Source organism: Symphodus melops (assembly GCF_947650265.1).
Source record: "Symphodus melops genome assembly, chromosome: 18".
NCBI classification, from domain to species: domain Eukaryota; kingdom Metazoa; phylum Chordata; class Actinopteri; order Labriformes; family Labridae; genus Symphodus; species Symphodus melops.
Window position 1 is genome coordinate 9,260,520 of NC_136708.1, and position 72,089 is coordinate 9,332,608.

A 72,089-nucleotide genomic window follows, 5' to 3' on the forward strand; every position below is an offset into this window, starting at 1 on the left:
TGAGAGATTAGCACCTTGTGTGTGAATGTGTGCAGAGATCACGTCTGCAGGTGCCACAGGTTACCGAAGTTACAATGAGAATTCTTAATGAGTTGCTAAATGCTGGTCATTATGTACATTATTAATGAACACAACATAAAAAAAACATACATGAGGAAGAGTTACTTCCCCTGTAGTCTAGATGTTTACACTCCAGCATGTTATTAATTGTGTGCTTGATATAAATGTTACCCTATATTATTCTATGCATTGTGTAGTTCTTTGGTTGATTTTTCCAGAACTGTCTACAGAGCCATTAAATGTCAGAAGATCATGAGTGTACAAAACAAAACAAATCCATCTATATTTGAATATATTCCTGTTCAGTTTAGCTCTTACCACAAGGTGACATTCCCAGACTGACATATGTCAAAGAAAGGTAAAGTGTTATCAGAGTAAAACCAAATGTAATGGAAATATCTTGAAATAATATGATACCATTTAACCCCCATAAATACAGTCTGATATCGCAAGATGTGTATATACTTTATATGACCAACCACCTAATTCTTGTAAAAACTAAACAAAATATTTGTTCTCAGATGTTTTAGGATTGATCGTCCTCTGTTACAGGGCAGCTATTTAGAACCAGGGCATGCTGGGAGAGAGAGTGGGGGATGACAAGCACCCTGAGTTGAATTATCTCCAAGCACTGCACTATGTTTGATTGCTATGGTCTTGATCTTAATAACATGAAATCAGTTTTCTTTGCTTAAATATAAATTCAATTTAATAACCATGCCGTGACATAGTCATATTATGGAATAAAGGATGCTATTTGTGGTGAAAAGGTCAGTTTTGATTTTATACAAATAAAAATGGAGAGGCTAGAATACATCGATACTCTCGCCCACTTTATAGGCAGAGTACAAGGAGCAACGCAAACCTTTTTTATGTCTGTCCCTGAAAAAGCTTCTTTCTATTGGAAATCAGAACCCATTATGTTTGTGATATTCCAAACAGATTTTTTTATGGTCGTGACTCTAAATCCTCGCTTGCACCCTGGATGTGCACTTTGAATTGGTTCCATTAGTTAATGCTTCATTGGCAGTCATGCACAGATATAAAAAAAAAAAAAAAAAAGCAAAGCAATGACATTTGTCCTTTAAACATAAAACCAGACTATATGACAGCATTACAAAATGAATCTAGAAAAACTGGATCCCCATGGTAACAAATACAAACCAGTAGGAGAACAGGTATTTTACAGTAAACATAAACACTGTAAATGTATGTATTGTTGAGAAATGTGTGTATTTATGGAGCACATGGATTGATTTGAGCACAATACATGAAATCAACACTACTTCGTCCACCATTATATGCAAAGTGCAGCTTTTGATCAACCACTGATGGACTCAGCGTGTAATAAAATGTGTGCAGGCTGCTAAGGAGGGCTGGAAACACACCATGAGCTAGACTCATTAGCACTCGATAAAGAAATCCAAAGCTGTAATCATTAATGGGATTATTAATTGTAGAAGTGTTTTTGTGTAGCAGAATTTGAATATGAAACAGAGAAAAGGAACGAGGAATATATCACTCTGTATAGGCCAGACATGGTCAGATTCAGACATTTGATGGATGTATAGATGAACATGTAGACATTAGCATTCCACTTCATTTGACAACAGAATCAGGAATAAACCATGTCGCAACCAATCATTTAATAATGCCCAATAAGATAATACCTGATTATAACCAATAATGTAATAACTTATTACATTATTGGCAGGTATTACATTGTTGGCCGTGATTACATCATTGGTTGCTACAAACCCTAATATTTTATAGACTCTGCAGTTAAGTCTTTTATTGCTTTTTTTTCAAAGATCACTTATTAAGTCATTCACACCATCTATTTCCTGATGTCCTCATTCCCAAGGCCTGTCATAAAAGCCCGTTTTGTAAAAAAAAAAAAAAAAAAGGGGATATTGGATTAATCATATTTGAGAATGGATGTTTTTAAAAAGATTCATTTAACGTATTTTTCTCTACACAGTACAACAATGGCGAGTACTATGGATTCGAGAGTTTCAGGAACCATGATGACGCAGGTCTGTATGTCTGCAGCATTTTCCTGTCTCTGAACATGTCCATCCTACAAACCTGCTGGGTTTGAACAGCCACTTCACAGCAGGTGACCGTAGTCAAAGCCTAGAGCACCCGCTGGTTTTTGAAACTCATAGTTCCGAGGCACCTGTTAGTGGCCCCCTGTCTGGGACACCGTAAACATTGCTGAGTAGTCAGAGTGCTGTGCAGAAAGAGACATCTTGAGGCTGCTGTGTCGACAGAGATGATCAGCTGTGTGAAAATCTCTTTCTGAAACGAATACAAAAAAAAACTTCAAACACTTCCAATTTCCATTTTCTTGTTAAATTAGCTCTGGACAGCAAATGTTAGATTAATTTGATGACTCATTATTAATGATTATAGTACTGTATATTATAAAAATGCTTATGATGTTGCCATAGAAAGTCGTGTGCAATTCAATAAGACATGGGAACAGGTTGTGTCTTGTGTACCTGTAAAGCATAAAATGAGGGTTTGAATAAATTAAAGGCATAGTATGTAGATTCTGGTGGCAGAGGGCTTTTAACTAGACAGACGGACGGACGGACGGACGGAGGGAGGGAGGGAGAGAGAGAGAGAGAGAGAGAGAGAGAGAGAGAGAGAGAGAGAGAGAGAGAGAGAGAGAGAGAGAGAGAGAGAGAGAGAGAGAGAGAGAGAGATAGATAGATAGATAGATAGATAGATAGATACTTTATTGATCTCGAGGGAAATTCAAGCTACTATACTACTACAATAAGTGACAATGACATTGAGGTTAGTATGTAATCATGGGAGTTGTCACTGCTACTCTGCGCTGACCGTAGTGAAAATGAACGGGTAAAACAGACCTGAGGAGGAGAATATGTTTTCCATCTATGTAGCCAAGAGTAATTTCATTTTTTATCAAAGCAGCACATGCAGCAACTGTACGACAACTTTCAGTAGCAATTCCTGCTTCCTTGTGAAGGTGTCTTTGACGTAACCATCTGTGTTTAAACAACAACAATAAACAGCTTGTTTCTGTCGCGGCGGCTCCTACAACAAGACAAGTTCTGTAACAGATTAAGGCTGCTGAAACAGATTTTATTCACATTTTCAACTAAACTGTTTGACTGCTTAAAACTAAAACTATTTTCTCAGTAAACACCAAAGCATACATGGCAAGATGAGCGATGGAAGCTGCTTGGTACACAGGGGTGTTAAAGATGGATATGAAATGAGAGTTTCACACAGTAGCTTCAATGTTGCCTTGATGTATTTCTTCTCTCTTTTGCCATCCACAGCTCTGTAGATAAACAGTCATTTTAGCTGCAGTTTTATTCCAACCTCAAAATGTTCTTGCAAATGTACACAGTGCTATTGTTCTTTGATCTGGGTAAGGAAAAAAGTATTTTCATTCTCTTTTGTTATTCTGACATTGTTAAGGTTCGTTTGCATTATTTTATGTCTGTTTGGGCTTGTTACTGACTTGACATACTCAGTCACATGTAATGAGACTACGTTTGTGCCCCTGAAATGTAAAACGTGTCAACGCATCACAGTGTAGCCCAAAGGATCTCAGATCCAAAAAAAAACCATCTGACAGTACGACTCCAATTGAGCAGAAAGAAAGAACACGTCAACTGCACTTAATCAAACACTCGAGTCTGGAATTTTACTTTTTATTTCTACTTGAAGTTATTTGAATTAAGCTTCTGAGGAGAATGAGGGCTGCAGTTTTTCTTCTGAGAACAGATATACAGTATACAGCTCATACAATATAATGCATTATTTATATTGAAAAAGGCATTTTTCTACAATTATGAAATTCACTTAGCAGACACTGTTATCTAATGTGGGAGTAAGTACAACACAGTAAGTACAACACAAGTTATTTAAGTCTGATCGGACACAGGTGCTGTCAGGCAGTGCACAGAGGCAAAGCACAACAAGAAATCAGTGCTTCTTGAGAGAGCATAAAAAACATCCTAAATACCATCATCGTCTTGATCGATGTTTAGGTATTCATGAAAGAGCTGGGTCTTTATTTTTCCCTTAAAGGTTCAAAGGGACTCTGCAGATCTATTGAGTTTGGTAGTTTGTTCCACTATTGGGCGGCGACAAAGGAAAAGGGTCATGGGGCCCTGTTGTGAAGGTTGAATCAGACGGCTCTCATTGATAGAGCGTAGTGGGAGGGAGGGAGAGTAGACCAAGATTAGAGAGTTAAAGTTTTGTGAGTGAGCAGCAGAATTTTAAATTTGGTGTGAGCAGTAACTGGGAGCCAGTGGAGGTAGATGAACAGCAGAGTTACATGTGCTCTTTCATGCACTGCTGCTCTTTTGATCATCTTCAGGGGTTTGAAAGAGCATGAGGACCTGACAGTGGGGAGTTGCAGTAGTCGGTGCGTGACATCACAAGAGCCTGTACCAGAAGCTGTGTAGCATGCTGATGCTGATCATCCTGATGTTGTACAGAGCAAATCGACATGACCACGCAAACAAGGCACCTTGAACCCTAAATATAAGCTGGTCATCAAGCATGACACCAGATAAGCTTTTTGCATCAGTTATCTACCACTGACAGCGAAAACACTTCAGAACAAACAAGTCGATTGAGAGTTTTTTCACTACAATTCCTTGTTATGGATATATTTAAATATATAGAACTGACGTCTTCTCAACTGCCAATGAATCTCAAAAAAGAGCAATAACTTTGGAAGGCAGAAGAAGAACAAAGAAGGACTCTTCTCCAACCTTTTCTCTAAAAGATCCAAGTATTTATGTTCAAGTTGTATATGTAAAAAAGAGACAGAAAAAAAACCCAAATCCTGGGACCTTAAAGGGCAGAGAAAAAGAAAGAAACATTCTGAAGCTGAGCCTATCAAACTGAAGTGCAAAACGAACTCAAACCTTTTGAGTTTGACAGGAAAAAGACATGAAAGAAGAAAGATAGAGAGGCTGCATATGAGGAAAAGCTGTCCCTTGTGCATTGAATGCAGTTTGACAGCTGGAGACACCTGGGTCACCCATCTTTCAGTGTTTCAATATCTGAAATATTTCATTATTTGACAAAAAAAAAAAACATTTCGTCTGACGTGTTAGAAGAACACAGCAAACTTTTATTTTGTATTGTTAATGTTGTAGGCAGTCCATTGAATGTAATGATTAGACCGGCAATATTGGACTGTGTATTTCCAGGACCTGCATCTGTTTAGCTTGCTAGAAAAGAAAGAAGGCCAGGGCATTTGACCCCAACACGTTTTCCTTGAACATTTGTCTTTTCTGATAGTGTGGATTTTTTTTTTAAGGGAGTATTACATGCAATGTTGCTCTTATGTTATAAAACATACCTTATATGATGAAAATGTTTGAACGTGAAGACTTTTGCATTTTTCTGACGTATCAATGTGGTACGCGAGTCTGAAGAAGACGAAACACAAACTGTTTGCCTACAAATTTACCTGACAGCTACACACAAACCCTTTCAACTCAAAACTCACCTCGTCTCTGCTGTCTATAAGGACACACACACAGTCAGCTGCTCTGGCAGCACACGGCCCGCAGGGACAGAGCTGCAGTCGTCCAAATAAGATGGTCATACATCACACACACCCTCTCTTCCTCACATTTTATCTTTGTGGTTAGATTTTGTCAAGATTTAGAGGTATTGCAAAGAGGATGTCGAGAGATCTCACAGTATGGTGAGTTTGCAAAAATGCCCTTTTCCGGGTGTTTAAACCTTTTTTGTTCAAACTTACCTCTCTATCTTTTCCACTATACCTGCTGCATCTGACATATTCAACAAATAAAAGTCTTCAGTATTTTACTTTGCAGCTGACTTTGGGTAATCTTTTTATGATCACTGGGAGTTGCTATGCAGTGGCCTCAGCCTTTATAAAAGGAGTAAAATGAGAAGCTCTGTTTTGCTCATCGGTTGATTGATCAGTCTGGAATCAAATACCTCAACAATAACCATTGTTGGACTCATCACCGATTCTTTCTGCTGGCTCCAAGTGACTAAAAAGATCAACAATTCAAGTTTAACTTTCTTGTAACGATAGTATTGGAATCACATTTCCTGTGGCCTAATGTAATAAAAGGAGCAGTGTTAGTATAACACCACTACTATTTGCAATAACTAAAAACAAAACAGTTACACATTATTAGTCTCTTTATGTGAAACAGCTGACCCAAAAACTTCCAGATTAAGTTGTAGTGACATTGATTCAGTGGGCAAGGTTATAGGTCAACACAGCAGCATCCTGGGAGGAAGAACGTTGCGTGCAGTGAACAGACACAGGCAGGTGATCATTCAACCATCAACTTTCTTTCTCTGAAAAACCAACATTAGTTCAGTCAGGACCACTTTGTCAAAGAGAACACTTTGACGCAACTACGTATATTTGGCGGTATGGCTCTGAGGGATCTCCCTGCCCTTCCACGTGCTTACGTTGGAAGACATTAGGCAGGAATAGCACACATCCCTGCCCTTCCCGCGCATGCAAGGAACGCCATAAGGCAGGGAGATAAGCCGCAACCCCCCGAGCCAGCATCAATGCAAGCATGACATTGATTAAGTCAGATATCATAAAAGGAGGAGCAGGGGAGGAGGTGGCTTGCAAATGCGCTTGCAAATGCGGCATGCAGAGGGAGCAGAGAAGTGTAGGCGGGCTAGAGCAGTTTAAATAAGGCGGCTTAAGTAACTATTTAGCCAATAGGGTACTTCAGCAGATCAGCTGGCCATCAGCTGATTAGGCTTGAGTGAGATCAGCTGACACGAATTCTAGCACAATATTAAAGTGTGACTCCGTGACCTGTCGGAACTTACGCGATACTTCAATTAAACCACAAGAATACAGCAGTGAGTTGTTGTCAATGTGAAGGACGGAAAATCTCACAAAACAAAAAACAAAAAACAAAGAACCGAGCTCAGCAACAACACACTTCTACTAAACTAGTAATTGGCGTGGACGATGCTCCAGACACCAGAGATCCAGATGCATATCACATTATCTCAGCAGACAAAGATCGGCCTATTAAGGTTCAGTAAAACACTGTCCATCCTAAATTCAAGCAGTAAGTACCATTTATTTAAACCAAAAACTCACCATTACTTATCAACAGATCAAAGTGATACATTGTACTTTGTGTTACTTGTATCATAATGTGATCCCTCAATTCTTAAAATGGGATAAGCCTTTTATTGTATAATGTTAACGTTGTTGGCAGTCCATTGAATATAGTTATCAGACCAGCAATGTTGAACTGTATATTTCCATGCCAGGACCTGCACAGCTTGCTAGAAAAGAAAAATGACCAGGGCATTTGACCCCAACAAATAACTTGCTGACAGGCTTTTTGCAGTCATCTCCAAAGCTGATCTGAACCAGGCCAATGTTAGCCGAGAGCCTATAACACTGCTTATCCAACACACATCAATATATATCATTAAATGACATCTGCGGCGGGCCCATTTCCCAAGCCTTTCAGGAGCCCTGTTGTCTCTGTTGGTAGGCCGGTAATTGACAATTTTGTTTTGTCACTTTTAGCCAGCGACTGGCATGAAGATCACAAGAAATCTGAGACATTTGAAAAAGTAATTTTAACATCTATTTATAATGAATTGGAACTTTATATGAACATCAAGTGTTTCTTAGTTTGCAGAGTTTCAAGGATATGTTTGTCAGGGTGTTTCTTTAGAATATATTTGACTTTTAAACCGGTTATAAATAACATTTATTATGTGATGACTCATAAGTGTTAAACTCTCTGTGCAGACCTTAACCCAGCAGCTCAGCCTGCTTATCACATTTAGACAGCTTCACCTGCCATCTTTCCCGCTCTATGATACCCCTCCCTTGCCTTAAAGTTCTGCATATTACCTCACTTCCCCCTCTATTCCTGTTGTTTCTTAGTTGGTTCCACAGTGCCGACCCTCTATCCCATTTCGTCCATCACTCTTCATTGTTCACATGTCTGTGGAAGGTCAATTGATCTGGTTTGGGACTGTGGGAAATGTTTCTCCTGATTGTTCGTGACACACACGCACACAAGGCGCACACGCACACATCCAATGTTCCCTTCACTTTATCAAGGGCAGAAGATAAACAACTCTGGATAGGATGAGAGACAAGGTGGGGATGTTAAATGTGCTGCTCTAAATGTCTTCACACTTCGCCTGTTAACTGATGCTGAATAAGGGCATCTGTCCTTCTAACCAAGATCCTGTTGTGTGCTGTGTTTGCGTGTGTGTAGGTGTGTGTGTGTGTGTGTGTGTGTGTGTGTGTGTGTGTGTGTGCGTGCGTGTGAGCCTGGATGTGTGCTTGGGCTCGTGCTCGAATGACCTTTGAAGACTTGCTGGGTTTGCAGTCCTTTTCTTTGCAACACAATCAACCAATTAATCAGGAGGTCAATGACACAATTTATTACCGTATTAGAGCATGTTTGATCCAAGTTAGAACAACAGTGTGAAAAAAGGACAAAGAATTAAACCTGGAAACAATGAGTATGTTATAAATTACTGAACCAACTACTAATCTGCAGCAGCTGTTAATTTGTTTTCTTTAATATTTAGACAGACAGAGCAATACGACTTTCACTGTGATCTTGATTCTAAACAGCAGATAGAAGATAGGACTTTTTGTTCTTCATGATTCCTGCAATGTCATTTAACAACTTTTAAATATTAGAACTCTGCCATCACATTCAGCCTTTAAGGCCATGGTACTGGTCCACTGTTCATCCATTTGTAACTGTTTTAACTGTGTAACTGTCTTTGTTTGTTTTGGGCTTTGTTTTTTGTTTTTCTCTTCTTTTCCACACACTTTTATTGTATCTCCTCTTCTATGCTGTGAACTCGGCGTCACTGAAACCTTGATGTCTTTCAAGTTAAAATAAAGGCTTTGAATTGAATACTAAGTTAACAAAATGCAAACTGTGTTTTTTTTTTAAAGGAATCTTTGTGCTTAATGACCCTTAGTTGACCAAACATGCACACCTCTATTGGTAATCGCTACTGTCTTTTAGTCAACCAACAGAGATATAATGGCTTGTTTATGAGTAAACACAGCATGATAAACTGCACATAAGTATCTGACATTTAAAAAACAATTAAAAAAAACTCAAATAAAATATATATGATATTTTCTTTCGAACACTGATGCTGAACTCTGAAAATGAGTACGGCAGTAAACAGTTGCTTAGTCATTGTGGCGTTGCTGTTGTTAGCAAAGCATGCTATGGCTCCTCATCCTCTGAAACATCATTCTCACGTACCGCTACAATTTAAGTCTATTGCAGTAGAGAGAACTTGTTTTTTCGTGAATGAGCACTTAACCATACAAATTAAATTTTTAAGGAGCCTAACTATTATCTTTATTATTATAAACTAATTTGGTATTCGGTATTCTTCATGGCCTGTTTCATTGCAGATAGTCATCAAGTGACAGAAAGACAGCTTTAGCGAAGACTAGGCTGAAAAACTTCAGAGAGAAGATTTACAACAACCCAGAACTACTTGAAGAGTACAGAAGGAAAGAGAGATAGAGGTTAGGGGTTGTAGAGGTCACAGCAAGAGTTATTAGCTTATAGTGCGCGTGCACACACACACACAATGGCGTGGCATTTTCATTCATATGATTTAAAAGTTTAAAAGTTAACTGATTAACGAATATGTAGTTTTAGAACAGAAAGACGGTGTTTCATTTACTCATGAAATTATCCATGAAATTATCCTATTCCAATTTTTTTTTTGTTTTACTGTCTTTCCAGATTGTTGACGATCAATATGAGGATGACACAATGAACTGTGCTGGAGCGAACACATTTTTCATTCCATCTATCAGATTTGAGGGGGAAAAGGTCTGGTATTACTTTGAGGACATTAAAGCTGTTCGTCCAGAGCCACAACCTGCCACATCCTCAGCTCACCACTTCTGTGTGTTGCCTAAGGTCTGGGCAAAGTATGCAAACAAGCATATGTAAAACAGATGAAAAGTTGTATCTAGAATGTAACAACAAAATGAGTTTTAGTTTTTAATATTTTGTTGAGAATCATAGGTTCAATGGACAGCCATTTTTCGGTGACATAGAACAATTTATTTTTAGTATGTGATCTAATGCTGTTTTTTTGTGTGTAATGTACTTTGTCCATGTATGTCATGTAATTGATTATATACCTGCATCTGTTAAACTATAAAATATTGTTAACCATACATCAGATTTAATATCAATTTAATGAATAGAAATCTAATCTAGTAGGAGCTTTAAAATGTGTGTGCATAATATATACTTTATGCCTTTCAGGTTTGTCAAATCATTTTGAAAACACCGATAGGCTTCATTGAAATAACAAATATTTTAGGTTGCAGATTGTGGAAGGTGTTGCGGTAATGACAGAAGTCAGTCTAAATCACATAAAAGTGTTAATTTAAATATATACAGTATGTCATGTCAGAGTTTCAAGTAAGTGTGCATGACAGTCAGTAATAAGATTTAAAACAGTTGACACGTTTTGAGACCATTGCGGTAATAAGATTTTTATGCATTGGTTTTGGAAAATGTGTTCTAAAAGTTGCTAAATTGTTTATTCTTGTCTTTTTAAAAAATCATGTTGTAACTTTATGAAATCAAGATTTCATGAGAATCACCCTAATATTTAATTCTTAATTTCTTTTTATTTTATATACTTTATTAATCCCCTAGGGGGAAATTGCTGTTGGTACTCTGTCATCGTAGAGACATGCTTCTCAAACACACAGGCCTGAGTCACATCACACCCACACATACACCTGTGAACATGAATTAATGGAGAGATGTCGGAGTGCGGCAGCTGCCTCCAAAGCGCCCCCTGAACTGTTGGGGGCTCAGTGCCTTGCTCAAGGGCACCATGGCAGTGCTTGAGACGTGGTCTGGCACTTCCCGAGCGACCTGACCAACTTCCATATTTTGTTTCTCTACCCAAATCCCGACGGACTGAGCTCCTGCCGCTCCATGTTCCTATTTGCATGAACCACGTGTGCGTACAATCTATCACACTTAAGCCAGAGCCTGGCTGAACGACTGAATCGTAAGCGATGCACAACCAGACCTTGCGATTTATGTGCTACCACTGTACTACAGCTATACGAGTGAAATTGGGATGGAGCATTGACAATTGTTAATAAAGTTTCATTTGAAAACTGAAAGAAAAGTGCTACATTGGTGATCTGTGTTATGCTTTGTACTGAAACTTCAAAAAAAAAAAAGGAAATGCTGTCGTACATGGACTCGCAGGATCTCTAATGAGGAGACAATTATTGTAGGTGTGTGTGTGCTTTGCAGAGAGAATTAAAGGTTTAATAATATTATGAATATGTTGAAGTCATGCGTGACTTCTGTCAGAAACGTTTATGACTTAATCCTCTTCATTCTACGATTCTAAAGATCAAACAAGTTTGAAGTAAATCGAGAAGTACCTGACATTTACTGAGCAGATCACGGACATCGAAACTTTGTACCACTTACACTAAAAGATAATCTGGGCAGATAATCGGTTCTGAGCCGCCTTGAGTCACGAGCGACCTTGCAATTGTCAGCGGGAGCAATCGGACCTCATATCGGCCCGATTATCCTACAGTGTGACCCAGGCTTTAGCAGAGCCTGGCACAGAGGAAGCAAATATTTTCTTCACAGATTAGAATTTTTAAAACAGAAATGTAAGGCTGTCTCTTGACAATTCCATAGTTTTACTACATGAATTGAAACTCATCTTTGTTTTAATAAAGCCAAAGCAGTTATATACTGTATATGTATATAAAAAAGAAAACTGCAGTTCTTCAAGTGTCCACTTGAGGCTGGCTGCAAAAGCCAAGGAAACCCAGTTCTGTCCCATGTTAAATGCTCTGGGCTGTTCCCATTGCAACAATTGGTTATTTGTATTTTGTAGAAAATGTAGACCTTAGAATGAAACAAGATGAAATATCAAATGTTCAATCTAAGACAATCATTTAATTTTAAGCTAGGTTAAAATCTAGCGAGAGGTAGTATGCTATGTGATAGTTACAACAGTAGCAATTATTAAAGCAAATGTAGAGGTAGTTATGATGGAAGCAATATTAATATTTATAGTTGATAGTTATTATAAAAACTTTTTTTTTCATAACGGAACGGTTGTAAGTGTAGTTTGTCCTCTGTGGGTTTCTCTCAGTGTTCTCTTTATGACTTTGTCAGGTTAGCCTCAGAGATACAGAGAGAAGAGGAATGAGGGAGGAGGAGGTTAAAGTGAAAAAGTGACAGAACAGGTCAGAGACAGGAAGAGAGGAAAGGATATGCGAGTGAGTGTACAGAGAGAGGAAGGGTTAGAGATGGACAAGGACAGGACGAGGGCTGATTGCTTCTGTGTATGTGTGTCTATTTCTTCTGCTGCACATCTAAAAAGAAAGTGTCTCACTTCAAGGTGACCTCTGTCACACATTTAGGGAGGGAGATGGAGAACGGATATAGATGGATGGTTTCATGGCCTTTGCTGTATCCATTGTAGGACACCTTTTTTCCTGGTTGAAAGAAAGAAGGGAGGCTAGGAACAATATCCTGCTTTTGAGAGGGGAGCAGGGTTATTTTAAAAAAAGCTCAATCATATGGCCTCCATCAGTGGCTCACCAGCTGAAACCATGGTACCATCAGGCCACACATATTCTTCCCCACTACATGATAACAACATAGATAAAGCAATGGTAGATCCATTGCTTTTACAACAGTCTACAGCCCTGCTGGCAGCAGTTATTAAGGCACAGTCCAAATAATGATATGCATATGTGTAGCAGGAACGATGAATGAGGAAGGTTCTTTCATCAACCAATATGTTGAGCAAATGACGGTAACCAAGCAACTCATGTTTGAGTTGATGCTGATATATTTCTTTGAAACTAAAAAATATTAACAATATTGAGCATGTTGAAACTATGAGCTCCACTACTTAATGAGATTTTTTTTTTCACTTCTTGACAATAAAGGTGATCCATCAAACCCACTGAATGACTTAGCCTGGCCTTCAGCTGCACTGCAACTGTGAGACTAGTATTTGCTGTTGTCACCCGGAGACTTTAAGGTCACATATTATACTCCCTCAATAACTCCAACTTAATCCTAACGTCTGTGAAGTCAAGTCAAAAATCCACTCTGATCCTGAATTTTAGTATGCCAATGAAGCCTTTCATTCAGCGATGACCAGAACGGTGTATTTCCGTGCAACTTGCATCAGCCAGCAGAATACTATATGAGGTTCTCCATTTATCAATTTAGCGATATACTTACACGGAATCTAGTAACTATCCATAATGTGAAAGGTTTACAAAAACAGTAAAATCCAGTCCATGGTTTGCATATCTATGCAACTTCAGTCACTTTCAGGTCATTGGTTCATTTTTTTTTTTACTTTTAGTAATTCATTGTTTCTGTTAGTTTGTTTTGTCCACTTGTACTTTTCGTGTGTAAAACAACAGTTCTGCACTGCTCAGGAGTTACCAAGGCCAAGTATTCTCCAGGGAGCTGACATTTCTCACATCGTGCATTTTTACCCCATCTCTCTCTCTCTCTCTCTCTCTCTCTCTCTCTCTCTCTCTCTCTCTGTGGCTTGTCCTCATATCACTTCTTTGCTCGCCAAACCAACAAAGGGTGTCCAAAGCTTCATCACGCAATAAGTCTCCCCTACCCTTCTATACTCTGATAGTCTGCAGATCACAATCCGTAGGTTCTCTGATTGTCTGATTTCCTTTCACCACCCACCTCCCTCCCTGCACTATTATTCCTTTAAATGCCTCCACATGTCATTCTCTCTTTTTTTGTCTGTCAATTCCTAAAAGTAATTTTCATAAGTAGATATTTTTTGTTGATTAATAGCTTCAAAATAGTACCACTCATAGTTGTAGTCCCAAGTAGTAATGGCTAAAAAAAACAAACTAAAAGGACCCAATGACCACAAGGGAGAAAACAGCAGATTTATCTTTTCTGTCTGTCTTGATTCTCAGTGCTTTTTCAGCTTGTATTCAGCTGATTCTAAAACTTTCCCAGAAGGCCAAAGGAGATAAAAGAGGAACAGGACATGAGGCTTTGAGATGACATAAAAAGAGCACTAAGCTTGTCGTTTAAGTCCTTTAATAGGGTAAAACAAATTAGGAGGTGTGAAGATTTTGCTATAAAAGAAAACGGTTTGTCAGTGAATTACTTTCAAAAATGTCTTGATAACTGGCTAGCTTAAAGGGTAGCTAGCTGGCTCGCAGTTGTGCATATGTAAATAGGGCCATGATGGATGAATAGGTGGACGGACGTATGGTTGGACGGACCTACAGACGGACCTACAGGGGGCTGGGTTAACCCGCACACTGGATGAGTGTAATACAGCTGTGCGTTGTGTGTTCTCACTATCCGTCAGCTTATGGTTTACACAGGCTTTTCTAATGCATCAGTGCCCTCAGCCTGTCATAGCTTAGAAAAGAGCCTCCCCTTAAATATATGAAAATCTGCTGCCTTCAAGCGTGCAAATCAGCCGTTTTGGAACACACAGGCAGACGCACGCCTACACACACAGTGCAACGTTTAAGCTTTCATATACACAGACACATACACACGCACACTTACAGTCACTTTGCAATGGCTTGAAATGCCTTTTATGCAGATTGAGTACAAGCCTTCAGCTGATCAGAATCTCGCCTTGAATTTGATATGCAACTGAATGGAGCAATGTCACTCCAGCTGGGCAAGAGCGCCTTTTAGCCTCCACAGCTGCCACTGCAGCCAGTGCAATGCAGGTTTTTATCTGACAACTTTTTACTTATCTAACTTGTTTGTATGCATTTTTAACCTTGGACTACTTACTGAATGAACTCACACGGACTAAAACATGAATAAAATCCCCCAGAGTTAAGACATTTTACTAGTTCTGACTCCATTTGGCTGTTTGAAGATAGCTTTATTGTAAGATTTAAAAGCAGGGCTTCAAAAAATATGAAATGCACCAGCTCATGTCAGCATGTAAGCTCATGTAAAGTCCACATTTTTAAACATGCACACTAACCAATTTAGTGAAGTTATTGATACAATTCACTGACTTCCAAGGTTTGCCCCAGGTCAACAAATGTTGGACACAGAGATGGTTGACAACAGCCACTCACTCACACACACGCACACAACATTTCAACATTGTGATGATTTGGCTTATAGTCAGCAATATGCACTCAACCTGTGTGTAAGACCCTCTTTGATATTCTGTGCATGACTGCTGGCTGAGGTTAGCAAGCGGATCACATCTATTACTTTGTTAATTCTACAGCTTGGCCTTTGCATAATAAGATGCATTTTCTTTCAGAGAGAGAGAAAGTGTGTGTGTGTGTGTGTGTGGGGGTGGGGGGGGGAGGGGGGGGGTGGGGGGGGGGGAAGCAGAAGAGTGAGAGATAAGTAGCGAACAGAGACGGGGTAAGTAATCAAAACATGTTCACAATTACTTAATGAGTGAACCTCGCCTTTGTTATATTGGCCTCAGATGATAATAGGGTTAATGAAAGAGTTTTTTTACTCTGCTTTGACAGGGGATAACTGTGATGTTTCTGCTTATTTGCACCATCCTCCACTGACACATTAACCTGCTGCATGTGCCAAACATAATTATAACCCTACCAGATCTCTTCTGGTTAAATAAATATTGGGTAACTTTTTCATTGTGTTCATTGAGTTAGTAGTTTCATAATCTTTCATTTTGGAGGGATTTGCATTTGAAATTAGTGCATAAAATTGTATGTGATTCATCAGATGTTCTTGGTCACTGCCAAGGTACACCAAAAAACAAAAGGCTGTTTGCTTAATTAAGCTATGACTACCTTGATTGCTTGAGTCATCATTGCAGCTTGAGATTTTACTGAGTAAATGTATAAACTCATGCTTTTTTTCAAAAAACTTAACAAAATAAAAAAAACACATTTCTGATTTTTTTTTTTAAATGAGAAACATGAAATGTCCACTAATATATTGTGTGCAAGGGCAACTGTAAATACTAAGACCCCCCCCCCCCCCCCCCCCCCCCACACCTGAGAATAATAATAGTATTTCTGATTCTGATTCTTGTCTCTTTAAAGCCACAAAGCTTCACTTACTCATCCATCTTATTGCATCCTCGGGACAAACTCTGAACACAGCCCTGGTGTCCTGAAGGTGCACTATTCTTATGTTTGGTTTGTTGACTTTGTTGTCTCTTGATTCCTTATTGGATTGGTTCGTGGTTTTATACAACTACCGTTGTCCTGCTACATCTCTGCTTGTGAGTCTAATATACACAGGCAATCTACAACATGCATCCACTCCAGCAATTTGGTGCACATAACATTCACTTTATCATGATAAAGAACGCTTTATAAAGTGACTGCACACACAGACAGTAGTGGAGGGCAAAACAGTTATTTTAAGTGTACTGAGTTATTACAATAAGTAAAAGATTTGTACAAAAGATTTGATCATTGATTTGAGCGTCACTGGGTTGACTGGACAGGGATCGTGTCAATCCAAAAGGCACCGTACCTAGATCCATGCACAACAAAGGCCTCGGGACAATCATTCCGATAGTATCTCAAACCTGTTCTCTAAATCCACATTACTATTGTAGCATCCTTCGTGGAGTGTTTACAAAAGAGGGGATCAGATTATATTTGACAACAGTGTAATTGGCACATCTACTGTAGCTTATTCCTTTAACGTAAGCAAACAGAACTGTCCACACAAAGGCCAACTGAACCCCGATGCATCAACCCAAGATCAAAAAAGAAGTAAGAAAATAAATTATAAAAGAAAAAAAAAGTTTTTCTGGAGCTTTTTTGCTTTTTGTTTCAAGTTGAGCACGATGCTGACATGGTGTAAAGTGAAGCATTTTGTAGAGATAATGGTGGAGTGGGTTGAGAATGCCTTTTTACAAACAGCATGATCAGAAAAACGAATGAGAGGCAGACAACATTCCTGTACAATCCGCCGTTATTCGAATGTGAAAGGAAAAAGTTACCATACAAGTAAGGCTGCTGAAGCAGAAAACTTAATCAATGGCATCACATAATGACAGGGGGAGTGGAAGTATGGCTGCAAAATGATAATCATTGAGAAGGAGGCGAGTTATCTACATTTGCTTGATCTTATGCATTTATGTTGCATCACAAATGTTGCATTGTAACCCTTGTATGAAGTCTGTGGTCTGGACCATTAGAGATATTGTTGAGAAGCTCGAACTCAACTGCTGACCTTTTGTTTGTGACAGTGATTCATTCTACATGAAGAACAAAATATGAAATGGAGCATATCAAAGTTGCATGGCTCAGTGCCACAATAACTCTTCCTTTTTAAGAATCCACCTTAAATAACAGTTCTTGGAAAGGAAAAGGTTTGGTTATTTCTTTTTAAAAGATTTTTTTCTTTGCCTGTATATCTATTCTTTATTGCCATTTTTTTTTTTGTGCAAACATTTTTCATTTAAATTTATTATCACAGTAAATCATCAGCCAAAACTTGTCCCTCCATTATTAAGCACCCCCATCCTCCACCCTGCCTTCCTGTGTGACTCATGGGTACACATTTCAAAGGATTTCATACATTAAAAATGAACATAAATACAAACACACATACGATGTATTTGCAGATCAACTGTTGCATTTTGTAGGGTAGAACAACTGAATATAATCATAGAGTTACAGCACATGCAGAGTATGCAGATGCGTAATATAGCTTAAAGCAATATTCTCCAGAGCCCAACATCTCCTTTGAACTGTCCTCAGCACTGTTGGTTCAAACTATTTAAAGTTCCAAATGGGTGATTTTATCCTTGGTAAAGAATCCAATGCTTTATCTCAGGCTTGAGTGTTGTGGATACCCCGCATAGCATGTACAGTAAATAGGTTCCCACGTTGTTACATTAATGTGGTGTGTGAATGGGCCTGAGGCAGAGCTGGAATTGGAATCCTTACATTATGTCGATGGAGGAATTTCAAACCTGAAAATCTGTTATTCTGAACTTTCCTACATTTTAATGACTGCATTAGTACTTCTGTAGTGTTCTGCACTTCCCTTCTTTTTTTTTGATGTCATTTTATGCTCTGAAACAAGAATGTGGAGGATGCACTTCCAGTTGCTTTCTTCCACATAAAATGTCTTAATAATTAGTTAGGCCAACACCTGGTGCAAAAACAGCTTCAACGTGTCTTGGCATTAATTAAACAAGGCACTGCAACTCTTATGGCAGGAAGAAAAAAAAACAGCTCCCCAGAAGAATGTTCTTATGTTTATGGTGATTGAAAGCATTGTCTAACACTTTAGTTCAACATATCCCATAGTTCTTTGTTTAAAATAAATAACAAGATGCTTGTGTCCTAATGCAATGATAAGTGCTCACTGGGAATAAACCCCCTACACAGACACCATTATTCCCATGCATAAAAGAGGGAAGAGAAGACAAAGCCTGGGTGAGAAGCCTGTTTGAACTAGAGCTCAACAGTACAGGATAAGGGTGGGGTGAGATCTGGTGACTGTGACGGCCATGGTGTAATGATCACATCTTTTTTTATGCTCATAAAACATTATATATTCAGTGAACCAACAGCTGGGGGAATTGTGCTGCATCAGGATACTCCTCAGTCAAGGTCATTTTGGATTTGTGGTCTATCTTCAACACCATTGGTCACTGAACTCAAAAACCATATGGAGCACAATAACTGAATCTGGTGTTACAGATGGTCTCGGGCTGGTTCACATTCTTATAACCAGCAGACAGTCTTTAAGCACAGGTGATTCTGTTTTTTTCCAGCTTGTTGAATAAAAGTTGACTGTTTAATCCTTTTCCTTAATGTTGTAACTAGAAATCTGACTCCTTTAAATAATTACCTTGAATTTCTCTGTGCATTCTTTTGATGGGATGAGAGGAATGACTGGAGGCGTCTCTTTCAGGTTAACAGAGTTTATTAACCTGATGAATCAAGAATACAAGTTACAGAGTCTCTGGGTTCAACACTACGTGTCCCTGATGACAGAGAGACACCTGGTCAGTTTGCGAAGTCTGAGCCCCGACTATCTTTCCCTGAACCCTTTTATACATTAGACAGAGAATAACTTACCAAATCATGCATTCAAGAATGTGCCGTTTCCTTCCTCCGATTGGGGGAGCTTTCCAAATTATGCGTTTCCTGATGTTTGGTTCCACTTCTCTCATTGGTGCATCATACTCCCGAATCCTCCAAACTGTAGGGGAAGATACTTCCTACCTGTTTGTTATCATCAACTGACATCTAGTCTAGTAACTAATTCCTTTTAAGGAGAAAACCATTTAGGTAATTAACTATCAAGGCTCATTGAAGCTATATAAAGTGGGTGAGGGCTTTAAACTAAACCTATGTTAAATGTGTGAAATCACTCCTACAAGCCCTCTTCACAAAATACCTTTATGTACTGAAAAGTCAGACCATTTTATTAAAACACACAAACCTAGAATAAGACATGATAATAACTGGTATGAGATTAATGTAAGCAAAAATCATTTAAACTGTGGATATCAGACCATTCCTTTGGACCGGGTGATGAAACTTTATTGCAATGAACACATTGAATATAATTAGAATAGAATTATTCTATCAAGCTCCAAATGATTTTTGCTAGTTTAGGTGCCAATATATTTTTCCCAGTTTCTCCTTTTGTTGAACTTTATGTAACAATAACGTTCATTCCCACATTCGAGGTGAGTTGAGATAAAAGCTTCTACTGTATAGCACTCTCGAAGTCATTAAAAAAAAAAGAAAAGGCTTGATCTCAGACAGTTGCTTCAGCTGGAAGTAGCTAGATTTTACAACATAATTATGTTTGAATTATGTTGATGGTGGAGTCATACTTCGCTGAAGGATTTCCACCATATCAGAAACATTCTCCATAATTAGGAAAGAAGTGGAGAAGAGTTCTGCGTTGGGCACAAAATCTTTAAATCCAACCATTAATTATTAAAATCTACAAGCGTGCCAACAGGATTGGGCAGGATCTATGAACAATATTCTGTGTGCTCAACATCAAATGAAGGCAGTTTTTACTGTGTCTGTGGCTCTCATAGTTTTAGAATTTGTATAAATCATAATCTCTGTTACATTAGAGCTTGTGAGTGAGTGTTTCTCTGCCTGTATTTGACAGCACAGTAACAGAGTGACCGCTTCTCTCAGCCCCATCCCATCAAGAACTTGAAATGTATCCACTAATGCAAACAAACAAAAAAAAATATGTAACTGAGCAGTGGGAGATTTGATGTATTTTCCGATGCATCTAATGGGCAGTGACAGTCCATTATAAACTCATTTATGTATGCTTTGCTTTCTAATGAGCCCTCTATGTAGCAGGAACATACTGTGCCATGGACTGGGTTGAAATTTACAACTGACACAGGTGGAATGTCTTTGCGTTGGGCATGTCTGTTCTGTTGGAAAGTCCATTGTACTTTGTTCAATAAAGTGTGTGACTGGGTAGTAAATTAATTAAAATGAGCTTTGCTGTAGATCCATGGCATTTGGTAGTTATAGTTACCCGTCAAAGTGCATTGTGGACTTTTTTCCTGTTACAGCGCACAATAAAGATCCAGAGATCCTCAAGTTTACAATGTTTTCCCCCCATGTGAAGGAGGATAAAGCAGTAGGTAAATACAGCCATGTTGTCAAATGCAACAAGTGTTTAAACAGTTTTGGGCACGGCTGAGTGAGTAGGCCTAATGGTTTTACTTTTGATACACTATACCCCATGGTATTTCTGTTCAGTGTGGCATCTAATTCCCTGGATGACAAGTGCTGCATAAGTACAATTTTTACTATCTCAATGTGGTCATTGGACCAACTTTTATACCTACTAAACTTCCATTTAGGGGGACCATTGTCCCAGTATTTTTTTTACTCTTGCTGTTAAATTTGTCGACTTATACATGTTGCCTCATGTGCGCCAGAAAAATGGTTTGAGTCATGATTCAAGTGTAACGATATTTGAAAAAAAACCACACTGACTGACTGTCAGTTGTCAAAATTCTGAATGCAGCCAAATGGAAGGCTTTGCAATCCGCCAGGTCTGAAATTAGCTTAGCTAGCAGTGGTCAAGGATAATGTAGGCTTTGGCTGCAAGAAAACCAGACTTAGAAGAAGGGACAAAGAGAGATATCAAATACATGAACCAAGGCAAACAGGCTACTGCATAATCCCATCAAGACCTTGCAAATGAAGGAAGGAAAGAAATACTCAAGCTGTTGCATCGAATGCCTGATTTGAATTTATTTTTATTTCATTGAAGCCTATTCTTGTTTCTTTATTCCTTAAATCATCCCTTTCTACAGAAAAATAAGGTGGGTAGTGGTTGCAGTCAAGCATTTGTCCTTGACTTCTCACGTGAAGCAGACAAATTCCAAGCAATCTTTGGCTTTTATTGATCTTATTGATCTGATGCTCACCTCACTTACGTTCTGTGACCTCTTAAGAGTTTTAGTCTAAGCTTCCTGTCTCGTCGTATAACAGCTTCTCTGCAAGAAACACTGCTAGCCATCTGCGGCCATGAACACTTGCAGCGACTGTGACTACAGCAGTAGCCCTGGGCAGTCAGCAGTGCAACTGTCAGCCCTCGTCTACAATGTTTCTATTGTTCCGTTAAAGAGGAAAAAGCATACAAGCAGCAAAAAGCACGACATGGAGAGAAGACTTCTGACTACACAAGACGACAAAAGATGACAACTCAAGAGATGAGAGGAACAGAACAAACGAGAAATTGACTGAATAGGACAGTCCTTAAGAACGAGTCAGTTTGGATCTCCTCATTGTCTCTTTATAGCCAGCTACATTTTTAAGCAAGGCAACTGAGAGACATCAGGGAGACAGATACAGTGATCTACTGAGCCTGAAAATGACCAGCAAGACAGGTCTGACAAAACCAGTGAAACAAAAATAACCAAGAGTCAATATAAGGCCAAATGTACACAAAAGTGACATTTAGGCTGTAAATAAAAGTACCACATAGATGGACAGAATGAGGAATTCATGCTTATCTCAACATGCCTTATACTGGCCTTAAAATCTCTAATGTATATGAATATATAAACCTTTATTTACTTATAGACTTTTTAAAAAGGAGGTTTCCCACAGGGGTTTAACCTGGGGCGTCATGCAAACCAAAATCCTTTGGGGACGAAGTAAGAATGGAGTCAAGAGGTCCTTTTCAGAAAAATGCACATAGTGAATTACAAAAACCTAATTTGTTAACATCGATGTTCTATAAGGTTACAATTAAGTAAACCTTGTTGAGTTCGCTTGAAGCCATCAAACTCGGCTGCGCAACAAACAGCTAAAATGAAACCCAGCCGAACAGTTGTTCTCGGTTCTCTTCCAAACGAACCGTGGTACAGAGATAAGACAGCGACTGGACCTCAGTCTGGTCCGGGTTTAAAGCTGTTTTGGACATGGGTCTCGCATTGCCACCACATGTATTACAGGAAATAATTGTTTGGTTAGCAGCGCAGTTGTTGTTGTTTCCTTCTATCACCTATTTCTTTGACTAAAATCTTTTGTAATCCCTTCTCAAAGTGATTTACAGCACAAGGTGCAAATAAAATGTTTTACTATAACAAAATTATCCCTTTAATTGTCTTTGAAAGCTCTTTTCTTTCTTTATCCAACACTTTTAAACCTTTACTGTTTTTCTTTTATTTGAGGACGTTGTAGGCCGGATTGAGATAAATTATAAATTAGCAGAAAAAAAAAAACACCAAAGCAAATAATGTGGGCCTCAAAACTGTCCTTGAATGCTATTTAAATGTATTCCCGTTCTTGCTTAAAAAAAACAAAAAACCTTTGTTCGTCCTTATTTTATATGAACATCTTAGACTTATCAGGGAGGATGTGATGGTGATATTTATAAGGCAGTTAAAGATTCTGAGCTGTGGGAGGCAGGTAAACATGAAAGCCCTATGATGATGACCCCATTATCGTGAGGATTTAAATAAGCAACAGTGGCCTAGTTGTTTTACTGTAATTGAAATATGTACGAGCACTGTGGTAGGTTTAAAAAGCTTTTCTAATTCACTACATGAATTTTTCTGAAAAGGCCCCCTTGACCCCACTCTTACTTAGTCCCCCAAGGATTTTGGTTTGCATGATGCCCCCCAGGTGAAAACCCTGAGAAACTATTCAACTTGGAAAAATAGTTTGGCAAATTAAGATAGATGGAGGGAAGCATGCCAATTCTACCAAGGCAACATGAAATGTGAGTCTTGTTAAAGGTTGCTGTCTGCCACATGCAATGATAAATCTCATGCTCCTTAATCCCCCCTACTGGGCTTGTAAATTCCCATTTAATTAGAATGCAAATATCACTAATAATGTTAATATACCAAGACTTGTTTTTCACTGACTATAGCATTAATTGGGAAGCAAATTAAGTGATCCCAAGAAAATTCAGCGGTGGTTTACAAATGTCATGTATAAGGAGTGGACGTGAGGAACTGTCTGTGTGCTCTTTATAATCATTGTCAACAATCTTCAAGAACATATAATGGGAGAACAAGACACTCATGGAAAGTCAAAGTGAGAGTACAGCCAACATGAAGTGAAGAGGAAAAAAAATAACAGGTAAGCAGGTATTAAAATCAAAAGTGGTCCATCAGTAGTAACATATAGCCCACAGGAGTTTTTTTTCTCATTATACCATGTGCTTTTTACAGAATATTTCCCATCAGTATATTGTCTTAATTTTATTAATTTTATTTTCTTATTTTTTTTCCCACATTCATTCGTTTATTTTTTTCAGTGTGGCTTTTTTTAAAATCACAGTTATATATAATCAGATTTCGTCACTGTGTTGTTGCCATGTAAAAAAAAATAAAAAATCATGAGGCCAGATTGAAACTAAATTAAAAGAATAAAAAAAAAATAAATAAAATAAAATAAAAAAACAAGAAGGCCTGAGAATTTCCCATACTTTTTGGTGTGCTACAGAGCAAAACATTATTGAGTCCACTGCAGGCGCAACAGGCATCTATAACGGGGGTCAATGTGCAGAGAGATATTCCGCATGGATAGGAAACGGCCCTCCCACCAGTGTCCCTGCAGGCTGCCAGTGGACTGCCGCACAAAGGCGGCCATGGCTAGTCTCCCAGGTATAGGCTATTTAAGATAGGGCTGTCAACCTCTCACTCTCCCACATCCATCCTGAGTGTCACACCATCACCAGAGCTCCTCATCATTTTTGTTTTTGTTTTGTATTGTTGTGGTATCCTGGTGGTGTTTTGGTTTTATACCATTTGGTTAAAACCGTGCGTTTCTCATGACTTTATCAGGCCTTAAGAGCCAGGTCATGACCATATAGACATTAGTTTCAGATATACTGTACGGAAAACACAAAACAGAGCCAGAAAACTCTTTTCAATCTGCTCTGCCTTAAAACAGAACTGACAGCAATGACAGATTTCGAAAGAAAAAGCCCTTCTGACCTTCCTTCTTTGTCCAGCAAAGAGATTTATGTAAGAGCATCAGTCAACTTTATGAATAGACAGTGACCATTCCTACTGTCTCTGTCGAGCAGACATTTTCAGTCCTAAAAAGCATTGAAACCGATTCTTGGAATACGACTGGGAAGGCTTGAAGGTCATGACTTGGCCTCCGTGGCAATCTGGAAAAACCTTTTTGTTGGGACTGAAACACACCGATGTACAGTCCAACCATGTCACAATGATGAACAGCTTTGGTTAGTCTCATGCATTTAATGTAACTCTACTACCAACTTACTGATGTGTATCTTTTGGATCTCATGGTTAACATGGCTGTGTTTCATGGGCCCTTGAGTGTGCCATGGTGTTTTTAAGCGCAACAGTTGGACTGTAATGCGCAGAGGCCTGTTGAATAGTGTTATTTTGGTTTTAGAGTATTTTTACCCACATGGTTGTCATATATAAGACTGGTCCCATGTGAGTTTATTGTTACTTCTGTTGTAATGATATGGTCGAGATTTTAGCTGTATAATGCCTGCTTGGGACAGAGCATCCTGTCATAATGTGTAGCAGTGAAAGGCCTACATCCTTGATGGTTTCACTTGTATGTAGGGTATATATCTGCAGTAAATTAATTTGTAACCCTCAGTTGTTGGGTCTTATTTTCTTATTTCACGCATCAAAGGAGACAGTCTCACTAGGATTGCTGTTATCCTGTCAAATAACCATAAACTATAGTGATGACGTCATTATTAGGTTGTTCTGGTTGGTTTAACGCAGGGGGACAGCACTGAAGGCCCAGGTGTAAAATGCACAGCCCCCAACTGTTCAGCTGCACATGAAAGAGTCCTCAAAGAGAGTTTGGAGAGTGCTGATTGGTTGATATGAAGTTCAAACTGATGCTATGAGACACGTCATAGCCTGACTGATGATATCAATATGGGCAGTGCGATAATGTTGGCAGAATGACACATGTGGAACACAAGTGGTGACAGGGTAAACACTGAGTCAGGGCTCATGCAAGGCTCATCGAGGAACAACTGCAAACAAATTGCTGAAGCAGAGTGCACCTTGAGGTTACCTTCACCTACATGAAATTTTAAAGAGGCATCAATGTTTAAAATATGAGTTTTATGGCAAGCGATTACTAAGTAAATCCAGAGCTTTGTCAGCCAAATGTTGCACCAATCAAAATTAATGTCACCAACTTGCCACATTGTTTTCCCCTCCTCACCCTCATCCACTTGACCCCCCCACCCCCCCCCAAGATTGATGTGTATGTTGCAAGGTAATATCTTTTAATCGTGGGTCGGATATATAACCCAGCCAATCCTTTTTTTTATTTGATATCCTTGTCATGATTGATAGATATCATCAAAATTAAAGGCTCAACTTTGAGGTCAGGAAGACTGATTTGCTGTCAGCGCTTCTTTAATAGTGAGAGAAGAAACGATGAGTCGTTTCTCTTTAGGGACAGTGAGAGAGGGGAGGAGGGGTGGAGGATGAGAAAGGTGGAGGAGAGCATCTTATGAGGTTATTAGGTTTTAATCAATATGGTATATGGCCAGAAGATGATTGGAAAACAAACCTAATCTGGGAAGCAATACGTCTTTCATTCATCTCTCTGGCTGTCTCAAGGGTGGATCGGAACTGGCTTCCGTTGCCACCTTTTTCCATTTTATCCAATGCACATCACAGAAAAATATCGACTTCCTGTATAGCACAGCCACTTCAACACAACTAAAGTCTGTGTGATAACTTAGAACTGTGCACCTTTTGAGTACTTTTTACCTGAACATGAAAAATGTCTAATCCTCAAACACTTTTTGGAGTGTAGACTTTTCTTTTTGGAGATATCAAGGGCATGAACATATCTTTTTGAGTAGAAATGTGCTGTAACACATTGTGCCCTGCAAATATACAATTTAAAAGGACATAACAAAACAAAGCACCGGTTCACAAATGGCACGTCATTTGTTCATGTCATCATGTTAAAATGTTCAATAGAATGAATGGGAACATGTTAAAGTCCAACACTCTGGATTTTCTAAGATCATGCAAAAAACTTGGCAACCAAATGGCCGCCATCTTGCTTTGTCACACTGTTTTAAAGTCATGCTGCTATTTTCCAGGTTTTTATTGTCATACAAAGATAGGGACATTTATTTACTCCTCCTTATTAAACCAGCAACTGAAAAGACAAAATACAGTGTACCTTCAAGGACAGGTAATAACAAATTCGAAAGTCACTGGTGATGTGTGTACAGCTGCTCATGGCTGACTCTGCTGTCAAATGGAGCAAAACCTTGGTGAATATGTGGAAATTGGGGGTAAGATTGGGGAAGTCGTCCTCACATTCTCTCATTCCCTCCAAGCGCCACACCACCACAACAGCTCCTCATTGCACCATGTTTTGTTTGCTCACGTTTGGTTGGTTTACACCACACAACATGCCACACACAATCACACAACAGCAGACACACTGATTCACTGTCAAACACTCTCTCAAATCCCAGTGCAGGAACTCTAACTCAAAACTTCCACCAGATCTGTATGCATTGGATGTCCGCTCCGGTGCATGACGGTTCCGTGCACCCTCGCAGCAAGGAGAGGCTAGCCAGACAGTTGGAGTGCAGAGAGAAGGAAATCCTTTGCTTAAGCATGCAAAGAGCACTTAAGCCAGCATGGATCCAATTGAGACACACACAGGTGTATATCAGTCCCCAACCACATATAGAAAATTTCAGTTGGACTAAAATGTTTAGAAGCATTTTGAAAGTCCAGTTTTAATCAGGCTAGCACAGAACGTACTGGATGATTGATCGGGTCTAAGAAGTCATTGAGACGTGAGGGCCTTGGAAGAAAACCCTGAAAAGTGATGCCTGCGCTCTGTTCATTGTTTTGCAACTGTGACCATTGATAAATATCCAAAAATGAAATCACAACGCATTGAGGGCATAAAATCAACCTAAAATTATTATTTTACACACACAAATGAGTTCCTTATCCACATTGCATTGTTAAAGCTGTATTATAATACAATGCATGCACACCATTCAAAACTGCTATTTGAAACTATATTAGAATCATTTTGGTCTGGTTTCTTTGATGGAGCTTAAATTGTTATTACAGAAGTCTGACAGCATGGAATGATTGGGTATTCTTTCCTACATATTTGATTAAAATAAACATGACAAGAAGTTCAAGTGCCACCAATGGGTTTGTTCATTTTATACACAGGAATGCACGCAAGCACACACACACACACACACACACACACACACACACACACAACAAATGCATGCGCACACATGCATGCACACACACAGACGTACACGAATGCCTGAGTGGATAGAGTCAGTCATGCATAAACTCAGTGGGCACTGCAGCATGTGCATTAAATCAATTTTGCTCCTGCCATCTTCTCATCAACAGGCCTGTAGATCACACACGATGCATTTCTACACAGCATGAAATGATATCACATCTGACATAAAACATGGGGGATAGGCAGACTGAATAATAATTCACAGCTGGCTGTGGCTGTGATCTGGTGTCTTGTGTACTCTGTGCCCAAGTCAGGTGATTTAAACGATCACACTTGTTGCCATTAACAGTCAATCGTTTTGCCGCATGCAGTCATGCTACCCTTGCACAATACAACACTCACAAAGGAGCAGTTGGGGGTTAAGTGCTTTGCCTTAGGGGACATTTCAGGAAATAACTTTAACCCTGTTTTTTTTTTTTTTTTTCCCACACCGTACCCTCATGTGATACATGCATAATGTGAACTAAACCACCCCGTCATCCTTTGGTCTTTCCACATGGTAATGGAGCCCAGGAGGGGGATTCTGCAACAAAACTAAACGTAATATTTCAGGGGAGGCCATGACCATGACTTTCACAGAATTGATAAGAAAACTAAAAGAAACAGGATTCAAAGTTTGCAGCAAGTGTTTTGCAACATTTTGATGAACGTGATGCTGGTGCCTTGCATAGCAGAGGTTAAACATGAAGTAGATAACTTCTATAGGAACTTAAACATCAGATGGACAGTACCAGAACAGCCCAGGCAAAAAACCTACTCATGGGCTGTAGAGTGAAGAGACGAGCGCGCTCTGGAGAAGCACCAGAGACGCGTAACCCGAGAAAATGCATACCATTCATTTTTCTGTCATTTTAACATGTTAACACGTCTTTTATTGTGCCTATGTCTCACTGCAGGCTGCAGTTAGGAGGACTGCAGCCTTTGCTCATATGAAAGACGCAGTCCTCACTGCACGCTGTTAGTAAATCAGATAGCACATTTTTTGCTGGTGGTATCAAGTTTGCACACGTTTTAATACATGCAAACCTTTAGTAAATCATGCCCAAAGTGACTAAAACTGTAAAGTCAGAAATAGTATCCACATCAAAAACAGGTTTAGTTATTGCAAAGGAACATACACTATAAATGTTAATGCAGCTGTTTAATTACGTGCATGAAGATCGATCCTCTGCACTGGTCACAGGACATACACATCACAACCCCCTCCCACTGCTGTGCTCTCACTTTAGCTCTCTTGGACTTTCAGAAAAAATACTGGCAGGTGAAATTCCGAAAAGGTCTGAGTGAAAACGATGACTGTTTGCTGTCACACATACAGCTCCTCCTTAAAATATAAGGCATTTTTCAGGCGTTTTCTGTGAGTGTGAAAGCTATGTTAACGTCACACACTGTATAAACAGCCTCTTTACATTTTCCGATGATACTTAGCATCCCAAATCCAACGTGACATACACCCAGGACTTCACACAATAGAACGTGGTGCTGCTTCTACCTCGCTCACTGTTGAACAACTGACTGGAAACACCAACAGTCACATAAATGGGAGACACTCTTGCCCTGTACAGTATTTCCTCCAGCGTCCCACAGCTCTGAAATAAGCTTCAATGGGCTAACTGACAGTACAAGGAAAAAGCAGTGAGATAAGCATTAGGTAATCAACCGAAGCAGAGAACAAGAGGTACTTACATGAGAAACACATCCTCATTTAACTGTTCCCCTTACACTTGAACATCATAGAAAAGGCGAAGAAGACTAACGTGTTTGATGAGTGAAATACTTTTTCTTTCCAGAGCATTGCATTGCTGTTTAAGAATATAACATAGAACAATATTGAAACTAACTTCACTTCACTTGGCTTTTGCTGATATATTGTGATGTATTATTGTGGTCCACAGTGAATGCATTAATGTAAATATAGCTTTTTTGAAGTACTCCCACGAATAATGTAGCCTTGAAGTGTGATTCTCTTTCGCACCAATCCACCAAGACAAAATCCTCGTATATTTCAATGTACTTGGCAATAAAATCAGATACTGACCCATGCTTGTATTAAAGGCCTTTTATAACTACATCCATGGAAGTAGGTCCTTCCATGGATGAGTTTTTTTTTCTGAACTGAAAAAGTAAAATGGAAAATACACCTCTTAAACACTAATGTGTCCCTATTCTGTCTACAAACCCCTTAATTTATGAGAAAAGTCCATCCTCTCCATCTTTTGCATACTCTACTGTGTCCTACTGTGACAGGATGTTTGGAGATTCTCCCTATGTGACATCACAAAGAGCAGTAGCCCTTCACCCAGGTTGGTGATACTCCCACAGCTAGATATTTGTTCTGCCGTCTGACTCTGCCTTCTCACTGAATTAATTGTGCATGCAAGAAAGCCAAAGTCACGCAAGCCCTTCCAGAGTGACGTGGTCAGACACAGCTCACTGACATTTAAAGCTATGGACACAGAAACAGCCTGTAGTGAGCAGGGCTGACAAAGAGGGGTTTATAGGCAGGATCAAATACAGGATTGGAGAGGACTTTTGGCAAAAACTTCACAGACATGCTTTGAGTAGTTCTGAGATTTATTTTAACTTATTGAAAGTAAGTATAATGTGTGTCCTTCAAATAACCATTTCAGACTAATTATTTGTATTGACGCCCAGGATAATAAGTGAGAGGAGCTAGACTGAGCATGTTAGGGAGCTATATTGCAGTAACTTAGTCTCTGACCAGAAAATATACTGTGTATTTATTCTTCCTGACTGTACTCAATCCAGTGCAACAACAATCCGACAGAAGAGAATGTTCAAACATGTTGAGGCCAGTATCTGAACCTTTCATGTCAATCATTGTCTAGATCCTGGAATAATAACCCAATGATCATGTTATAAACATAAGCTTTGTTTTCGTCAAACCCTGGTGTTGCATAAATGTAATGGATAGTAAGTCAAAAGTCATTTGCTGGAATGGAATTCTTTTTGAATGTTGGATGTCATCAGTGGTAACTTTAAACCATATAGGTACCTGTTAGTTTCATAATGTGTCTGCTTAACTGCACCCCTATCTATTTTCCTTGTATGTAAGGCAAACACATTTACACGCACACACACGCACACACACACACACACACACAAACACACACACAGTGAGCACCCCAAATGATGGAGCTTTCTGTATTTGGAGGAGGCCCAACTCATTAGGGTGATTGTCTGCGAAGCGCCTCTGACCACAGATCATGAAGTGCATAATTGGCCCTGCATTCACAGTGAAGAGGGAGGAAGAGTGAGTGTGTGTGTGTGTGTGTGTGTGTGTGTGTGTGTGTGTGTGTATGTGTGTGTGTCTATGCCTGTTTGTGAGTATGTCTGTTTGTCTTTTTGTCTGTCAGAGTGAATATTTTGCTTGAAAATTGGATTGAGATGTCAGTTAATATAAGTTGTTTTTTTTTGCTAGAAAGCAAATATAGTACTATATCTTAGATGACAGATCATTTTCAGGTCCCTACAAAATTAGAAAAAATGGGCTGGTTCAGTGATATTTAATCTGCATTTTAAATCGGAGAAGTTTCATACCAAAGTTGTCAACATTTGCACTCAAGCAGAATACATTATTGAGTATTTCTGGGGAAAGTAATTTATTGAAAACCAAATTCCCTCTGATGGGAGATGGTATTTTGATGACATGCCCTAAAATGCTGCGTTAGCTTTAGTGGACAAAATGACTGATGATTCTGTGTGATATAGGAAAAGAGAAAATATCAAGTAAATTGTTTAGACTTTAGAGTGTGATTCCAGATTAATAATAACGATTCCTCATTGACGAAGAAGGATCTATAATGCATAAGCACTAGGAGGAGGGGGTGCCAATGAATCACGAATAGGACTTTGAAAATCGGCATCAGCAAGAGAGATTCCTCTGTATGTTACATGTCTCTTTCCCTATTTTACATAAACTATTTCAAACTTTGGGATTGGGTATTATTGTAAGAAGAGAAAACACAAAGCCAGCTGCAGAATAGAAAGAGATCCAGGCTGGAAAAAGATGGGTAATCTCTGAAAAATGGAGAGACAGAAAGAGTGATCGAGATGACGAGTTAGTAAAACTACATTAACACTACCGTAATGCAGTTTTACACCCGAATGGGCATCTCTGCACCTTGGTACATTTATGTTCTAATTATCTGCATCATTGAGGTTGATTGATTGGCCTAATATGATACGCATGGCACCAATTTAGCAAAGAAACCAATCTGTGACAGCTTTGTTGGAGCTCAGATCCTCCTGCACCACTTTAGAACCTGTGTTTAAGTTTTCTGTTTTAACTGATGTCGACTCCAAACTACTTGTACTATTTACGATTGCTAATCACCGAATATTATCTCCCATGAATATCCTGGGAGATTTATTTTTTAAAATTAATGAATGGCAAAAGAGATTAATTGGATGGTGTTAGGTGGTGTATGAAGTGATCTCTGGTATGCTTCCTCCATTGCAGGTTGGACAGATAAAGAAGGTGACAGAAATCAAAGACAGGTGTTCCTAATTAAATGAAAGCGTCCCTGGAAATTTCCTACAGTGTCAGTTTCTTAGCAATAAAACAAATTCATCATTCACCCAGGGATAGTACTTTAAATGGTGCATGATTTAAGAAGATATTTGTACATATGAGTGTGAATGTGATGTTACATACATGACTCGAGGTAAAAAAAAAAAACACCTAAAGATGGGGGCCAAATGTCAATCCTACCAAACACTACACCTGCAGTACACAAATGAGTGTATTCAACGACACACCTCTAAAGCGATCCCTCTAACATCTGACTATAGGATGCAGGAGAACACGCGCTTCCACCTCATCCCCTCGCCCTCTAAAAACTCTCCTGAAACTCATCTCATTGCAGCACACTAAAGACGGTTGCTTCCAGCATACTGCAGGGCTTAACAGGAAATCATTAGCATTAGATGTACCATATACCTGGGTTCATGCCAAAGTGACCTTGGCTGGAGGAAATTATAGGATGCATGCTTAAAATGCATGGAAATAAACACATGATTGTGCATGTGCACACATATTCCTCCCCGTGAACACACATACTTGCAGACACACCGCACTAGAGTAGAGTGGCAGCTCTATTTGACCGAGCACCAGTCACCTGTGGAGAATGAACCACTTTGCAGGCATTCACCACCATCATAAAACACAACGAGCACATGTACTCAAACACTGAATCCTTTCTGCGAACTGCGATTGCATTAGAAATAAAGCATTCAGGATGATGGTGAGAAGGGCAAATGGGTCACGGATTACCTGTAGTGACCAACGAAATGTGTAACAGCAAAGGGAGCCAAGTGAGTCCCCCGATTGAACGCAGTGGCATTTAAGACTTAAATCCCCTGCTCAGCTAAGATTGACGACGAACATGAAAATATACTTGCAATGATTTTGTAGGCAGTAAAAATGCTTTGAGAGAGTAAAGCAAAATGCTTGTACAGCAGTTCTTCAGTCACTGGATAGAGAGACCGTGAATGAAGTAGACATGTGGTCATGCATGGAGGAGGAGCAATCTTTAGAGACCTCACAGCTAGAGAGTAAATCATTTAACCGCAGACACACATGTTCACGGAAAAAAAGACGGGGAAAGAAGACTTGGAGGGGGCTTGTATGGTAGGAGGAAGAGCTTAAAATAGTGAGTAGACCTGGGACGATTCCAGTGTTTGGGTGAAGAGAAAATGCAGGCCGGATGCTGATAGACGCGTCAGCTACGTAATAGTGTGACAGAAGCCCCCCTAATAAATTCAACAAAGAAGAAAAACACGACACAGTAAACAAAGACCAAAGATGGAAGACATCCAGCAATTCATCTTTGTCATTGGCATGTGGATCTTGGTTACAAAATGCAATCAAGCTTTGTTTCAGAGAAGGCTGTTTGCCTCAAGGAGAAATAGAGCCAAAAAAACAATCAACTGGGTGTTTAAACATGAATGGGTTGTGCTTGTCTTTTAATACTGCTGTTGCACGGAAAGTGACGATCCTTTCGACCAACAAACGGAACGCAGTGTTTAGCTCCACCTTTTAGGGTCAGATCAATACACTTGTCACTCCAAAAGAAGTGTGGAAAAAAGTTGGACGGTATGAGTCGGTAATTTAGCAATCTTTCCCGGCTCTAGTCGTTGGAAACACCACAAAATGTGTGCCGTACCGAGGCGAACCGAAATGAACTGCTTGGTGGAAACGGGGCTTTAAAAATTCCTGACAGCAAACGGACTCTATGTATGTGTCCATGGGCAAACAATGAGAGCACGGACACCACCATTCCACCCTAGCTTGAACCGGCCCCCGCGCCTCGTCCTGCCTGTCAGCAGCAGACTTGCGTTCCTCCATTAGCCTCAACCGCTCGTCACTGTATTGTGGCTCATAGAGATCTTAGCCACGAACATCCGATTTGAGCACAAACTCTTTCAAATTCACTTCACCAATATCAGTTTGAAGTTGAAACATCAAAAATACTACTAGATTTCTAATGATAAAACCCTTAATGGCAATGAGTGAAGTATCCCTTTAAACGATGTTCTGAGACTCAAATTTATTAAAGATAAAAATAGTACTGGATACCCATTCAAACATATTTAGGTTGATCTTTACAAGGATTAATTCCCATGGAGAGATAGAGTGATCAACACTGGTAACAAGAATGGAATGAGCATTATCTTTTGGAAGAGTTTTGCAATGTTTCACAACAAAAACACCTACAGCTTGACAATAACAAGTATAACTAACTGTTTCTTAGAGTGGGGGAATAACACACAGGAAAGGGTGAGGTTGGATTCAAACCCAGGACCTCTGACAAGGACTACAGCCTCTGTACACGAGGTGCGCAAGATAGCTACTAGGTTATCGGCGTCCCGGAGGGTTGCTGGTTCAAGTCCCTGCATGGTGCAAGTCCGGAAAATGGCCTAGTAGCTGGAGAAGTGCCAGTCCACTTCCTGAGCACTGATGAGGTGCCCTTGAGCAAGGCACCAAACCCCAGAACTGCTTTGGAGTCCTGGCTGTGTGCAGCCCCTTCACTCCGAGACCTTTGTATTAATGCATTTCATAAGGATCCGGTTTGTGCATGCGTCATGTGCATTTCAGCCTAGTGTAAAATGGAATTTCCCCTTGTGGCATCAATAAAGTCTAAATTATTATTATTATTATTACTTTTGTGGATATAATTTTGCTGTCAGGAATAATCCTTAGCTGGCGTTTGGCATCCATATTTCATTTTTATCTGACAGTGTCAAGTCATAGGAATTTTAAGAACCATCTGAATCTCCCATGTATAATTGGCACTCAGCTGTTCAATTAAAACAAATTACAAACTGGAAAGTCATAACTGATATGTTTTCACATCACATCTTTGCAGCATCAGCATGTCATATGGTTTGCTTAATAGCATTAACAAATAAATTACAGCTGCGGCAAAGGGTGATGTCAAATAAGCAAGGTTAAAGGACCAGGGTCATTTGAAATTGTTCTTTAAGCTTGACAGGTAAAATCTATGCCATAGTTGTTAAAACATTTGAGTAGTACAATGTGCTGGGGCAAGAAAAAAGATCAGAGAAAGGAACACCAAATCGGTAAAAAAATCTTCGGGTCGTCTTAAATGATGATGTGCAGATCCTTTAGAAATGTATTGAGCTATTGTGCTAAACATGTAAAACCTTTGCCCTGTTTGAACTTAGCATCAAGCGACTGTAACATTCTGTTTTGTAGACATCAACCTGAGGAATTCTGCTGAAGAGCTTGTCTTAATCTTTCCTAAAATATACCATTTACTGCTCTCCCATTTGAAATTCAGTAACTCCCAGTGAAAATTCTGAGCTTTTTCATGAAACAACAAAATACACAGCAGCTCAATAGCACGAGAGGATGATTAATTTCCTTAACTTACACTACAGTAACCATCAATCAGCATCTCTGTGGTGGACTAGATTACTGACCTGACTAACCAACTCTTAACCTTACAAGTGGAGGCCCCAAAATGGATTGCTTCTGCTTCCCGACCTGTAACTCAAAAGGGTCAGCACTCAACCCAACAACTGCTCATACCAAAGCACTGTCAATGACCATTTTACAATTTTGTTGAGCTTGCGTGCATTTTGGAATATAAGTTTGGCTTGTTAATGCTTGAGAGAAATGTACTTTCTGCACTCATCAAGAAATGCCATTGTTAAGAAATATGAGGCAATAACTGTTCCGATGAGAACAAATAGTCGACCATTGAAAGGTTGAGCAGTCTAAAGAGCCATCAATGATCCAAGAGGAGTGATTAATCTACATCTAACTGAAAAGGCTAGATGAAGTCATTTGAGGATAATTGCTAAACAGTGCTACAGACTTCTATGAACTATTATTACCAAACTACTTCTTTTTCTAAACGATCTCTGAATGTGTGTCATAAGCATCATTAAGTTAACATTTAGGGCATGGCTGCCAATCCCTGAAAGCATGCTTCCTCAACATAGTCGTAATCATTAAGCAGCACCAGTGTGGGCAAACACCCGGGACAGTGATCTACAGTACTGAAATTTTGTTCATGTTTTCTCTTTAGTTTTTTATGGTTGGATAATTTGAAAAAGCTTCAAGAAATGCTCAGTCCAGTTTCTGTCTGCCAACATCAGACATGTGGATTCTCCTGGTTTGCTTGATTGGATGTGAAGACAGCCAAGAAATTAGCTTCTTTTCCTGCAAACCACATATAAGGGCCGACGGATCTAAAGCATTAGCAAGATTTTAACAGCACCGAGATGAAATTAAACAGTGGTCTAACCTGACCGATTAACGTTAACCAATATTAGATTACACAGAGATCAGTTATTATGCTCCAATAATACTAGATTTAATTACCATTCAAATAGCATTTGAGTGCCATTGTATAGGATCGCAGTTCTCTTTCAGGCTGTCACCAGCAGTGTGCTTTATGGATTAAAAACAAGCATGCACCCTCGTGTGTTAAGGATGGATGCATGTGCATGCGTACTTTACAGTGTTTCCATCTTGTCTTCATAATAATCTTTTCCTAAAGGTTTGATCCGCATTTTTTGTGACCAATGTATCTATTTTTATATGTATTTTAGGATTGAACATAGATTGTAGAAAGACCCCTCTTCATATTGGATTTTTTTTCTCTCTCTCTCTCCTAATATCGATATCCGTATTGACCCCAAAAATCCCATAACAGTCAGGCCCTAATATAATGTGTATAAGCCTCATCAACCTCCATAGAACATAGAGTATTGTTGTCTTTTTAAAGAATTCTCTTGTACGACCCTAATTACAAATTCAATTTGTGTCACCAGGCAATGGAGGACTGAGGAATCCTGCAGTTATCATTTGTTTTATATCATTATTTTTCTCTTGTACTTACCCTCATTTTATATTTTGTCTGTGTGGAGCAGTAAATCTGTTTTGTTTTTAATTAAATCTTTACTTAACAACTGTTGATCGAATGCTGTCTTACTCTGGATGTGATCTCAAACAGATAGACAAAACAGAATGTTGTGAAGTGCAAAGAATTGTATAACCCACCCCAAATAATCCAGTGCAAACACAAATGGCATATTTACTATAATGAAGATGCAGAGAACTAAGTAAATGAAAATACTGCTATCTTCAGACTTCAGAATATGAATCCTTTGTCCAGTATGCTGTACTGCAAAATACAATATTCCCTAAAATAAAACTGACATATTTCCTATTTCAAATTCTCCCTAAAGAAATGCCAAACCATACATCAAATTTGTTACTGTGAATGAAAAACACAATAACTGCTTTTTATTGGATTCCAAATCTGATGTGTGAAAGGGTACATGCCCAATTCAACATGTCAAAAGATCTTAGTCATCATAGGAAACTACTTGATGGTTGTTGTTCAAAGTTTGCCCTTTTCAATGGAAAGCTGCACAGAGTTGTGACACTTGGTAATCTCAGACCCCTGGGGGAGACATTTTGTAATATGTTCCTTTTTATTTTTTTCCCTTTTACTACATGTCATGTGCAGCTTCAAGTTTGTTCGTTTTTTTATTGTAATAAAAATATCTTTTAAGAATATATTACAGAACATGTCTTTGGTTTTTTCAATGGCAAAAGCCTTGCATATAATCGAACACTTCTTTTCTAATTCCATGTGCACAATTCACTAAGAAATACTACTACTTTGCCTTCATTTACAACTATACCAAAAGCTGTTTACCGTTGTGCCTCGTTTGCAGTTAAACAAATAATGAGCATCTGTGCTCTTTTTTTTTTCTTCTTTTTTTTAAGGATTTATTTTAGAAGACTCTGCTGTGGAAAGAGCTAAAAATAAGGAGGAGAGAGTGGGGAATGGCATGCAGAAAAGGTTTAAAGTTAAACCCATGACCCATCTACTCGGCCAACCAGCAGCTCTAATGTGTCCTCTCATGCATATGCTGACAATGCTTAGTCATCGGACTCATGCCATGTGATTACTGTATCTATGCTGATTTCATTTGTGCCTCTGCAACAGACCGTGTTGGCCTCTGCTTACAATAAAAACATTGATGAAATCCTGCCCTTTTTTTTTTCTACACCGACAATGCTTAAGGTCATCGGACTCCTACAGAATATATAAACAAATTCACACAACTGAAATAGACACAGCACATTCACACATAATTTAAACACTTTCACAAGAATGCAGAACAGAAATCTGTCTAAAAGATGCACGTGTTTCTGCTTTCTATTGAAGTTTGGTGAGAGCCTGAAATAAAGGATCTCATCTGAGTAACCAAGACTTATATATGTCAGAAATATGGAGACCACTAGCTGCTTACAGAGGAGCATTTCACCTTAAAGCTTTGTAGTTGGCTGTACATTAACTTGGACTGCTTTCTATTTTATGCCCCTGGCCTTTTTAAAAGAAGACAACTTTGTTTCCTGGTTGTCTACATCCCAAATCCTCCACAGTTTTCATGTGAAGTCATTTGTCTATTTTGGTCTTGATTACGACAGACAACAGTGGATTCATGTTCAAAGTGAGCAATCTTCGGGTCTTACAACAGGCTGCAATAATAATAATTGTAAAAGTCAAAGGATGTTCATTTTTTTGTTTTCCTACTTCTGAGCATGGTCACATAGAGGGCAGCAGAGAAAGCATATTCAGAGTAATGAAATCCACCTGCCCACGGGAGGACGGATGGAAGACCATTCCACTGGGAGCCATCAGCAAGCCTAAAACCAAAACTCACCAAGTTGCATCAAACGGGCTTAGAATTGGTGCAGGATTTCACGTCTGTCATAAAGATCCTTGAGCTTGATAGAGTAAAGTGTATTTTGCAAGATAGCACAGGACTTTACTTAACAGCCTATCTCAGGAGCTGTGAGGATCTCAATGCTCCTGCTTCAGTATCATGTTTGTAAGTGTAGCTCTGATAAAAAGAGAAATGAATAAATGTCAGTATGATATGTTGTATTTCATGAAAGGGTTTGAGTCATTGCTCAAATATAAAAAAAATAAACGGCAAGTTTCTGTTTAATTTTGGTGATTTGTCAAGATTAGCACATTTATATAAGGTTGTGAACCATTTTGGATTTTGTACTTTTAATCAGAGAAAACAGACACTAAATAAATAACACATGTTAAAAGAAAACAATAATTATCAGATGTACATATTTTTTTCTGATGGGATTCTCTCATTGTTCTCTCTCTAATCAGAAACTACAAACAGAAAGTCATTTACAAATCACTCAATCCCTCATCTTCCTCCTGATCGGAAGGTGAAGCAGCTACTGTCTGCCGTGAGATGATAAGATATTGATCAATGTCACATCTCTGTCACTGGGACTATTGGATCTGTGATGAAGGCTTCCAATAGATAACAGGAAGGGATTATTATGACAGGCGATAACGTTTGATTAACAATTAATCTTTGCCCGTGTTGATGAAAAACTTCACGAACGGTAAAACAGGGGAAGAACAAAAAAAAATTGTGTGTGCTGGAACATATACTTTAGCATTGGTGTTTAATATCTATGACAGCAACAGGGACGTGAGCACTGGGAGTGTTTCCTCTCTTCACCAGTGGCCTCCCTCCATTCAGCTTGTTAAAGGCAGCCCCATGTAAGCACCCTGCCAGCCTGTTAGGGGAGGGATAATGAAGTAATCCATAGTCATTACTCAACCATCACCCTTGGTGTGCACAGGCCGCCATGGACCACTTAGTTGGAGGTGTGTCCGTGTGTGTGTGGAGAAAGGCAGCCAGGGAAGGCATTAGGGAGGGTAAGAGGAGGTTGATATGGGACAAGGGGACAGCATCAGGGGGTTCTGGGAAAAGGCAGAGGAACACGGAGCTTTGGAAATAGGATTTGTTGTGGCATATTTTAATTACTGCTGAAGGATAATCTGAGCACTTATTGATCGCCTCTCATCCTATGGATGGTAATGAGGATTTCTCTCTTTGTTATTATGACCTGCTGGCCCAATGAGGGAGAAACATGGGTGAGGCAGGTAGGAGAAAATGGGAGGAAAGTTCAAAAGGACAATGTGAGGAGGTGTTGGCATGCAAGTCAGCAGGCTTTATGTCGCCATAAAGTTCAATATTATCACCCCGGCCACCCGGGCCAGGACTAAGACTGTAAATTAGCAAGTGCGCAGGTGGCGCATGCTACATTCCTAAGGATGCTGATTTAAGACTATTTGTTCTCATCCCTATTTATTTTGCATGATGGCGCAATTTACAAGAGGCAAGCAGGGCGAGGGATGCAGGCCCGAGACAACATCAAACACAACAGCATGAGTCACGGCCAGACCCAAAGCCAATTCCCAGGTATTAGAGTGCTTTAAGTTTTATGATCCCCTATCACCAAACCTAATATAATTACTCAGCAAGGGCATTCTGTCTTTCAGCTACAAGGGGCCGAAAAGGGAAAGTTGTAGAAAAAGGGGGTGGAAGCAGCTGTAGCAGGAGTGGGCGGATTAAGTGTCTACTTGAGAGTTGGAGAGGACATTTGACGATAAGGGATGCATGTCATTTGCAGGGGGTTTTCTTTTAAGCACAGGCCCAGGTCTCTCTCTAAGCACGAGCTCATGCGCACACACTTGGAGCCGGACAGATTTTGTAAACGTGGAGCCTAACATTGTATGGGCAGTGACCTTAGCCGTGTTGTTATTAATTGCCTTATTATTTTAATTAAGGAGTAACACCACGTGTGAAGTTGAATCGACAAGAGCTGCCAAAGAGTCTAAGTAATTAATAGAGTGTATCCTGAAGGTCAATCCTATGTGTGTCTGGAAGGATGAAGGTTATGTGTATACTGTATGTGTGTGTGTGTGTGTGTGTGTGTGTGTGGTTCAGCTGCTCCTCTCCTCTATTTTATCTTCCTGCATGTTGTTGTATGAGACTAGTATGATTAGCTCCTGTCACATCGGGCCTATAAGTCATTCCATCCCTAACGCCTCAATCTCAGCTCGCTCCGGCGAAATGCGAAATGTGTCACCGTGGTCACAAGTGATATACACTGCCATTATGAATAAAATAACCATCGTCAGAATGTCCGATAATGCATTATCTCGCTTCCTCTCCCATGCTTGCGCTGTAAAACTCTGCCTCCATTGCCACAAGGTCAAAAAGGGAGTTCAGAGTTAACGTTTTGTTCTGTGTTCCTCCTCTAAAGGTCAAGCAGCAGTTTCGCCCCCATTTTTTTGGCACACTTCCCCTCTGATTGGAAAATGGAGTGTCCCTCATCTCTCCATCGTCTTGTGTTCTTGGTAGTTTCTGAGCTTGTTTAAGCTACATTGGTCCACCTTGCAGCTCAAGGCTGACATGTGAGGGACACATCAACAATTCATGCGCCATGGAGATAGACAGGAAAGCATCAGGGCAATGTCTGGGAGAGTGACTGAGAGAAGAAGTTAACATGGCAGCTTAAGAAGATGTGCCCTTCACATGAAGAACTGCGAGTCAGAATACAGAGCAGAAGAATGCCGAAGTGTAAACAGGTAATGGGAGTGGTGGGCATTCTTCCTCTTAAAGGTTAATTACATCTAATCTGTGCATAAGAAGCTGTGTCTAAGAGACATAAATAAGGCATGACAGGGCGGAGGAACAAGCAGGGCAGCAGTCTGGGGATTCAAGGAATGCAGACAGTGCCATCCACTCAGGCTACACCAGCCAACAAACAGGACCAGATAAAAAAAAGACTAATCAGTCATCAGAGGAAAGTGGAGGAGAGATGGAGAGAAGTGGTATGAGTAGACCATAAAAAAGTCTCTATTGGTTATACAAGTGCTGATCTTGCTAAGCTTCATAAAAATACCATTTCTAATTTAGAGCGTATCTGCATTAGGATCTCAAAGAGAATTTGCTGTTAGCCAGACATTGTTTTCTTTGAAACGTCTAACTTAATTCCCTCCACCTATTCTGAAAAGACAGCCATCTGATAATGGCGTATCCCTCTGGGGGTAAAATAATGCTAAGAAGTAAAAATCCAAGAAAAGAATGCTGAAAATAATCTCTTGGAAAATCACAGCATCCAAAGCAGGAACAAAAAGGAAGCCTGTGCTCCTCTCCTGCGTCAACACACACACACACACACACACACACACACACACACAAAGAGCTTACATGCACACATGTAAGAGTTGTTCTTTTAATGCAAATGACAAAACAGCTTACAGTTTCTGCAAATGTATACCTTCAAAGAAAACCAGTCAGCACAGCAAGACCTGGTTCTGTCAGTGTCACTGAGTCAAGTTTTATATCAAAGAAAACAAGATCTGAGTCATCAGTTTCACAGTAAGACTGTGTTTGAACTTCAGACAGAGAGGAGAAGAGATGGGAGTGAGACAACAGACGTAAAACTGCTCCCTGCAGAGACACTAATCCTCGTGATGGCATTATCATCCACACATCAGCCCACTATACAGTAAGCAGGCACAAGTGTGGGACGCGGCACTCACTTTGACAGCTGGGGTCTTTATGCTTGGGAGGGAGGAACAGCTCATTACTGGAGATGTTTTCAGTGTTTTGATGGGTAAAGTGAAAACCTGCCATCAAAAGCCGGCGCTGACAGCTATCGCATTCACTCCCTTTTAATGTGGCTGTGCATGATTGAGGAAAAAGGATAATATCATCAGCATACTGTGGTTCCTTTTTATAAAAGGAAGTGAAAATATCAGCTGCCCTTTTTTCAATTTGTATATCAATGGGCAGCAGTCAATGAAGGAACTTTGAAGTGCCAGAGGGAAGATAAGAATTATAATTAGCCCCTCGCTCTGAGTATGGTGAATGGAAGTGCAGGTAAGGCTGATTGTGTCTCGGGCCTCTATGCCTCCTACTCCTCAGCTGTCCGTTTCTAGAATTGAGATGAGAAATCAAAAGGGTGTAAAAGTCAATTGACTTCAACCATACTTGTGGCAAATGGGGTGCAATCTGACTGTGGCTCGCTGATTGCGTTTTATTGTCCAAGTGCTGCCATCTTAATGTGTCGCTGTGTCGTCAGCTGGCAAATCACCGATGTCCCCCTCACAGATGCTCCCGGCAAATTCATTGCTCATTAATCCATCAGGTGGATTTTTATTTGCCTTTTTTATTTGCCGGGTCAAATTCGGGAGGGGAGATTTTGTTGCCGTTTTTTCTTCCTACTGCCCAGAAGTGTGAGAGAGGGACTGCAGCCCATTTTAATCATTGATTCATGCCAAGGGGATTCCATCATTACATATCAAAGAAAAAAAATAAATAATAAAATATATATATATATTATTGTATTCATAATTTGTCCATAGCTAAGATATCCTCACCAAACATGATAAGCCTTATCTTTTGTAAAAAAAAAATAAATAAAAAAAAATAAGTATGACTATGCAACATGTGAATAAATACAGCAGAAATCATCCCCTGTAGATGTTTCTCTGAGTCATGACTGTCTACAATGAGAGAGAAACTTGAGTCTGGCTTATTTGAATGTCACATAAGTGTCTTTAAATCACGGACATTCTGTCAATTTCTGTGCAATGTGAAGGTGCGAGCTAACTGAAGCTTGCTAACATTAGCCAGCTTACAAAATAATGCAGGTCACAAGGCAATTGCAGCTCGAGCAAAGGATGATTTTGGTCGGCCACTTGCAAGGGGTTGGAGGTGTGCCAATGGAGGAGAGCAGAGGCTTTGGAACAGCTGAGGTGTTGCAAAACAGCAGTTTGTTTTGGTTTCATGATGGTGCACAAAGGCGAGATATCCTGGATCACAAAATTACATATTCTTCCAAAGGATCAAAGTGAGCCAACTTGTCTGACTTCCCAATTAAGTCCTTCAATCACTTGACTTCTCATCTCTGACTGTGCTGAATTCATGCCTTGTTTAATCTACATTTCTATAATATTTTGTTATTTGGTCTGTATGCACTATTTCTAAAAGTATGCAAATGTTTTAGCATGCCACAGCTAGAACCTTTACAAAAAACTTAAAGTCTAAATGTCAAACACACACACACACACACACATTGTAGCGGCTCCCTATTCATGCCAGATCAGACATTTGATGACTAACAAGACTGTAAATGGACCCGTTCCTTCAAACCTGTCTCTTTGCTCTCAGAACACAAGGCTCCTGTCTTTCCCCAGAATTAAAAGAGGTCATTTACCTTGTGTTCCCTTCTTCTTGTATAACCAGCCGGACTGATTATGACTTTAACACTTATTTATTCAATTCCATTTTCTGTTTGCCTTTTCATTAATTACGTCCTTTAGTAGTTACGTGTATCTTTAGGGTTCAGTAAGTTGAACTTGATCAATGATCTCCTTACTCTGTATTGTTTGTCCTGCTGATGAGAAGAAACATAAACATACTTAATAACTACGGCATTTTACATCATCCAGTTTTGATTCCAAGATTCCAAGCGCTAGGAGTTCTCCAAACTACTCTTCCTACAATTCTCTCAATTTCTGTTCATTTTTAATCAGTTCAAATCTTTATCCTTGTCTCCTAGATGGAGACTCGGAAACAACTGGTTGCCCCTTGTTATGCTTCTCTGGCATTTGACATCTCTACGATGTCGATCTGTTTTTGGAGAGAATAAGAGTTCACCTTAATTGCAGGTGACTGAGGATGGAAATATTGTAAAGCCTACTGAGACAAAGTTTGATTTTAAATGTGTCTTACTCCAAGGAGGACCCCTCCGAGGCTCGATTTTGCTCATCCTGATTGGCTGAGAAGATAGGTGCAAATTTTGGTCGGCAGACACCAGTGCCTGGAGGCCAGACATCCTCATTAAAGAGTGGAGCCTTGTTGAACAGAACATTGCTAGATCACACTCTGTTGATATATTCTCTTTTAGTAATCCCCTCCAACTGTGTTAAAGGCTAATTTACCATAGTCATCAAATCAGACAGAATTAAGAGAATTAACTTGTGTATGTTTGTGCACATTTGCGTTTGTCCTTTCCAGCTGATGTTTTAGTCTGATCGGGTGTAATCTAGGCAGTTTTTTTTTTTTTCCTGGGCTGGATGACACCCCATTTGCCAAATGCAAACTAGGAACAGTCAGCACCCCTATAGTTCAACACAACTCGTCTTTCTTTAAAAAGTGTGACTTTTCTCAAAGGTAGTAATGGAGGCGCCTTTCTCTACAGAGGAACTGCAGACTGAGTAATGTTGTAAAGAGTAAGTTCCATTCATTGGGTGCCATGAACTTTAACTCACAGACCATAGTGTCGACTCATACAGTCATAACTCATTTGAAGAAAAATCTAGTTGCCAGAAAATGTGAACAGTCTCATACTGATTCATGTAATGTGCACTCGGCAAAGACAAGGTATACAAAAAAAAACAGCAAATGAAACAAAACTCACAGGCCCTCATGGGTTTTTCTGTTGAGCAATCAAATAACCAACTAAAAGTAGGAATAATGCACAATGTGACAGAATGAAAGAATGCACAAGTGGGAGGTAAAACCCAACTTTGAAAATAGTTAACCCCAGCAAAATACTCAAAGATCTCAAGTGATTTGTTGTAAAAATAAATCTTAGAGGCAGCACATCAGCAGAAAGAAATAACCCATGTACATTTGCAAGGCAAATCTCTCCACTGGAGAGGTAGCCAAATGTACAGTACTGAAACTTAATGCTTTTTGTTTGAAGTGAAAAATGACTCGACTAAAGGCTTCTGCAGGCTATAAAGAAAGTCTTTGAAATGTTGAATGGGTGATGGATTGGTCGAAGCATAAGGTTCTGTTTGCGGCCAAAAGGGTGGATGCATACAGTGTAGGATTCAGGGCCGTAACCAGGGTTTAGAAAATTGTTAGCTCCAGATGTTTTTATCCATATGTATTGTATTCAAGGCATTTTGGAGCCAGCAAAATTCATGTTTAAATTATACCTACAAATACAACCCAAGCCCAACTCCTGCAGGGCCAGAATCAGGGGTAATCATCCAAACAGATCATCTATGACATTAGAAAGTTAAAATTGCCACATTTGCTGTTTAATAGTCAGCGCCATGGTAAGGGGGTACTGGGGGTCTCCCCCTTAAATTTTTAAGCAGCTTATTTCTTTCCCTGCGTTCCATGACATTTTTATTCACCAGTTTGTGTCTTTTCTGCAGCACTTCATGATTCTAATCCCGTCTTTTTTGTGTCTTACATACAATATGAACACATTCATTGAATACTTTGATAAACGTTTAGCCTATACAAGTACCTGATATATAATGTACTTTAGTATGACCTTATGACTATCACAGCGATAGAGGGAGAGAGAGCAGCGTTGACGTTACCATGTAGACATCGAACATTCCTTGTGTAAATTGGTGAACCAGAAACCATGGAAACACTTTAAAAAGGTATAATGTATACATCTAAATTAATTAAAAAATGATGTAATATGTTCTTGTTGAGTTCTTACATCAACCTAAACATTTCCAGTTGAGCAAAAGTGGTCATACTGTTGCCGTGACAAAATACATGTCAATCATGGCATCTCTTCCTCAGGTCTGTTTCACCAGTTCATCTCGACTACAGTCAAGGTGGAGTTCATTTTGATCAGAGATAGGGGGTTTACAGATATAATCACTTCCATGATTTCCCACCAGCCTCAACCTCATCTTTTGTTAACATTTTGATTGAGAGCACCCTGGCAGCAAAATGTACTCGCTGTGCATTTCTTCTCAGTGTTACAAACATGTGCCCCTGGTTATGGTGTGTGTGGGTCCTGTCCAATTTATGGCAACAGATTTTATTCCCGTCTGCCTTTTATTCCTGCCTCTTAATCAAACCTTAAAATGTACAAGTACACTCACAGTAGAAGAGGAACAGGCTTGATGACACAACCACAGTATCATATTCAACATGATGTTTTTTGTTGATTTCAGGGACATTCTCTCCCCTTTATGGATGACATTTCTGCAGTGTGGTACTGTGGCTATAAGAGCCCAAGCAGTAAAGCATGACACACCAGGATTCATTTTAAGAAAACAATTTGGGGTTCAAGTTTTACCCAAACAAGGAAAACCAAATTAATATGTTGTCTTAAAGGCAAAAGATATTTTAATCCGGCCCATGTTTGTGCTGTCAGCCTCATGACACACACACAAAAAAACTTGATTGACTGTGTTATACTCCGGGAATGATTAGATTGTTTATCACACAGCATGACTCCTTTCTATTGCAAGCATGCTTTGCAAATAGCATTTTTAAAAGCGCCCCCCGTGTTGCTTAACCAGATGCGTTTTCCACTTGGGTAAAATTAAGCATGTTGACGTCAGATTCCTACAGATGTGTGAATCACATCGTCAGTTTATTTTTACTAACAGTACATGAAGGCAAACATTAATGTCAGATAAATCATTGCATATTCATACACACGCTATAGATGTTGCACATCGTTTCACAATTCTTCTGAACTGATGGTGGCACTTGGTGGTTTCCTGACTATGTTCGTGAGAGTGAGTCTCACAAAGCATCAGCCATCCAGGTTCTCACTGTTGTTTCTTATATTGGTTTAGAGAGAGAAAGGGTGACATGACTAAACCCCACTGTGCTCCCCAAAGGCGGCACATGTCAACCATCTTCTGGGGTCTTGTCAGCAGCCAAAAGGTTTTAATGGAACTGTGATTTGGGATTTGCACATGTCGTCCATGTTGTTCGAGAGACAGAGAGTGTCAGGGGGGAAAGCGAGAGGAGAGACCTCTTTGAGTGTCAAGTCGTTGAAAGGAGACATGGCGTCCACCGAGAGAATAGCTGCTTCATTCATCTTATCTTTTAATGCCTACACACACACACACACACACACACACACACACACACAAACACGTACACAGAAAAGATGCAAACTCCCACCGTCAGCCTCTCTCGCTGAGATGTTCTACTTGAGCAGCAGAGCTCGGGATAGGCCTGAGTGTTCGGTGATTGAGCTGCCGGGTGTCTATTCTGCACTTCACATCTTCATTTAACTCGACTGAACACCTGCTGCGTTTGGGATTTAGTTTGATCATGCTTTGCTGTCTGCTGTTTGAATCTGGCTCTCATTTTAATCTTAGATTTAGTCTTCAGATCTGCCATTCATCCACCAAAACTGTTTATTGATAGCGTGTTTACATCTGGCTTGAAGCCACTTTAATCTACTCTTAAGAGCCATTAAATTAACATCAAGATGAAACGGTTAAGTTTCAAGTGAAGTATCAAATGAAAACGCAACCTGTTCTCCATCTGTTTGTATTGTCTTAATAGCGTTTGATAAGATGTGTCCCGCCTGCCCCACTGATATTTGAGTCATTACATCTGAGTGATTAAACTCCCCACTGAAAAACAGCTGCTTGGCACATTTGGTTATGAAGGCTAACTTTGACTTGTATTATTCAAGCAGCGCACACATACTGAGTGTTAACTGAGCAGTAAGCCATTTACAATGTAAAATACTTCTTAATGAAATCAAACAGCAACGTTTTGTTTTTCCAGAAGGCTTTCACAGTGAAGTCTTCAATGCAATCAGACTTCTTCTTTTATTAACATAACCATCCATTAGAGCGCATACTGAAACTATAAACCTGACCAAAAACAGAACCCTCCTTATTTCATTGTGAAAGCATTAATAATGGATTCAGGCTGTTTCTAATACTGTATATAAATTCAATGAACAAATCACGGAACAGACTTTGAGTTATCTTTACAGTAAAATTCAGCAGAGATCAGATAACACCGCAAGAACGCTAACACAGTTGCTATGCTGACAAAGTCTTCTATGTGAATACACTTGCTTACAGTACATCTGTTAAACGGTACATCCCACAAATTCTTCACTATTCTGAGTACGTCTGTTTTAGACTTGAAGAAGATGTCACATTGACTCGTAAATGTCAGACGTTTTATTCCTTAGCAAACCTTCTTAGACAACAGACAGCTGGCTCAATCCCAATATAGCCTTACTCTGCTTCTGTGCGATATTTTACCCAGAAATTACTCTTAGATGGTATACAGATTTATATGATATATTCTCAGAATTACCAAACTCATGGAAATTCATACGAACAATAAGGGACCCATACCATTTTGGTACCTCTCTGTTGGGGTGTCAAAGGTACCGACTCTAAAGGTTACCTTTGTTTGCTGTGTCCTTGTTCTTTTAAAACGTTCAACTTAATTAATCGCTGGTTACACTGTGTTTGGGCTGCTATGATGTTACACTATTACATAGCTGACAGCACTTTAGTCCAATGTACCAAATTGTAGTGAACCAAACCAGAAAGCTTGGTGGAAACAGGACTATTGTGACCCTTCTATAAGCTGAATCTCAGTTATTCTACACACAGCTGCATTTGATGTCAGTCTATGACTATGAAACCATGAAAGACCCTCTATTTTTCCTGTGGGGAACCCCGTTGAGGGTTTCCTTTCAAGCCCATGAGTGAGTTGGCACCACTGGGTTTCAGCTAAAGTATACTATTTACAATGAGGGTCTCATTTACAGTAAGTCTTAATTGTCCAGGATAGATAAAGTCTGAGAGTTACAATGTCATCAAAAACCAAAGTAACTGGACACTGCCTAAGCTGTCAATAATGCTGAAACTCAATGGGGACATTCCTCGGTGATTGTAAAACGCAACATCAATATATTCAATCCCTCAAGAAGCAAAACAGAAAATCTGCAGACCGACATACTTGAAAATCTAAAAACTACCAACATGCAGCATTTAGAGGACTTGACTTGATGACTAACATGAGCACTGAGTTGAATTAATAGTGGCTGATACATTTTCTTCTCATTACCTATTTAATTGATGAAGTAATTGTTACAGCACTAATTGTATTATTACGATATGTGGGATGTCGGGCAGAACAATACATTTCTTGGCTGAATGGACTTGCTGATATTTGGTGCTAATGTATGAATCTGATCATTGTCACTACCAGATAATCAAAGTGTGAACACAAGTGATACTCATCAGCGCATAATTAAGGCGGGAAAACAAAATTAGCGGGACGCTGGGACCAGGTTTGAATCTGGCTATTCAGTCTGGTGACACGCAAGAGGGATTTAAAGGGTGCTCATGCACGAAAAGAAGAAGAAAAAAACTTGGCTTCATGCAACCATCCTGTCATGGGATGAATTAAACACTTAACCCAGGGGCAATGTTTCTTTTCTTAATTACTTGCATGCACAAACAGAAACAAGCATTTCTTTCTTTACTCTCACTCTCTGAGTGTTACTGAGCGCCTTGAGGGCTCAGGTGAAAGATCGATAAAAAGACGTTTGCAAATCTGGCCCCAAGCTTGACCAATCCGTGTGCAAAGACTTGTAAACTGTGCACGTGCAAATCTGTGCCAACAGATGACAAACTGTCAGCAGAGTTTACAAGACTATGTGCATTTCTGGGCACATTTTCATAAACTGTAGGCAAGGATTTGCGATGGAAACCTGTTCACAGAGTGGAAAACTGTAGATAGATAGATAGATAGATAGATAGATAGATAGATAGATAGATAGATAGATAGATAGATAGATAGATAGATAGATAGATAGATAGATAGATAGATAGATAGATAGATAGATAGATAGATAGATACTTTATTGATCCCGACGGAAATTCAGGTATTCATTGTTTATGAATCAGTGCGCACGGATTTGTAATGAAGGGAATGGATTTACAAACGGCTTTTACCTGACTAGCAGAGTTCTGTAAAGTGTAGAGAGTTTCTTTTCTACCAGTAGGTGTTGTTTTATCTTGCACACTATCCACTGTCATAATCTTTTATTACAATGATAAGCTTTCTTGTTTCATTGCATGAATTCAATATTATACCTTCGTTTTAATGAGGTTAATCATTTTAATCCTTTTCTGTTCTTGATATTGGTGTATTAGGGTTGCCTTTTATGTTTTGTGGAATTGTATGCATAGTTTCTTTGTTGTTTTCCTTTTCATTAAAGCTTTTAAAAAAAACCCCATATACATATATATATATATATATATACATACTTTTTTTATAATTTTATGTGCAAATGTTTTTGTTAATCTTATATAAATTGCACCGCCAGTCGTGTAGTGGTGCCTTTTTTTTAAGTGGCTCGTCTAAAGTATAAACACTCTTGCATACTTAGTTAGTGCGTAATAGCCAATTAGAGACAAAGTAGGGACGGTCATCCTTTCACCACTTCAGGAGAAAAAAAATGCAAGAAACTACTGCCTCCTGCTCAGGTACTTACAATACCTAACATGTACTTACTGTAAGTGTCAGACTGCGTGCTGAGAGCTAAACCATGAAGAAGACTGTTTGTGTTAATATGTGTGGGTGGTTGTTTTTTAACATGACCATTTTTAGCTTTTCATTATGAAATATTAAAATAAATAAAGGCTTTTTACTTTTCTCCTGAAGAACACCATATTTGAACAGAAAAAGAACAGTCCAGTTAATTATGTGCCAATCCTACATATCCACATAGCTACAGCTGCATAACAGGTAGGTGGCTAATTGAGGCCATTTTGAAATGGTATAAAAAACCCAAGTCATCCTGATCATAGGCAACAGGCATCGTCATGTGTATTTTTGGTCAACTCCTGACCCTTTGTTCAACTTACATTGAAGGTTTTTTTCTGTTGGGTTACACTTTCATAGACATGTCTTTTGTTTTCATAAGATATCCCCAAAGATGTCTAGTTGTCAAATTGTTTTATTTGATGTCATGAGAATGACACAACACACCCCTCAGAGCAAAAGTCTAATTTTCCACTAAATCAGGTCATGCGGCCTCTTGAGGGAGCCAACAGGACTTTTAAATGTGCAGCCATGGCTGAAGATGAGCCTCTACCACTGTGCTATTAGACGCAGACTGACCATTAGTGTAATATTAAAGGTCACCAAGAGAGCAGTAAATATTGTTCTGCCCCTACTGTGAATCAGAAGGAGCACACAGACTTAACGCTACGGCTCCAAACCTCCCTCCAAATCCAAGGCGCTTCCCCAACTTAATGTCATAAATCGCTTCCACCTCATCAGAGCTGCAGAGCTACCACCATGACGGCTCAGCTCGCTTTCCGCCCTCGGAGAGAACACTCAACCATCCAGCCTCATCAAGTGTATTTATCAGAATGATCTCTTTAAAGTCAGCTCTCCCTATCTCGTCGTCCTACTTACAGCCACGTCGTGTTAGCGCACATAGATCATCTCGGCTCATTCACATAGCCACATCCCTGTGCTCGTTCTCTTATAATGGAGCGCAGGACATCAACTCTGTCTTTACTGGGATTAATGTATCTCGATACTTTGTCAACATGTATGAACATCTCCAATGGAGAAACTTCACTGCTATTACAAAACTTCCATTTCCATTTATTGAGCAGCAGCACTTTTCTGCGGCACCCAAATAAGGTTGGAAGGATTTTTTTTTTCTCTGTCTCCTTCTGATGGAACTGTCAAAACAGATTCTTAAAAGGTCTGTGCTGTATAATTTTGCCTCATTTCATGATTTCGATTGTCACTCTGCCGGTTTGACTAAATCTTTCCCAAGTCTGGGTTGGATTAGCGTGTGCCTTTCTGTTCATTTGCAGTCCATGTAACAGTCTCTTTTGTCCCCTTTAACAATACCTGCTCTCATTTCCTTTCCTATTGGTCCCAGACATTCCAAAATGTATTCCCACAATCCGTTTTGCCCAAGCCGCCTAATTAGTCTCCCGGAGGATCGCAGTCCTTGGATGAACTGTGGTTTTCTCCTCACGCTTGTTAAACATGCTTTTTTTTGCATGGATAAAAAAAAAAACTGTACTTTTAAAAGAGAATCAATGATCCTACAAAACCTAATGTTGAAAATGAGGCACTCTGGACCGCATTAATGCGTTCTTTCACTGTTCACATTGGCTTTATTTTTACCTTGTTGATTGTAAAACATTGGTTTATTTACCTTGCTATGTTTCAAAGGCTATTTGTTATGGTTTGTTTTCGATCAAGAAACACACAGGAAGGAGCACAAAGTCTGTGCTATTTACAGAAAAAAATGCAACTTATTACTCTTTAGAAAGCCTTAGAGGAATGCATGATATATGCTTAAATTCAAGTTGGATATTTTTTTCGTTCCAGCCCAGGGCCGGAAGGAACATTTCATTTCATTTCCATTTAAATCTATACATAGTAAACAGTTCTTGTAAGGCCAAACACTGATCTTAAAAAAGGTCACTAAACATCAAGGTCAAAGCATATTTGGATAATCTAATACTGAGTGGGTGTTTGTATCTCCAGGCCTGATTGTACACAGAGTGCTTAACAACATACTCGTCTGAAATTACCATTGCATGCAATTATCATAAAAAAAAATCAAGGTAATACTGAGCGGGATAAAAGGTTCCTCTTTGTTTATGTATGAGAATAACACAAGTCTAATGTATAGAAGAAGTTATTAAGCCTCAAGTCATTAAATATGTTTTTACTGAATCTACTTTTTTTGTTTGTTCATGTCACAGTTTTGGCCTGATTTGCACTCAACCTGAATTAATGGAAATCTTCCAATCCGGCAGATATTTCTTGTTTGTGTTTTAACTTACAGGGCAAAGCCTTCCCTCGGTAAGTTTCTCTCCTAAAGCTGCTGCTGTTTCTGCCCAGGAAGGAAACAGTACAGCATTATCTATCTGCAAATTATTTCCCACACCTGTGTTTCTGTTCCTGCTAGGGATGTACCGATTCACTCAACTCCCGATACGATTCTTTCACGATATATTTCACAAAATGAGACTGAAGAAAAATGCTGACTAAAAAAGATTCCTCTAATTTTTAATGAAAAAACATACAGTATGCACTTGTATGCCTGCACAGTATGCAGTCTTTTGGGCGAGCGGGCCTACAAACCTACTTGTTTGTATGGTTTGGTCTCCACAGCAACCATGACAACGCCTGCTTGTTGTTTTGACTCACCGGACAAGGCGGTGGGTAGATGAAAACATTCCCCGGCCAAATGTTTTTTTAATGGCTGAAATAGCAAATTGTGTTTTTGTGTCACATCTGTTACAATCCATTTAATTCATAAATAATTATTTTCTGTTAAATCAATCACATATTTAAGTCACAGATTAATCTTTTTATCAGATTAGGGAATTGATTTAAAAAACATGTGTAATTCTGGTCTTTGTTTCATAATGACGTGTTACGTTTCCCACTATAGACAAGGGCAACTGTCTCATTACAGATTAAACACATCGGTTTTGTGCTCCCCACAGGAAGCAAAATGCATATTCATCAGTCCCCCGTCTTAAATTCACGATTTTCAGATTCCATCTCTCGCTTTTTGTCAAGGTTTGGAGCACGCCATGATTTTTGCTTTACTAAATAACAGGTACCGTTTGCAAATTCCACTAGGTTGTTGTAGCTAATGATGACCTGTCTGACCGTGGTGAAGTCAGTTTTATGTTGGAGGTTCCATATTTCGGTTTGGCCGGAGCGAAGCACAGTGAACATCTGACAAATGTCCAACTTAAAACTAACTTCCTGAAGTGGAAAAAAGCACTTGCGGAAGAAAAGAAAAAAGCACTTACGACCATGACGAGTTGCCATAGTGACGTTAAACAACAGCTGATAGGACATTTGAATTGGGCATGGGACAGATATGATTGGAAAATTTATATTTGTCTCCGTCCGTATTTCAATATGTTTGGGTCCGGATCCAGACCAGAGTCCGCCAATTGAGGACCCCTGCTCTACACCAATGACTGCACCTCAGAGGACCCTTCTGTGAAACTCTTGAAGTTCACAGATGACACCACTGTCATCAGTCTCATCCAGGACGTTGATGAATCTGCCTTGAGACGGGAGGTGCAGTCAGAACCATCTGAAGCTGAACCCGCTCACCATTCTGAACAACACAAGTGTCTACTGTGGACTCGTTCAGGTTCCTGGGATCCACAATCTCACAGGACCTGAAGTGGACCTCCCACATAGACACAGTCAGAAGAAAGGTACAGCAGATGATATACTTCCTGCCCCAGGAGATGCTGATCATGTTCTACACCTCTGTCTGTTTTGTGACCATCCCCCCCATTCCAGGACTTAAACCAGTCCAGGGTCAGGAAACAGACAGGTAGCATCACTGCAGACCCCTCACACCCTGAACACTAACTGGTCAGGTGTTACAGATCCCTGTACGCCAACACAACCCATCATGAGCACAGTTTCTTAGAGTGGATTTGTAACAACAAACTTCACAGGCATGTTTCAGAGAGCTCTGAGGCTGGTTTTAATGACAATGAGGAGGACATGTGACCTTTATGATAAAAATGAGAAGCCTGCGTGTGTTAGTGTAATAAAGTGTAACAACTCTTAATTGGGCTTTTAATTAATATCCCACATGTTGCATTTGTGCACCATAGAATAAAGAAGCATCCTTTTTTTAATAATCAAATTAATACCACCATTAGCCCTGCAGCAGTGCAGTGGTGACCTGAAATAAAAAGCACTGATACACAATGGTATTTATTTAAATAATTAGACAATTTCCGTTGTCTTTTCCAGCAGCACAGGATCACACTTTTTTTTTCAGATCATTTAAACTGATTTCCTCAACACTAAGGTCCATCACATAACCTAACATTAATACAAATATATGATACAGTGAGAAACAGTGCACTAAATCAACAAGAAAAGAAGAGCATCATGCTAATCTAGGACATGTAAAACTAACTGCTGCAGGAGTCAACTAAAAACACATTTGCGTGCTAGAATGTAATTTCCTAAAAATACATCCTACCAGCCAAGTTATTAAAAATTAATGTCTGACTTATGGGATGTCTGTACCTGTAAATAAGGGCAAAATAATGTAGAGAGGAGTCACCATCTCCTGAACCTGTTCAGGCTAATCACCCACTCTGAGACGAAGAGAGGGCAGAGAGCACACATACTCACACGCAGTTTTACCAACCCAAATCCTAACTTCACCTTTCCTGGCCTTTTTCTCCGCCCCCGTCTTTTTTTTTTTTTGCAACCCCTTCCACTCCCCCCACAAGCACTCAGTGCTCTCTCGTGTCACCTCCCACCTCTCTCTGCTGCAGTTTTCTGCAGACGATGACGAGCTGTGCTGCTGCAGCTGCCCCCGAGTGTCAAAGCCATCATCAGAAATTCAGATGACTCTGCCTGACGATGCACCACGCTGGAGGTGCTCTGTTTTCTGTTCCCCGACTCTGACTAACTTTAAACCCTATTCTTTTATTTTGTTTTATGTGACATTTTTTCACATTTCATTTAGTCTCACTCAGTAGCTTTCGTCAATGTTTCTTATGCACACACTGACGTCTGAAGAACAAAGAACAATCCACCAGCAGTGCAATACATGCAAAGCCATTTCTCTAAGCAACTGCTTGAGAAACAATGTTGTATTCTCCAGCAAATTTATTTTCTGGTTTGATTTTAACGTAGTATTCTCTGTGAATAATTTGTGGGAAATATAAACTTGAGGCTCTTGAGGTCTGAATAGTGTATTGCTTTCAAAATCAACCTAGTGATAACAGTAAGAGGCTTTGAGATGTCTGGAAGGATTAGTCTTCAATCTATTGCTTGGGATTCTTTTTAAGGTCTTTATATTGTGGGTATATTGGATATAATTGGTAAAAGATGCATTCGAAAAAGGTTTAAAGTAAAATAGTGCCTTTAAGAGGAGTGGAGTTCAAGTCAAAGACTTAATAAAATATGGTCTCAGTGACCCACTGGTTTTTGAAGACCATTGATGGTAGTCTTAATGGAAATGTTTTCTCAACCTACCTTTGGGTCAGCTCATACTTACAGGCAAAGAGCTGGGCCTTAGGCCAGCCTTAAACCTCCTCACAAACAGCTACTGTCAGATCCTTCAAGCTCCAAATGATGCACAACTCTTAGGCTTCATGAAATAAAAATGTTCACTCCTGGCACAGTGTGTGCCGATAAAGACATGAGCCATTCAGACCAAAGTTATCTTATGTACCATGCTGCAAATGTGTTCATTTCTGTGGTCAAAATAAGTAATTGTAATATATGTCGTGTGTGACTCTCAGGGCTTTTAGAAACATCAAGTGAACACTATAAACTGCTGTTCTTTGCACGTGCATACTGTCTTCATTTACAACACCCTAAGCAGCATAAAATGAACAGTACAAGAGTAAAAAATATGCAATTTGGACATTACCTTAACTATTACCTTTAAAAGATCAAACTTTTGGAAGTACCAACTTGCTGCTGGATTAACAGGGTTGAAGATATTGAAAAAGCTGTCAGAGGAACCTGCCTTCTTTTCCGTAGTCTTCACTTCCTCTGCTCTGTACTGAAGCACTGACATAAATTATGTAGATAAGCAGAAGACAGATAATAGAAGGGAAATCTACTCTGTGCAAGTGGGTGAGCCTTTTAGAGACTTAGAGAGGATTTCTTACAACCCTGTCTATGGAAGGCATCTTAGAGTTTTTGGTAATTCCACTTAACAAACATTCTCTGCAATTACTCTTTGTAAAAGGATGGTGGACAAAGACTTCACATATAAAGAAAAAACTAAAAACTGACATCTGTGCCAACAACCAAGTAGATTAGTATTCGTAGACAAAAAAAACAAAAAAAAAGCCTCCATACATGGGGTACAACCAAACCGCTAGACCATCTGCGCCCCATCTGCGTTGGCTACTTTTCAAACATGTAAAATAAAGGCGGATCAATGTTATACAAATCCTACAGTGTGCCTTGGATTGTTTTTGAAGGACATTTTCAGTTTGTTTTTTTTAAGTTGATTAATTGTTACCCATGCAACCGATTCACAAGATGCATCAAGAATTGCAAGCCCCCAGGACCAGAGGAGCGCCTGTATGTGATACCTGAAAAGACTTCACTCCTTTAGTAATATAGCCTTTGATTATTTGTAATCAAATTTGATAAATCATTCTCAACACGTACCATACAAACAATGGAACCCAATACAATCAACGGTCTAATAGTGGAAGAAAATAAAGGTTCTACACAGAAAACAATAGTATTGAACTGCACCTCTCTTGGGTAATTTTCTGGGCAATGTCTGAATGTTTCTCAAGGTTGTAATTATTGATATTTGTTAAGTTGTCACTCCTCATTGACAATGGGATAACAAATGACTACAGCTGGTGATGCTCTTTCATATTGATCCTTGTTTATGAGCAAATACAGTGATACAATCTATTAGTTGAATTCCACATACTTTGATTGTTGCGTTTTGTTGACTTTGAATTGAAAGTGCTGGCCAGGACACCTGATGGACCTTGACAGCGCCACAAAACATCGAATGAAAGTGAGCCACTCAGTTCTTTTCAAAGACCTCTCTGATTCTGACAAGCACACTGTGAAATGAAAGTATGTCATGGTTCTTCCTTAACTAAAAACACAAAGGTTACATCACACCAAATAATTGTGTGGTTTCACCCCTTGTTCCCATTGATCCAAAAAAAAAAAAAAAAAAAAGACACAATGTCTGCAATGACCTTTTTTTTTTTTTTAACACTTTCTTTTCACACACATCAGAAGCTCATGGATCTTGAATGTGGATTTACTTAATGCACCCTACAGCAGCCATGGTGTATGCTCTGAGAGGCCGCCCTGGAGCCTTTCATGGCTGGTTGGAGTATGTTTCTGAGAACACAAAATGACTTCAATACAGTGAACCCATCACAAACGCTTGGGATGTAGCGGAGATGCAGTCTCCGGAAGCTGATGGAAGATATATCTGCACCACAAATAGAGTGGCATTGAATTATTAAAAGGGAAACAGTCATTTGTGAATGAAAAGTGTCATAAAAAACACACCTTCCCCTACCTTTCACAACATAGTCTGAAGTGTGTGTATGTGGAAAAAGGGAAAACCATTCCAATGGGCTTTAAAAGCTAATGTGCAGCATTGATGGACAGATTCATGGTGAAATAAAGGGGCCGTTAAACCAGCCTGCAAATTCTTGCCCACAGGGCAACAATGGAGTTATATCCCATGGAATAGAACAAGGCTCTGTCGACAACAGGAAGGGGAACGGAGAGACAGGAAAGTGGAAAGTACAATTCAACATGGGTCAAAAAAATGGTGAATATAATGAGCACATTTGCAAACGACAAGTAGACCATCAGGTAAACTACACATTTGTTCCAGCAAAGATTACATGTAATCTTTCAAATACCAGCTCTTCTCAATTCAGTTCATCAAATATGAATATCTGTCACACCCCTCAATGCCTTGTAGTGCCAACCCGGTCTCATGGCAGTCCTTGACATAGTCACAAATAATGTATGGGCTCATGTCATTTTTCATTTTCCTTTATGCTAGTTATCAAGACTTTCAAAGTATTGTTTGAAACAATGTTTTTAAACAAAGCGGGTGTCTACATTTTCTCCAAAGACATTCCACGAAACTGCTCACAAAAAAACCTCTGCTAATCTTCCTAATGGTCGTAACCAGCTATGATGATGTCTCGGTCTGGACCTCTAATTGAAAACAAAAAAAACAAAAAAAAACCGAGACAGCAAAAATTGTTACCAATTAATATATGACGCACTAGATGGCTTTTACTTTGAAAACACTCACACAGAAATGCTACTAAGTCATAGACAGCCCTACACGCAGCCTAGTTGTGAAGAAAAAACAGAAAGAAAGCAAGCGGTGTCCGCTGTTCGGACTTGTTGAACGCGTCTGTTTCAGATTGTTTTGTGCAACCGCTTGCTGTCGATGTCATTTTACTCCATCTCTTGGTTTGGATGCTTCATAATCTCCCCACAGTTGGCTTACATAGTGTGTTAAAAGAAAAACTTTAAAAATATATATAAAAAAAACCTTTTCTCTCTCTCTCTGCCATCAAACTGTCCTGACCCATCTAAAATAAACAACAACATAGAAAAGCTAAAAAATGGGGGGGAAAAAAACAACAACTTCATAAATATGAATATTAACTACATTAGAGTGGAAAGCTTACCTGGCAGGTATGGACTGGCTGGACAGAGTGATAGCTCTCTCAGTTCTTTGTTTGGTGACGCCGGGCTGCTCTGAGTTAATGGACCAACATCTAGTTCTTCTTGTAATCATAGGTATGTTACTTTTTTGTTGGAGCCTTTTGAGGCCCGTGTACAACTTCTTAAAGGGACACTGTTGTGACCCTACATTACGTTTCCATAATAAATCATTTTAATTGAATGTTTAAAAAGTTTTTAGCAACTGGAACTCAGAAACGTCTTGCTGAATGTGGAAGCCATTAAGAATTGGCATTCTTAATGGTCTAATGACGCCGCTCGTAAAAAAGTCTATGAATTAAGATGCTGGCATCATTCATGGTGGATGACATTTTTACTTTGGTTGAGGAAAAAGGGAGTAAGGGAAATGGGGGAAATTTTACGAGATTAGGCTTAATTGACTTGTTGGTGTTTGGTTATTTTTGGCGATGTACTCTGACACATCAGAGTGCAGTATTTCTTCTTGTCATGAGAGGGAAGAATAAAGTTACTCATACACGCAAACACTGAAATGCAAACACTAAACAGTAGGCACCAATGAATAACAGAGTGTTTATTGAACGCTTGCTGGCTGTAATGAAAATATCCCATTTATAGATATATCATGTGCTCTGTTTTAAATTGACTCCCTATTAACAGCAGAAGTTCAACATTTGTCTGTTGTTTTTTTTCCATATCAAATATTGGCTTTCTGAATGTCATGGCAAAATGCCATCCAGTCAATGAAAGTGCACACTTCGCTGATACAGGTCCATGGATAACTATTAAGTCATTTTATATGACCTGAATGTAACATAGCCAATATTTCCATTTGATTTCTTAAAAAGATTTTCTGATTTGATGGAAAGTATAGACTGAGGCAAAATGTCAGACTTGTCCGATACCTGACCGAGGATCTGAGCCAGGAGCATCACGATAGTATATCCTCAAATGACTCGAGGGTGCTGTGGATTATTACAAGGGTCCAGAGGCACAAATTGAGTCATGATGGGAATTACTGCTGTAATATTACACACTATAGGAGAGAACCATGAACTCAGAGAGGGGTTGACATTTAAAAACTGTCTTGAGGGAGGTCCCATTGCCTCTCGCAGCAGGAAGCCTTGGAGACATCCTTGGCTGCTTTATTGGTCCTTATTCATCCTTAGCGACTCATCCCCTGTCTCTGTCACACACACACACACACACACACACACACACACACACACACACACACACACACACACACACACACACACACACACACACACACACACCTACACAATGCACACATAATGCACACACTCATTCTTGCACAAGCACACATTTTATTTTTATTTTTGAATACAGAATGTGAATATTTGAATCTGATTGGTTGCTGGATGTCACTTTATTCCTCATAATACACATAGTGTAAGTGATGCTGGTGTTACCATAGTAACAAAGAATCAGTACAGCCACTATTTGCAATTCATGCAAATTGTTAACAGGCTTAAATAATGTTACAACAAATAACTTTTACATCTCTTTGAGCTCCATATGTGAATGTGGACATTTTATAACAGGGGTCATGACAAAGGCAAGAAACAAACAAAAAAACTTTACAAAAAAATTATTCACCACTCCGAGTGCAGCCCTTTACTGCCTCATCTTCGAAACCCCACATGACGGATCCTGTAAGACAGGGGTGCCCAATCCTGGTGCTCGAGGGTTTGTCTCATCATCAAGCTCTGCAGAAGCCTGATAACGATCCTGATCATTTGAACCAGGTATGTTGGAAGAGGGAGACATCTAAAACATGCAGGATAGTGGCCCTCGAGGACCAGGATTGGGCACGACTGCTGTAAGACATAAACTGCCTCCCTGCACTTGGTGACTATGTGGATTGTGTGAGAATCATCTTCCATCCAATTTGCATTTTGGCAAAGTTCTTCAGCCTATGGTCCGCAATGAACATGACCATCCATTAGTTTGTTGATGTTAAATATGACTGATAGGTGGTGAACATTCATTTCTTATTCTTTGTCAACAAAATGCTATGTTATGGACTTTGGAGCCAAAGTGCTCTGTAAGCTGTTTAGACATCTCCCATCACCAAGTCATAGCCATGTACTAGTTAAGTCAAACAGCAGATTCTGGTCCAAATGCAGATCCAGGGGCTATCCTATCCAGATCTTGATATAAAGTATTTTGTATATCTTTTTTAAACAGCGTCGCGTGTTATATTTTAACTGTATTCTATTTTGAACATGGCAGCTTCTTTCACCATATGGTAGCGACTCCAGTAGCAAGTTTAGTCACAGACCAATGCATTTGTTCAAAATTGTCAAGTGTGATGCCACATAGCCAATCAAATTATTCACTTAGTCCAGGCAATGCGATTGAAAATGTTGAGCGTGAGAATAATGACACACTGAGCAGTCAGCAGACAGGAAAATCAGAGATAATAAATGAGTCAGGGAAAAGTACATGGTTGGCTCTAACATTACAGAAATTGACACATGGGAAGTTTCCAACTGTCCAGATCATTAAGTGCTACAAAGTCAAGTGTCACTATGAGACAAAACATAACCATACAGAATCAAAACGGATCTGAGGACAGAGGGAATAAATGAATTTAGAGTCCATTACAATCAATCCATCAGAATCCTGACACAACCATTCACAGATCAACAACGTGCTAACAATGACCCCTTGAAGTTGCTTTGGGTTTAACATAATAGGAGTTGTCTCACACGAGCTCAGCTTTAAAATCTTAAGAGGGCAAGCGGAATCTCATTTCTCTCACTGGATGAGAGAGTGGGATATACTGTGAGAGGGAAAGAAAGAGAGAAGAAGGCTTTAAAATAGTTGGATATTTGATAAATGCTGAGATTAGTATTTATTTGTATTCAATGTTTTAAAATGAGTAACTACAAAAGAACAGGGGAAACACAACCCTAAAATTAAGCCTGTTATTAAGTAAAAATTAAAACCATTGTATTGAACTCCCTTTCTTGGATTTGACGTTATGATGTTTCCGACCTGTGCTTGAGGGCATTTTCTTGAACTTGACCTTGTTGAATTTTCATTGGAAGACCCCTGGCCTCTTGGTGTAAAAGTGATGACAGAGTTCTGGCTTGCAAAAATACTGCATAACTTCACAGTTTAAGGTGTGAAGAAAAAGAAAAGGGGTTGTAATTGGTCAGTAAGGTAATCTGACTTAATCAGGCAATTATGGGCTTAGCGGAACTAATCATCAAATTCTTTTGGCCTCAACGCCATCTGTGAATTCCTGATAAGGAAAACTTGTCTGGGATTATCAATTACATGTTACATGCAAGCGAGTAAATGGTGATATACAGTTGTATTGTGTTCTGGTACGCTCAAGCCTTCTACAATTGCAGTATTTCCTAACACAGCCTCTTACACACATCATTTGTCTTCACATGAGTAGGATACAAGTTTTACTTCACATGCCTGAAGAGCGGGAAGATAAGTGGAGATGTGCAGCACTTTATTTCAATGTCAGGATCCTTTATCTCCACTTGATTGACCTTTCATCACACAGCATGTGGTGCACACAATGGAGGACCAGGAAGTGGAAGTGAAGAATGCATCAGAAAGGTGCAGGGGCATGAGATAAGGGGAGGAATGCAGCTCGACTGCTGGTCATATTTGATGAAGCTTCACACGGGACACAAAAGGTTGACTCAAAACGAAAGCCTGCTCCATATTCACCCATAAACCCGTGCCTGCTCACAGCGTGCTCGACACATTCAGACATGGTGTTCATTCATGCACATTATGACAATAAAACCGAGCATCTCAGAAGTCTGAGGCGCCTACGCGCGCAGAAGCAGCGGAGAGAGCGAGAGCTTGAGAACAACACATCACCGCCTGCCTGTCATCAATTTCCCTTCATTTGTTTCCCAGAATGAGCCAAACCCCAAAAAACATTAATCTCATTTTCTGTTTTCACTTTCGTCCTTACTTCTCATATATTGCATCTTGTCACTATGTTGAGCTGGTGTGCAAAATGTGTTTAGCCTATTCCAAATCCTCCATCAGGGTTATGTACAAAGATGCCACAATCTGGCAGAAAAAATGGCAACATAACAAGTTGTGCTGTATCCAACTTTCTGTGTAAACACTGGGAATAAAAATTCAAATGCAGAAAGTTGGGGGTGTGGGAGTGGAGGCTTATTATGACTCCCACTGGAGGATGTTCAAACAAGCTGTAGCTCTGACATCCCATGTGCTTGGGTTTTTTTGTGTGTTTTTTTTTTTGCTTTCGGGTTTAATCTTGCCTCAAGATACATGTTTATCAAAGGGATTTTTTTTTTTTTTAAGGCGCTGCAAAGGCTTTTAAAATCTCCCAGAATTCAAAAGGAGCAGGCCCGAACATGAAATGATGAGCCCATCGCCAGTTCAAACTCACGACAAGGCGTTAACACACAGCGAGAGCGAATCACTGAAGAAATGTGAGGACTCCACATGACATCTGCATTTATATGAAAGAGATGGTTTGAGAGAAAACACTGTGTTACACAGCGTTGGCAGCTAAATTCACATCCAGCCCTTAGCAACTGCAGAGGATGGAACAGGCATTTAACTAACCACATGTAAAACCATCTTGCAGTGTTTAACACTTTCTTACATATAATAACACTCTGTCATGAGAGCTGTCATGAGAACGCAACAAGTGATACATAAGTATAAATGGTTGCTAGGAAACGAGAGAGTTATAGCAAAAAGACACATTTTCATTCTTTTTATTTTATGTTGTTTCTTTCTCGCAACACCCTAAAAAACAAAGTCTGACAATCAAACATGTTTTGGCTTTTTTTTTAAGTTTCCACCATCCCACAAAACACAGGACGCCAAATAGTTGTTTTGATTTAAATGTTAGATGACGCGTTGAAGCTTTTTACAAGTCCATTACTATGTTATAAAAGCTGGCCAATAGGAATGATATAATAAAGTGTTTGCTGTAGGAGTTACAGATGGATTTTTGGAAGACATTTGAGTGTCTCCATGGAGATGCTGAAGGACCTGCCTTTGTTGTGACAGCGACCTAGATCTGAACAAGAATAGATGTTTGGATGCATGTTTTTGACCTTTAAACACCCTGGACAGCAACCTTAGGAAGCGTACATCACACGCAGGACAGCAGAGTGGAGAAAGTCACACTGTGGGAGGTTTGTATCTTACAGGGGGATCCATTAAAGTACCTCCATTTCTTGTTGTACAAAAGTGCTTCTAATCGTCTTGACCATGTAAATGTACACAAGCATAGCTGACTGAGATTGCCTTTACTTTTGTTTCATTTCATCCTATTAATAGGTCAAAGCTTTCCTCTCTCTTTGTTGATGATGGGCCAACAGAAAAGGAGGCTTGTTGGTGACATTAGAGAGTATGTGATATAACTACTGTCTAGTTCTGTATTGAATATTCATTAATCCTTTACTATGTTACATTATTATTATTTTTTGAGGGTGGGGATATACCTCAATAGTGTGTGAAATAGATTTTTACAGAGTGTAACATTTTCTGTTTACTACTGGTTGTTCCACCGAGTTATAAAACACTCTCCTATATAAGTCCATGTTCAATCACATTGCCTCCACTCCTCACATATAAAACATTTATGAAATATAATGGTTGTAATTCAAGTATATCTTCAAATTAAACAACAGCAAACAAAAAAAACAATCCCTGGCTTGTGAAAAGTCCAAACACTGTTTTTGAATTTGAAAAACCAAATAGTAGTATAGTAACCATCACACAACTTTCCCATATGTTTCTTTAGAATGAATGTGTAGTTTTCTCACATTCCTCATTCATCTGGTTTAAAGGCTTTGTTGGGTGTTTTTCCCACGTTTTTTTTTCCCTCCCAGCATGACATTTCACAGGAAACGCTGGCATCAACACATCAATAATGTTGTTAATAATTTAGCACAGCAGATAGACACAGCAAGATGAAGCCACATGGGATTGTGGGTACTAAATGTTTCAGTCTTTTCTACATGCAAGTGAGTTTGCGAACTGGAAGCACGTTAGTACAGAACAGAGCAGCGTGTATAGCTCTCTTGTACAATCAAAGGAGGTTGGTTGAAAATGATGCTTGAAATGAACACAATGGTTGTTCATTCCCTTCATACGTGGACATTACTGGTTCTGAAGATGACCATTTCAAAGATAATGTGAGACTTTCAAACAAGCTTTTTTATTTTACTTGAGACTTTATTGTCCCCAAATTTCACACTCCGGCCAGTTCAGCGGGGCCGGATCGGGCTCCTCCTAAAGCAAGCCTTTCTGCACCTCTGTCCTGAGGGAAGGGGGGGTGAGGTGAGTGTTCAGTGGATGTGTGATGTCCTGGTCTTTTGAAGGTTTGATGCATGTGATGGCGATGTTTTTGAGTTCTGTTAAGTTCGGTGTGTGTGATGCTTGTGAGTTTAGCTTTGTTTTTGGAGATTCTTCTTTAAATGCACGGTCATACTTCAAAGCTGCAGAGTAATGAACTTTACAAGATCATTACATGAAGCTTTATAACAACAAAAAGTTGAAGATTTAACCATCAGTTCTTCTCTTATGATGTATGCAAACTAATATCACGTTTCTGTAACAGTCCAAACCATTTCTCAGACCTCCTCAAGAGTCCCATAAGCAGACCATAGACTTATTTACAAGAGGTGGCCCAAGAGGTGCAAATAATTATGTGGGTGGTGCATACATGGCTGTGTGAAAAACAGTTGTTTACCCCTTATGAAAACAGTTGTCTGTCTTTTTTGACACAATTGAGGGGCAACATAAAAACGTACAAAACGGCTTCTACCTTAGACTGGAAAGAAAGCCTTTAAAGTTTTTGTACAATAGTTGTATACTACTTGCAAGGCTCAAAATAGAAATGTCAATCTACGGAAACATTCCCCCTGAAAACAAAAGAAAATTGCCAAACAGATATGTTAACAGGAACTAAAATAACAAAGACTCACCACATTAGAAGGCACTCGCAATCAAACCGAATGTGGTAGCAAGTTAGCTCGAGTCATGTTTCCAGACTAACATTCTCTGTGTGCGGTGCACTCTGTCAGTGCCCATCGAACATATGTGGAAATTAAGGGTAACATACTGCAAAAAATGTTTTGGTGTGGATGTACAATAGCAGCAGCCATGGTTGCAGATGTCCTTGCAACTGCCTCTGGGGAGATTTTTTGAGTGAGTTAAAAAGGCCTGTGGTTCAATGTGACAAGGCAGTTACATATGCACATGTCAGTGGCCTGAGATGCACGGCAGTACAAAAAGTTTCCCTCTGTCTGTTGGATTTCGGACACCAGCGCTGGGATTAAAAGAAAATATATATATATATATCAATCAATGGGCCACATTCACGAACATATGCATATAAATGTTCTTACTCTACTCAAATAACTAAAATAAGAGCATATTCAAAATCACCTATGAATTCTTGACATGTGCATACCAGCCACATTAGTTTAATTCCTGCTTATGTTACTGAATTAGAATCATTCTAACTTGACAGGCGCGCGCCCGCAACCTGCAATCAGTATACTGCCACGCCCGCATCTCTAAATATAAGACCATCCAAGTGTTTCAGGACAAGAGTGGTGAGGAGAAGACAAGTGGAAGGGGAAATGGATAGTTGCAGCAATTCAATACATGCTGTAGCAGTCAGAATCAGCTGATAAGCCATTTGTCACACTCTTCAAACACTTTTGAAGGCCTCTGAAGATGCAATCTCTTCTGATGGATCACAATCATGTACGTTCCCTCCAATTAATCAGCTCATTCTGGTAACAGATTCCATATTTCACGGCATGTTGATTCAATGAAACTCAGAACTGTTATATTTCAACATGTACATGGTCATATAGATTTTTTTTTTGCAGTCGATTAAACATTATATTTCCTTTTTTTTTTTTACTGAATAAAAAATGCGTTTTGTTAAAATGTCTGTCTGTCATTTTCTGAGAAAGCAGGTCAGTCATCTGTGCGTCTGCAAGGTCTAAGGAAGTTTTAACTTTGTAATAAATTCAAGTAAGAAGATATTAATGAATCTTATATTTATTTTATCTAACCTTTATTTTATTACAGACTTTGTTTGGTATGTACATCACAGATACATTAGACGAACCAGATGCGTTGTTTCAGGCAACCACCCTAATTAGTAGCCTACAACCTTTACTCAGTACAGATTCCTCCTATAATTTGGATACAGCAGAAACAGTTCCGGATACTAACCGTAAGTGTTTTTCTCCAATTAACCTTTCAGAACTAACTGATTATTTCTGCGCTTAAACCGTCAACCTGTCTTTTAGATCCAATCTCAACCAAGCTGTTTAAGGAAGTCTTTCCCTTAGTTAGCAGCTTCATACTAGATATGATCAAAAAATATGTAGTGGCAGGATGGCAATTTACTGTCAACTCGAGAACTCAAATTACCTAATGAAAGAGTACTTGAGTACTCGCAAATTATTATTTGCATGATTATTATTTTTTTATTATAAAAGAATAAAATTTAAAATCCTTCTTGCCACTTACAAAGCTCTAAATGGTCAGGCAACATCCTATCTTAAAAAGTACCCGTCGAGAACATTACGCTCCCAGAATGCAGACCTGCTCGTGGTACCTACAGTTTCTAAATGTATTATGGGAGGTAGAGCCTTCAGTTATCAGGCGCTGCTCCTCTGGAATCATCTACCAGTCTGTGTCAGGGAGGCAGACACACTATGTTCTTTCAAGAATAGACTTAAAACTTTTGTTTTTAATAAATCTTATATTTAGGGCTGGATCAGGTATAGACCAGCTCATAGTTACGCTGCTAGAGCCTAGACGACTGTGGGAACTGGCACCATGAACTCTTATCTCTCTCTATCTGCCAATGAGCTGGGGACAGCAGGAGCCCGTTGCACCAGCTGTGCTAGGTTGTGTCTTAAGTTATGGTGTAAAGTCCACACTAAACCCTAAGTTGAAACTAGATAAGTTCTCACTTTAGTTGTGTCATTGTTTGGTTGCACCACGGAGACGTAAGGTGCATCTTAGCTAGTTAGAGAGTAACGTCCAAACTAACCAAGACATTGTTGCAGTTTTCACTTTACGTTTTCACTTTACGTTTTCACTTCCTGCAGCCAATCAGTGATAAACATTTTTTTTTAATGCAGCGCTTGCTACCGCTTGATACAATGTTGCCTCTCGAGCCTGAATGCAACAAATTGGCTGATGGCTGGAAAAAAAAGTCTGTTTACCACCATTACTGCTACTGTGGATACACTCTTCAGAAACATCAACAAAAACGTAAGTAAAATGTTAAAAATAATCATGATAAGTTGATTAATGAAGCCCATCTAAAGCTAGTTTAATATAACAATAGTAACATCGAGTGGCAAAACTAAATTCAACACACCGAAGTCAGATATTACTAATCAATAAGTAAACTGTCGCCATATTAAATGACAGAGTTATCAGCAACAAACTGTTGTTTTGTAGCGTCATGCTATATGCTATATTGACGTTACTTTGTGTACTGTTACAGGCCGTCATGTCAGATCACAGAGCCAGAAAAAAAAACTTTTCACACGAAGAAATTATCATCCTAATCACGAAATACAAACAGAACAAAGAATCATTGGAGGCTAAATTTAACAATTTTATCACAAACAAAAAGAAACAAGAATTATGGGAAGACACAAGGACACAATCAACGCAAAAGGAGTGGAAAACAGGGATATAAAGGATGTAAGGAAGAGGTGGAGTGATCTTAAAAGCCAGGCAATTGAAGACTTTCCACAAAATGTGGTAACTGGAGCTGGACCTAAGCCAGACAAGGGATCATACTCGGCTCTAGTGCTAGATATTGTTGGCGAGGACTCCCCCTCAGCAATTGGTATATCTTGTGGGGTGGACCAGTAGACTACCACCACCAGCAGAAGCCACCCTTTCCAATACAACAGTACCACCCTGTCATACAGCTGCACAACCCATCCCCTCACCTGCAGAAAGTGTTCAAGAACACTCCTCCCTCCAACCTTCCGAACCCACCTGTAGTGGACTCACTGCACACAGCGGTCAGCCTCTGTCCCCTCAAGATCAGCACAGATCAAGCAGCATCCCACCACCAGCCAAGTGTGCTAAAGGAAAAACATTCAAGTAATTTATTAATATAAAGCAGTATTATTGACAATAGATGTTTAAATGGTTAATTATTTATCTATTTTCTTATTTACAATATTTTAGATGAGAGGATTATTTATATAATACAGATAACAAACTTATTACAATATAAAATGGTTAATTATTTGTACAGTATCTATTTAGGCCCTGAAGCTGCCCTGACAGTGGCAGGTCCTGTTGGAATAAGATCGAATGAGATTGCCAAAGGGATTCCCTACGTCACCCTCATCTGCCTGTTCTTCCTCCACTATTGGGACTTTCCATGTCATTGCCAGGTTATGCAGGACAACGCAGGCACCAGCTACAGCTCTGTCAGGCTCCATTAAGATGCCTATGTGACAAAGTGACCAAGGGTAGGTAGGTATTGGCTTAATTGAGGCATAGAATAGAGTGAATCACTATCAGAAAACCCTAAACATTAAAACTGTATTTCATAATGTGCTATAATAAAACAAAATAAAATAAATACAATATAGCCTAGGAATTGAATTTCTATGAACTTTTCATTGTTGTGTAAAAGAATTTAAAAAGGTGTCTGTGCTCCGTTTTTCTGAACACTATAAATCACGTTGTTACCTCCTTATACCACAAGAGGGAGTTTAGCACACCTGTGCACCGCTCCACAGCATTTCTGGTCCTTGTGTGGGTGGAATTGTACCGGTGTTCACTGACGGTACTTGGGTTCAGGTAGGGTGTCATGAGCCACGTCTTCAGGGGATAACCTGAGTCTCCATGTAGCCTCCCAGGATATCTCCCTGCCTCAAAGTCTCTCCACAGGCTAGACTGCTTAAGGATGAAGCTGTCATGTTTTGGTCCGGCCATTTAATTACTGCATTAGCAATTATTAGGTCAGCATCGCACACGATCTGCACGTCTATGGAGTGGTAGCCTTTTCTGTTTACAAAATCGTCATCGTTTCTTGATGGTCTCTTGATTTTAAAGTGAGTGCCATCCACACAGCCAAGGAGATCGGGGAAGCCGGCCATCTGGTACAGCCTCTGCCGAGTGATGGTCTGTTGCTCAGCTGATGGGAAGCGGATGTACTGGTTGAAGTACCCACATAATGAAATTGCAAAAGCTTGTACTGCTCTTCATACAGTTGACTTATGTACCTGCACTGAGTCGCCAACCAGATTTTGAAATGACCCATTTGTGAAGTATCTTAATGCAAGACACATTTGGAGAAGAGGACTGAGGGCATCGTTTTTGTCCTTTACATGTTTCAAGTCCGTTGCCAACAGGTCAGTGTTCCTCTGAATCTCTGCTTGCGGAAAACGAAATCTTGAGAACAAATCAAAATCATCATATATTTCTAAAGAGTTTAATCTGTCGCGTTGAACTCTTTGCCAACACAAACCCTCCGATCCTCCTCATCCTCCAAATTATCTCACCTCTCCAAACGATGCGCCATGACAACTTAATTTTACAGAGGACTTTACATCTACTAAGTATAAGATTTAAGTTATAACTTAGACCTATGTTTGAACTATGTCAGCTGGTGCAACACCTGAATTTAAGGTACAGCGTAAACTTCGCCGTAAGTTAGAATTTACATTCAAACTAGTCTACGTTTCAGCTTACGCAGCTGGTGCAACCCACAGCAGGACTCTACATCGGGTATGCATTGACATCA